Below are 72,089 nucleotides of genomic sequence, written 5' to 3' on the forward strand. Positions count from 1 at the left end.
AAAATGTGCAAAGTATGAAGCAAAAATTGGAAGCTAAATTAATAAAAGGGCCGCTCAAAAGGCGGTAAAATATCTTACATAAAAACCGCTCGAAAAGGCGGTTGAAAAAGTCAAGAAAAATATACATAAATAGAGCATAAAAGCAGAGAAAGCTGAAAGTCAGGGGGCGGCCGGGGTTGAAGCTGAATCATGGACTGGGATGGGATCCTGAGAAGCTGCAGGAGAGACGTCCTCAGCTGGCACCTCTTTGCTCTCCGCTTCACCATCATGGCCGGCCGCCACTTGATTTTCCTCATCCTCTGAGGTTGTTGGTGTGGCGTCCAGCTCAGGAGAAGGCTGTCCAGCCTTCTTAGCTTCTTCCCTGAGGTAGACGAAGTTGAGGCGCTTAGTGAAGCGCTCTTGAAAATAGGCGGCCTCCCCATCGTCCACCATGAGCTCGAACGCTTCGAAGAAGAAACTCTTCAGCTTATCCTTAGCGTGTTGCTCAATGCGGAAGACCTCGTCTGCGCTAGGGGCCCGAGGCGTCTTTAGCTGGAGAGTCAAGTCCTCAACAGACTTCTTCAAGGTCTCCACCTCGGCCCTAAGTGCGTCCGCCTCGTCTAGGGATTCTTTCAAATGCTTTTGGGCCAAGGACACATCACTTTTGAGCTTCTCTGAAGCCTCAAATCCCTCCTTCCAGCGTTGGCCGTCCAGGAGGGCCTGATCCCTCTCCTGCCTCATAGCGTCCCTGGCAAAGGTCTCCTGTTCGAGGGCCTTACCCAGTTTCACCAGATCCTCCGCCTGCCGCGTTGCCTTGTCGGACAATGCATTGATCTGGGTATCAAAATATCGGCGCTGGACGGCCACTTCCCCAGTAACAGCATCCTGGGCCTTCTGGACGTTTTCCCAGGCGCGCTTCAGCTTTTCATTCTTTTTCTCCTTCCATTCAAGGAAGGCGGTCAGCCGCAAGAAAAGCTGCGCACAAGAAAAAAACAAGGTAAATGCGTTAGCAAAGCGAGAGCGAAAAATTGATTAAGTGCATTTGAGGGTAAAATTTACCTCAGCGCTGCAATTGATCATGGGTTCGAGGAAGCCCTCATGTATCCTCCGCAGCTTGTCTCGCAGCTCAGCAGGGACGGCCCGGGCCATGGCTTCCCGCATAGCCTTCCTGTCCGCCCCAATAAGGGACTGGCCGGGCAACTTCATTTGTAGCTCCTCTACAATGTCTGTAGGCGGACGCAAAGAGTTTAATGTAAGCTAAAATAAAAAGTGAATCAGATTCAAAGTTACTTTGACTGACCGTCAGAGAAGCTTGGAGGGGTAGGAAGGTTGAAAGTGAATGGCGGGGGCGGCACAGGCTCGTTATCCCCTTCCCCCGTCCGGCCAGGCTGATCACCGGCCGACTGACTGGCATCAAGCCAATCAGATTCATTGACTCTTTGGACGGGCGGAGTCACTTCTGGCCCGGTCGGTTTTGTCGGGGTCGACTTACCCCTACTGTCCGATTTCTCGGACCCAACATGACCCGGCATGGCGGTCGGATCTATGGACTTGGAGGCTCCGCTATCGCTCAGCCGAGGTTGTTCTCCTTTGGACTGCCTAGAGACAGTCCGCGACGTCGTCTTCGCCGCAGAAGTGGAAGTGGTCTTGGATGCGACCGTCTTCCTTTGTTTGGACGCCTTACCGTCCTGATCCGTCTTGGACGCAGGGGACGACTGCTTCCATTTGGACCGAGGGGTTGGAGTGGCCAGCTGTAGAGACAAAAGTTAGTAGAAGAAAACAAGATAATATAATAGGCCGAGCCAAGTTAGGAAGAAGATCTCTTCCGTAATACATACACGGGCGAGGGGAATAAAGCTAGATGGGTTTACTTACTCCTTTAGTTTGCTCGTACAGCCTCTGGCGAGCCTTGTACCGAGCCAAGTCAATCTCGGACATGTTGACCTCCCCTTTCTGCTCTTGGTCCAGCATCTTGTACGCCTCAGCTGAAAGAGAAGAGGAAAAAGAGTTAGAAAATTCTTCAATATCAAATAACCTGTGTAAGTGTAAGAATGTGTGTCCGTGCGTCCACCTTGGGGCAGGTTCTTGTACAGGCCATAGGCGGACATAAAGGTGGGATCCCGCAGCCAGCTGGATAAAGGGACCCAGTTACTTGGAACGCGCTCAGTTTTCCCGTTCCTTTTCACCCGCTTGACTTTGAAATATTCAAGCTGGTACTCCTGGCTGGGGTGGACGGGTGGCTTATCGGGCTTGAGGTCCCCACGTCCAAGTTGAATTGGCTCAGCATTGAACCGATTCATCCGCAAGTTAAATTCAACGTCCTTGGTTTTGATGCGGTAGAATCGGTGCTTCCAGTCGCGCTACTTAGAGACGCGGTCCACCACCATCATATAATCTCTAGTGGTGCTCAAGATGAGCCAGCCGTCCTTGTCCGCGTCCAGCTTAGTCAATGAGTGCATCTCATAGAAAACTGCAAAGTCCGGCTTGAAGCCTTTGCAGATGCACGTCACTAAGTACCCAAAAATATTCAACCAGCTGTTTGGCATCAGCTGGAAGAGGGCAATGTCATACTCGTCCAAGACGGTGCGGACGAAAGGATGGAGGGGGAAGCGCAGTCCAACGTCCAAGGCCGCCCTGTAGACGCTGAAGGATCTTTGACGCGGCCTCTCTTCTTCCCAAGCGGCCAAAGCGCGGGACTTCCTTGGAGGCTGGATCTCAAATCCCTCCCCAAGGTGGAGGAATGCCTTGTATTCCTCAAATTTGTAGTTCAGGTAGCCCAAGGCTATGCTACCCACTGTGTAGGCGTACGGATCCTTGAAGTTGTCAATATTGGCAACATCCTCCTCGGTCGCCTCTTCTCCCTCTGCGGCCGCCGCTCCACCCTCGGCCGCATTCTCAGCTTCATCCTTTTCTCGCTGAGGAGCGCTCCCAAACTCGGAAGACAGCACTCTATCCAGGTCGGCTGCAGGTCGGCTGCCTCCGCTGAGCTGCGGCTCCTAGAGCTATGGCCGCCTCGGGGAGAGATAATGTCTTCAAGTGGCCGTTTGCCCTTATCTTTGGCACCGGTCTCCTGACTCCCAGTAGGAGGAGCTCTGCGAGGGGCTAGGTCAGACGGTTCATTAATTGAAACCCCCGTTCTTGGTCTGTCCGACCTGCCATATCGGAGATAGAGTTCTGAGGGAGTGGGGACGGACGCATCAGCGTCCGCTCGAGAAGAAGAAGGAGGCCCCTCACAGAGTAGCAACTCGGCCCCATCCATGACCGAGCTGGCATATTGGGGGAACCTCAACCCCGGAGTTTGCCCGGACGTTCCCCCCATTGTAGATGCGCCTTGAGTTCTTTGACGCTCCTCGAATGAGGAAGTTACTTCCACGGCCGAGCAGTGAGTGCCCGTGGAAGCGGTCGTAGGAGTGGTGGAAGGGGTCTCAACGTTAACATTGTTTGGGTCATAAGGAGGCCTAGGGTTTACCAGACTTCCGTCTGGATTTCTGGCCGCATGACGATCGTGCGTTTGCATCGTCCGTGCCATGTTCGACTGTAGGGACATAGAAGAATGGGTGGATGTGAGTTGGTACGCACTAGAAATGGACCCACTCCATGAAGGAGACAACTCGTCTCCGTCAACTCTAGACTCCTCAGTCCCAGGCGAACGACCGGCCTCATGAGGAGAAACGGACGAAGCCGAGTGTTGAGCCAGCTTTTAAATAAACAAAGAAAATAAAAAGACAAGGAAAAGAAAAACAGGCGGCCTACCTTTGTACGTGTTGAAAACTTGGAAGCCTTGAAGATTGATCGGAAAATTCAACGAATGTCACTGGAAAACTCAAATGCACGGCGGAGCTCTTGAAGATTCAAAAGAAAATGCACTTTCTCTCTCTAGAAGCTCTGACTTCTCTCTAGAAAATGTAAAGTTCCAAAGTACCAAAATGAAGTCAAAATCCTTGTATATATAGGGAAAAGTTATGAGGGTAAGAGAGTAAATTCATCTTTCCCGCCTAACACAACTGAACGGTTACAATTTGAAAAATGTGACCTAGAATTTGGAGAGACAAGGAGCAACTCCGTTAAATTAGGCGGAAAAGAGGATGACCTAGTAAACGGCGCGTCCAAAAGGAAGTTGGCAGAGCTAAAGCTCTCTCCGCAGTGGCAAGACGGCCACATCTCCCAAAAGTAAGACGGCCCATCTTCATCCAGGGAGGTTAACAGAGCTAAAGCTCTCTCCGCAGTGGCAAGACGGCCGCATCTCCCAAAAGAAAGAGGGTCAATATCCGTCCGCGCCATTTGTATAGATAGGCGTTCGTTCTAAAATTGTCAGGCGGACGGAAAACTGACAAAACCATAATACCCCTGTACGCACCAAGGCTACTTGAGGTCAGAGGAGTCGGCCTGTAAGCGTACGAGCCACCCCCTCTGAGGGGCAAATGTTGTGGGTAAAAATACCCCGTATACGTGGACCAATCCCATAGTGACACGTGGCTCAGTTATAGGGTGACACGTGTCACCACGGGAAGATGCCACCTAATTCAGAGCCCTTAAGGCCGTGGACCAATCCCATAGTGACACGTGGCCTAGTTATAGGGAGACACGTGTCACCACGGGAAGATGCCATGTGTTAAGGGCATATGTTCCCTTAATAATCAACATGCCAGGAAACCCTAATAACGTCAGGGCCCAAATCCCGAGAGATATCAATGAAAGCCGCAAAACGGCGCCCCCAGAGTAGCACGTGGCACTCACTGATTGCACAGCCAATCACGTCACGCAAATCTAGGGTATAAACCCTAGAAAGGGGCACGAGTCCCACCCCTATAAATACCCCAATCATTTATGATGAGGGGGGATTCAGAGAATTGAAAACAACAGAGCATTAAATAGCTCCAACTTCTCTCTACTTTCTCTCTCTAGACTTTTCCGTTCTGATCACTGACTTGATCGTCGGAGGCGAATATTCCGTTGATCGGAATATTCGTTGTTTTGCAGGTGGGACCGACTCATTGCCAGCAGAGCGTGACCAGTATCCCAGGAAATCCAAAAAACACCCGAAACACAACCTACTAGTAGCTTGGATACCGATAAGAATTCGGTCTACACCATAGCAGGTGGATTCGCAAGTGGTGGCTCGACCATTCGGGGCACCAAGGATCATCTGAAAAGGATGATCCACTCGGTTGATGATGGACAGGCGTCCTCCAGTGGAACACTCCCAGACTTCCTCATCACTGAAAAGGATCGGGGCAAAGTTCGCCGACCGCATGATGATCCAGTCGTCATCGAATGTAAGGTTGCCAACCAGTTGGTTGGCCGGATCCTCATTGAATTGGTAGATCCTTTGATCTTATAAGCTACAAGTGTCTATCCCGGCTTAATTACAAGCGGGATGGTTTGCGCGACGTCTCCCATCCATTAATTGGCTTTGGAGGGGGATTCGTGCACCCAGTCGGACAGATTGATATACCCATCCAGCTGGGAGAAAAGGGGCAAGGGCGACATATGGTCGTCCGTTTTTTGGTGGTTAAAGAGTTAACCGCCTACAACATCATTCTTGGCCGACCCACTCTCAATGAGTGCAAGGCCGTCATCATCCCAACCCTCATGCTTCTCAAGTACGAAAGGGATGATGGCATTGTTGGCTCCCTTAATGGGGACCAAAAGACAATCACGGAGTGCTATCTCTCGGACGTCAAGCCGACTGCCTCTGCAGCCGGTCTGCTGAAGGAGTAAATAGACCTTGATGATGTCAAGGACCCTGATTCACCCCCTCTAGTAGCTGCAAAGAAAAGAAAAACAGAAAAGCTGGTGGAGGTGAAGAAGGAGAAGAAATAGCAATCACTGACCGGGGAATGGTCAGATGATCTACATCCAAAGCCAGCTAGAGAGCACGTTGATATTCCTCTAGATGACAGTCGTCCAGAGCGAATTGTTAAGGTGGGTACGGCTGCTCTTGAAAGGTTAGGTGCAAGCTTGCACCACCTATTGAAAGAATTCAAAGACATTTTTACCTTTGAAGTAGAACAGATGCCAGGCATCAGCCCGGATCTTGCTGTCCACAAGCTCGCCATGGATCCAAAAAAGAAGCTGGTTCGGCAAAAGAAAAGAAATCACGGCGAGGAAAGAAGTCAGGCGGCAGCTGCCGAAGTTAAAAAACTGCTGGACGTTAGGTTCATTCGGTCATGTAACTTCCCTGAGTGGATGGCGAATGTTGTGCTTGTAAAGAAGCCGAATGGAACCTGGCGTATGTGTGTTAACTACACAGATCTCAACAAGGCATGTCCGAAGGACAGTTATCCGCTTACGAAGATCGACAGTCTTGTCGACTCTACAGCTGGTCATGCCCTGATGAGCTTTATGGATGCCTACTCTGGTTTCCATCAAATACCCCTGTGGAAAAAAGATCAAGAGAAGAGGGCCTTTGTCACTGATCATGGGTTATTCTGCTATACTTTGATGCCGTTTGGGTTGAAAAATGCGTCTGCTACTTTCCAGCGAATGATCAATACAGTTTTTATTAATCAGATTGGAAGGAACGTAGAGGCGTACTTTGATGATATGATAGTCAAATCTAAACTCCAAGCGGATCATCTTGCTGATCTCCGAGAAACATTCACCACACTCAGGCGGCACAAAGTGATGTAAAATCCCAAAAAATGTGTTTTTGGTGTTGAGTCTAGGAAGTTTCTCGGATTCCTGATTGATCAAAGGGGGATATAGGCTAACCCCGAAAAGATACAGGCGGTCATTGACATGAAGTCACCCCACACTGTCAAGGAAGTTCAGAAGCTCACTGGTTGTCTAGCGGCATTGGGAAGATTTCTCAGTCGGTCAGGTGATAAATGCTTATACTTCTTCCAAGCAATCAGGAAGAAGACTCGGTTTGAATGGGGGGTGATGCTGAGGCGGCCTTTCAGTAATTGAAAGATCATCTGCACTCCTTTCCAAGGTTTGTTAGTCCTTTTCCCAAGGAGATGCTCTTTATGTATTTAGCCATCTCAGATCATGTCCTCAGTGTCGTCCTCCTTGCTGAAAGGGATAGCATCCAGCTCCCGGTCTATTTCATAAGCCATGTTCTACGAAATGCTGAACTTCGGTACCCCATGGTTAAATTTGGCCTTGCCCTTTACATGGCTGTCAAGAAGTTCAAACCATACTTCTTGGCTCATCCGGTGGTGGTCTATACAGACCAACCCCTCAAGCGGCCAATGACAACTCTGGACTCATCCGGTAGAATGCTTAATTGGGCTATTGAAATACAAAGTCTTGAAATCTCCTACGAACCGAGAAAGGCAGTGAAGGGTTAGGCGTTCGCCAACTTCATTGTCGAAATGACAAGGTCGGCTGCTCCGGATAACCTTGATCAGGTTTGGAGGCTGCATGTAGACGGGAGCTCTACTATGAACGACTGTGGTGTAGGCATAATCTGTGAACCCCCGAAAGGGGACAAATATGAGTATGCACTACGGTTCAAGTTCTAGGCCTCAAACAATGAGGCGGAATACGAAGCCCTGCTCGCCCGTATCCGCATGTGTTAGGCGGCAGGGGCAACAAAAATTGAAGCCTGCACAGACTCTCAGTTGGTCGTTTGCCAATACCATGGTGAGTTTGAAGCCACACATCCGGCTATAATTAAGTATCTAGAGGCTGTCAAGGCTGAAGCGGGGACACTTGAGGAATTCCATCTAACTCAAGTGCCCAGGTCCAAAAATAACCAGGCGGATGCTCTGTCAAAGTTGGCATCTTCCGCCTCCTATGATGCGCCTCAGTCCATTTTCTGGGAAATTATAAAAAAACGAAGCATAACTGATGACGAGCCCATTGGAATTCTGGACCAAAGCTCTACTTGGATGGATCCCATCCGGGCTTATCTAACAGACGATTCACTCCCTGATTCACCTCAGGAGGCGGCCGTGCTGAAAAAGCGTGTAGCAAACTTCGAGATCAGAGAAGGAGAACTCTTCAAGGCGGGATTTTTGAAGCCCTTATTGAAGTGTATTACCCCGGAAAAAGGGAAGGAGGTTCTCGAAGATCTGCATGCGGGATACTGCGCCTCCCACTCAGGAGGCAGATCTCTAGATGTCAGAGCCAGGCAGCATTAATTCTGGCCTACCTTGGAGTTGGACGCAATGGAAATTGTCAAAAAATGTGACAAGTGTCAAAAATTCGGCAAGCTAATCCATCGTCCGGCCACTGACCTGACGTCAATCCACAGCCCAGTACCATTTGCTACGTGGGGCATGGACATTCTAGGTCTGTATACGTCTGCACTAGGAGAAAAACGTCATATCTTGGTGGCTGTGGATTATTTCACCAAGAAGGTGGAATCAGAGGCGATCAAAGGCATCAAAACAAAAGATGTCATCTCCTTCATATGGAAGAACATTATCACCCGGTTTGGGGTACCTATGTTTATGGTATTTGATAATGGACCTCAATTTGAGACGCCTCAACTCAAGACTTAGTTGGGAGATCAAGGGATCTCAAATTATTTTGCATCTATCAGCCGACCCCAAGCAAACGGCCAGGTTGAAGTCTTCAACAAACTCATCTCAGACAACATTAAAAAGAAAAATGAAAGAGCCGAAGGTTTATGGGCTGAAGAATTGATTCATGTCCTATGGGCCATCCGGACCACTGCCATGGGGGCAACAGGCGAAACCCCATTTCTCATGTTATACGGTGCTAAAGTCGTCTTGCCCATCGAGCATTATGAGCTGACTCTTCGAGTCATGCTTTATGATGAAGAGGCAAAATGGGAGGCCATGCGCCTAGCATTGGACTCACTCCCAGAACGCAGGGGCAATGTCGCCATGCGTTATGAGATTTACCATCTGAGAATGACTCGTGCCTACAACAAGAAAGTGCACAAGCGCCCTTTGAAAATTGGGGACTTTGTGTTACGCAAAATGGAGGCAATTGGTAGGGCGAATGTAATACTCCTAATTTTTGAAAATATTTTCTTAATTAGTAATTTCTTTAATTAATTGAAATAATTAAATATTTCTAAATTATGATCTTGGTCGGTCCGTACTTTTATTAATTAACGTTGTACGCCGTTTTTAATTTTATTTTCCGGATTTTATCTTAATAATACTTAACAACTTTAGCTTAATTATTATCTCATGAATTACAACTAATATTAGTTTTGATATTATCTATATATTTTAACTTGATTTAATTATCAAATCTAATTATTTTATTTATTTAAGAATGATTTTCGTTTTATATATATATATGTAAAAAAAAAATAAATAAATAAAAAAGGGCCGTGAGTTATGAAGAAGCTAAGCCATACTTATCATTATTATTTTCTTAAAATCTCTTAATTCATCATTTTTTTAAATCTCTTAATTTATCTTTCTTAACCACATTAGCATTTATCTTACTTTCATCCCTAATCCTTTCCATTGTATTTTCCCACATGAATTAACCTAGACTAAATTTCACTCATATTCATTTAACAAACTTACATTTATCATGTTCCCATGTTAATCTCAATCCTCCTTTAACTCTATCTTACTACCCCTTAAACACTATAAATAGACCCTCAACACTTCACAATTCCTCACACCAAAAATCAGAAATCCTCTTCTCTACTCTCTATCCCATCACCCCTTCTTCTTACTCTATCTAGCTTAAATAAACTCTACAACCCATAACCAAGTTGTTGCCACCGAACAACCACCTCGTCCGCCACCAACGACCACCCAACTATACTAATAGCACTATTTTGATAAAGGTTAATATTTAGGTAGTTCATGCACAATAGAATGGTGTTTTTGGTTTTGTGTTATTTTGTTAACCTTATATTAATTAAGGTTATTTTATTTGTGTAGGAGGAGTCTCCCGATCGTGGTCAAGTTTAGTAGTCGTACCTTTTTGTTCTCGTGATCAAGGTACGTATAGGTGGCAAGGTCCTTGATACAATTTTTGAATGCGTGTTTTAATGATTTTTTTTTTAATAAATGTTGCATATGAATATTTAAGTTAACAATTTTCATGACAAGTTAAAGTATATAATTTTGATTTGAAGGTTTGATCTCTAAATGTTGATCGATTTAAAAAAAGTTATTTTATTTATAAATCACTTGGTTTAATTAATTTGTAGCTCGTTGTGAGCTTGAGTATTTGATATTTTAATTGTCCCTCTACCAGGGACTGGTTAAGTAAGACCATGAGCTTTGTATGATCTGGTCTTTCCTCGAGTATAGTATAACTTGCTTGGGGGGTGTGCACACTTAGGTGAGGAAAATTGGTTTAGAAATATATCAAAAATTGAGAAGTTTATAAATTGAAAATCTATTGGTTTGGAAAGCTTTTATTGATGGATATTACTACCCTTGGAAGGTTTAATTATTTTTGGAAAGTTTTATTTTGGAAAGTGACTCGTGACAGGTTTAAATTTATTTTCGAAAACAAAATGAATTGAAACTATTTGATTTTGTAAACACCTAATGTGCATTAGTCTAAGTATAATTAGGGTCGTCTAGTTATTTGTGTGGTTATGGAATTTTGGTTCCATTGGTAATCATTTTGGATTTATCCTTGAGGAAATTTGAATTGCTTACTTAAATAGTTTGTGTTATCACAGATGATGGAAACTATTAGAAGACATTTCTTTTATCAAAGGCTAGTAAAATCGGATGCTATATCTGTGCGTGACTTTATAACAGACATTGTTTGGCATGCTACTGATATAAAAAGACACAGGAATATGAAATTTATGATCGAGGAACCATGGATCATCCTACTGGCCTTAGTTCACTTACCCAACACACCTAAATATAATACACTAATCCGAAAGTATAGAAATTTAATTAAACCAAATGGGTTGTGGAATATTGAAGCCTATATGCATGAAGGAAAATGGCTAGGAACCTTAACCAATTTTAAAGCAGACCTACATTTCGTCGAAGTTGACTGGAGCCGAATCCCAAGACCAATAGTTGCTGAAATTCCTCTTCGGCTTACACCTCAAGAAGTCCAAAAGTTAAATAATCTAAACTATGATATGCCACCCTTACCACCTCCACGTTTGCATCTTGACTATATATCATCCGATGACTTAGAAATCCCTCACCCAAATGACTTCGAATCCCCACCTCATACTACTGAACCCCTTGTCCCAAGAGGTCGAGTATCTAGTCCAAAACACAGTACAAACCGTAACCCTGGCCCCTATGTTAGCCCAAACTGCAACTCTAGCTATGGCTCGTGCCGTAGCCCAACTTATAGTGAATTTTATCCTACCTTCTTGCTTGAATGTAACCAAATTCCAACCCACATGGCTAAACCTTTAGAACCTGATTCCCCTCAACTTTCCACAGGAAACACAGGTGACGTGGCCAGAAAGATGATCCAGCAAGCTAAGACCAAGAGTAGAACTTCAGAATAATAATTGATTGATTTCTTCCATTAATAGCAAATTGTTTTGTTTTGTAAGCCAACTAGTGGCCCTTATGAATTTGTAGTGACAAAATGAATTAATTATTTTAATAAGCCTATGTGGCTAAATATGGAGTTCAATCTTTAATAAGAGTTTTATGAAATTTTCTCATATAATAAATGTGTATTATTTGTTATTTTAAGTTATTCAGGATGTCTCTAAGAGCCGGAAATAGTAGACGCACTGGTTCCAAAATGAGCTCTACTCTTAGGAAGCTAACTACCATTGCTCAAAGCATGAGCCAACTGGTGATTCAGGGGAATCGTAGCAACGACTTAGATCAATTTGGGGAAGTTTTTAAGAGGGTAGCAGCTGCAAAACCACCCACTTACCTTGGAAAGGAGGATCCTGCTAGTTTGGAGAATTGGATAAGGGAATTTGACAAGTTGTTTGATGCCATTAACTGTCCTGAAGAATTGAAGGTTAATAATGTTGTTTATTACTTGAGGGAAGAAGCTGACCTATGGTGGAGTCAAAACCGGACTAGGCTTTTAGAAACCCCTAACTTTGGGTGGAAAGAATTGAAGAAGGCTATAAGAGACAAGTTTTATCCCGCCTACCTGAAGAAGCAGAAATGCATGGAGTTTACCAATTTGAGGATGGGAAATATGACCATTAATGAATATTATAATAAATTTATTAAGTTGATGAGGTTTGCACCTGAGGTAGTACCCACGGAGGAGTTGAAAGCCCAAAGGTTCGAGCAAGGTTTAACCCTAAGTCTTCAGGGGAAGTTGGGAGGGGTAACCTTTGAAACACTAGATGAAGTCTATGGAAGAGCTGCCCACCTATATGGGATCCGAGGGAGAGAGTTAGAGAACTCAGCTGGAGGGAAAAGGAAGAGTGATGGGGGTTCACATGGAGTTGATAAGAGGCCTAGGATTGGGGAGAGTTCTGGGGGAAATGGGCAATTCAACAGGAGGGACAATAGGGGAAACCTTGGGAAGGGAGCTAATGGACAAGGAAATAACAATCATGGGAATGGAAATAACACCAGGCCTAAGAGAAGTTATTTTTGTAAGAGATGTGAGAAAAATCACCCAGGGAAGGATTGTGAGGGAAACCCTGTGACTTGTCGTTACTGTCAGAAACTGGGGCATCGGGAGTATGAGTGCTACACTAAGGAGAAGGATGTTAAGATGGGGAAAGTCCAGGAGACCAATAACCCACCTAAACCACCCCAGACCAATGGATCAGCTCAGAGGAATGGAACCAGTAGCGGTGCAGGAGGGGCCCCTAAGGGTCGTGTGTTCGTGATGAATCGTCGTGAGGCTGAGGCTTCTAATGATGTGGTAATTGGCACTTTCCTTGTTTGTTCTTTGAATGCTAGAGTCATGTTTGATTCGGGTGCGTCTCATTCTTTTGTTTCAAAATCTCTAGTCCAAAGATTAAAGTTAGAGAGTCCATTATTAGTGTCTCTAGATGTTTCTATTCCAACTAGGGAGGTGAGAAATTGTTCTAAGTTACATAAAGGGGTACCTATCACCATAGCTGGAGTAGAATTTCTTTCAGATTTGATTGAGTTTGAGTTGCAAGACCTAGATGTGATTTTAGGGATGGACTAGCTAGGAAAGTATAAGGCTCACATAGATTATGCTGCTCAGAAAGTGAAATTGTTGGGTCCGGGTAATGTGACAGTGACTTATAGGAAGGAAGGGAAGAATTCAGGGATCAAAATCATTTCTGCCTTGCAGTTTCGGAATTGTGTCAGGAAGGGTTATCCTATATACATGTGTAGTGTTCAGGAAGTGGGAAGGGAGGATGAGAAGAAAAAGAGTATTCCAATAGTTGAGGAATTTCCAGATGTGTTTCCTGATGAGATACCAGGTATGCCGCCAGTAAGGGATGTTGAGTTCACCATAGAATTGCTACCAGGGACTGGACCTATCTCGAAGGCCCCATATAGGATGGCTCCAGCTGAGATGAAGGAATTGAAAACTCAGTTAGATGACTTGTTGGATAAGGGATATATTCGACCTAGTTCTTCTCCATGGGGTGCTCCAGTGTTGTTTGTGAAAAAGAAGGATGGAAGTTTGAGGTTGTGCATAGACTATCGGGAGTTGAATAATGTGACAGTCAAGAATAAGTATCCTTTGCCTAGAATTGATGATTTGTTTGATTAGTTGAAAGGGGCTGGAATATTTTCCAAGATAGATTTGAGGTCAGGGTACCATCAGTTGAGAATTGCAGAGCAGGACATTCCCAAGAGTGCTTTCAGGACACGTTATGGCCATTATGAGTTCACAGTTATGCCATTTGGGTTAACTACTGCACCTGCAGTTTTCATGGATTTGATGAACCGAATCTTTAGGCCATATTTGGATAAGTTTGTGGTGGTTTTCATTGATGATATTTTGATCTACTCCAAGAATAAGGAGGAGCATGAAGATCATTTGAGGAAAGTATTGTCGATCCTGAGGGAGCACCAATTATATGCTAAGTTGTCAAAGTGTGAGTTTTGGTTAGAAAAGGTAGCCTTTTTGGGGCATGTGATTTCTAGGGAAGGAATTTCAGTAGATCCCTCGAAGATCAATGCAGTGAGTGAATGGCCAACACCTAAGAATGTGTCAGATGTTCGAAGTTTCTTGGGATTGGCAGGCTATTATCGAAGATTTGTGAAGGATTTTTCGAGGATTGCGAGGCCCATGACGAATTTAATGAAGAAGGAATGTAAGTTTGTTTGGACCTAGGAGTGTGAGCAAGCGTTCCAGACCTTGAAAGACAAGTTAACCTCAGCACCAGTATTGGCTTTACCAGATGAAAGTGGGCAATATGAGGTGTATAGTGATGCATCGAAGTTTGGATTGGGTTGTGTTTTAATGCAGAATCGGAGGGTCATTGCATATGCTTCGAGACAATTGAAACTACATGAGGTGAACTATCCAACCCATGACCTGGAGTTAGCTGCGATTGTGTTTGCTTTGAAAATTTGGAGACATTATCTATATGGTGCAACTTGTAAAATGTTCACAGATCATCAGAGTCTAAAGTACATTTACACTCAGCAGTATTTGAACTCGAGACAGAGACGATGGTTGGAATTTATGAAAGATTATAGTGTGAATATCCAATATCATGAGGGGAAAGCTAATGTGGTAGCTGATGCTTTAAGTAGGAAAACCAGTCATTTGATGAATTTGATGATTTTACCAGACCAGTTGTGTGTAGAATTTCAGAAGATGAATTTGGAAGTGGTGGAGCATGGAGAGGTCAGTAAGATGTTAAATGCCTTGGCGGTGAAACCTTCTATTTATGATGAGATTAGAGAAAGTCAGTTGGGGGACTCGAAGTTGAAGGCAATAAAAGAGAAGATTGAGGGAGGACAGGTTTTGGACTTTACTATTACTGATGATAGAAGTATTCGATTTAAAGAGAGATGGTGTATTCCACAACATCGTGGGGACATCAAGCAAAGACTGATGGAGGAGGCCCATAGCTCTCCTTATTCGATGCATCCTGGAGGGGATAAGTTGTATAAGGATATGAAGAAGGTCTTTTGGTGGCCAAACATGAAGAAAGAAGTAGCAGAGTTTGTGGCAAAATGCTTAACATGCCAGAAAGTGAAGATAGAGCATCGAAGGCCACAAGGAATGGTTCAATCCTTGGAAGTACCAAAGTGGAAGTGGGATTCGATCGCCATGGATTTTGTGGGGGCATTACCAAGGACCAGGGCAGGGAATGACACTATTTGGGTCATTGTGGATAGATTGACTAAGTCCGCAACCTTTATACCTATGAAAAACACTTGGTCTATGGATCAGTTGGGAAGGGCATATGTGAAGTTTGTGGTGAAGTATCATGGAGTGCCTACAGATATCATTTCAGATCGTGATTCGAGATTCTTGTCTAACTTTTGGAAAAGTTTGCAAAAGGCCATGGGAACAAAGCTATTGATGAGTACAGCTTTTCACCCTGCAACTGATGGTCAGACTGAAAGGACCATACAGACCTTGGAAGACATGTTGAGAGCATGTGTATTGGAGTATCAAGGTTCATGGGAAGACCACTTAGACTTGATTGAGTTTTCATATAATAATAGCCATCATGCAAGCATTGGAATGGCCCCATTTGAGGCCTTGTATGGAAGGAAATGTAGGAGCCCAGTTTGTTGGAGTGACATAAGTGAAACGGTTGTGCTTGGGCCTGAAATGATTGAGGAAACTGTTAAGCAAGTGAAGTTAATCCAGGAGAAAATCAAAGCAGCCTAAGATAGACAGAAAAGTTATGCTGATGAGAAGCGTAGAGATGTAGAATTCCAAGTAGGAGAGAAGGTGTTGCTAAAGATATCTCCTATGAAGGGGGTAATGAGATTTGGGAAGAGGGGGAAGTTGAGCCCAAAGTACATTGGGCCATACGAGATTCTCCAGAAAGTTGGAAAAGTAGCATATAAGTTGGACTTACCCAACGAGTTGAAAAGGGTGCACAATGTCTTTCATGTGAGTCAGATCCGCAAGTATGTTCCTGATGTTGCACATGTGCTAGAACCAGAGACAATTGAGCTAGATGAGAGCTTGACCTACGAAGAAAGACCGGTGAGAATTCTAGATAGTAAAGTTAGAAGCACCAGAAACAAGGATGTGAAGATTGTCAAGGTTCTATGGTCGAACCATAAGGTTGAGGAAGCTACTTGGGAAGCTGAGGCAGAAATGCGTAAAAAGTACCCAAACCTATTCATGGTGAGTGGTTAAGTTACGGGGACGTAACTTCCTTTTAAGGGGGGTAGAATGCAATAGAGTTTCGCGCTTTCCTTTTATGTCTTTATTAAGTGAATCTTTTGAGTCAAGTCCTTAGGTTGTGCATGAACTTACTAAATTTTAACTAATTTGGAGTATTAATTTGAGTTATTAAATAATTTTAAGTTTCGGGACGAAACTTCTTTTAAGGGGGGTAGACTGTAATACTCCTAATTTTTGAAAATATTTTCTTAATTAGTAATTTCTTTAATTAATTGAAATAATTAAATATTTCTAAATTATGATCTTGGTCGGTCCGTACTTTTATTAATTAACGTTGTACGCCGTTTTTAATTTTATTTTCCGGATTTTATCTTAATAATACTTAACAACTTTAGCTTAATTATTATCTCATGAATTACAACAAATATTAGTTTTGATATTATCTATATATTTTAATTTGATTTAATTATCAAATCTAATTATTTTATTTATTTAAGAATGATTTTCGTTTTATATATATATATGTAAAAAAAAATAAATAAATAAAAAAGGGCCGTGAGTTATGAAGAAGCTAAGCCATACTTATCATTATTATTTTATTAAAATCTCTTAATTCATCATTTTTTTAAATCTCTTAATTTATCTTTCTTAACCATATTAGCATTTATCTTACTTCCATCCCTAATCCTTTCCATTGTATTTTCCCACATGAATTAACCTAGACTAAATTTCACTCATATTCATTTAACAAACTTACATTTATCATGTTCCCATGTTAATCTCAATCCTCCTTTAACTCTATCTTACTACCCCTTAAACACTATAAATAGACCCTCAACACTTCACAATTCCTAACACCAAAAATCAGAAATCCTCTTCTCTACTCTCTATCCCATCACCCCTTCTTCTTACTCTATCTAGCTTAAATAAACTCTACAACCCATAACCAAGTTGTTGCCACCGAACAACCACCTTGTCCGCCACCAACGACCACCCAACTATACTAATAGCACTATTTTGATAAAGGTTAATATTTAGGTAGTTCATGCACAATAGAATGGTGTTTTTGGTTTTGTGTTATTTTGTTAACCTTATATTAATTAAGGTTATTTTATTTGTGTAGGAGGAGTCTCCCGATCGTGGTCAAGTTTAGTAGTCGTACCTTTTTGTTCTCGTGATCAAGGTACGTATAGGTGGCTAGGTCCTTGATACAATTTTTGAATGCGTGTTTTAATGATTTTTTTTTTTGAATAAATGTTGCATATGAATATTTAAGTTAACAATTTTCATGACAAGTTAAAGTATATAATTTTGATTTGAAGGTTTGATCTCTAAATGTTGATCGATTTAAAAAAAGTTATTTGATTTATAAATCACTTGGTTTAATTAATTTGTAGCTCGTTGTGAGCTTGAGTATTTGATATTTTAATTGTCCCTCTACCCGGGACTGGTTAAGTAAGACCATGAGTTTTGTATGATCTGGTCTTTTCTCGAGTATAGTATAACTTGCTTGGGGGGTGTGCACACTTAGGTGAGGAAAATTGGTTTAGAAATATATCAAAAATTGAGAAGTTTATAAATTGGAAATCTATTGGTTTGGAAAGCTTTTATTGATGGATATTACTACCCTTGGAAGGTTTAATTATTTTTGGAAAGTTTTATTTTGGAAAGTGACTCGTGACAGGTTTAAATTTAGATGGTTATTTCGAAAGCATGTTTGCCTAATAAAAATATTTACATGCCTTGCAATTATACGTACTTAGCGTTTTTGCTAATCTGTTTTCCTTTTTGTTTTGGTTCGCCCTGTTTACCATTTTGGTAAGCAGTCTTGATTTCAGGTGTGAAGTTGTTCGTACGCATACTAGAGTCGGGATTCGGATCACATAGATAGGAATTAATTTTATTTATGTTTGGACAAGTTTTTTTTTTAGCTTATTTTGAAGCAGTTATTATAATTATTCATACTATTAATAAAAGTTAGTTATTTTTCCGCTGCAGTTTGAGTAATTTAATAAGCCTTACGTTTTCACATGGCGGTAATACGCCCAAGTCTATCTCTACGGCATTTGTATACGTATAAATATAGTATTTACGTAGACGGAGATTTGGGGGTGTTACAGCGAATGAGTTGGGAAAGCTGACTCCTAACTGGGAAGGCCCCTACCGGATCTATGAAGAAGTAAGAAATGGCACCTACCACCTGGAGACCCCATACGGTAGGCGGCTGCCCAAAACTTGGAATGTAGACAATCTTAAAAAGTACTACTTCTAAGTGTTGTAAATATTTGTAAATGGAAAGCCTATCAATGAAAAGCTGCTTTTTGTTTCCAAATTATTTTATTTATTCCTATGCACACATACGACTTATTGTATGTGCCGCCTGTTTTTATTACAAACGGACCCCTTTCTTTAATTAACAAATTTTTTTTTTTATTTGGAGTTATCAAATGTGAGGCCAATGGTCGGATAATGAGCTAAACATTAAAAGGTTTAGTGGCTATACAATTGTCTTCCAAACAATTAGACACGAGGCCAATGGCCGGATGGTTACCCATTTTATAAATTCGCCTGCTCCAATGTGAAATATGGCGTCCGGCGACGCCCTTTCGGTTGTTATCGCTGCAGAGGGCATTCTATCGTTTGCTCTACAGCATACAGGCAACGACAATTGAACGGCCTACTTGGTCAACTCATAGCTACCTGACCATGGCAATCTAAAGAATGAACAAGTATGCGGTGGCCGGATGTTAGATACATCAATCGGTTGCCGACTGAAATTCTAGCTTAGATTACCTCGCGAAATTATACAAGTCCTCCAAGCAGGGATATGCGGACATCGAGTATAATTAGATTATGGCCACCTACATAGTCGGCTAGTTTGAAAATTAGCCTAAGTAGGGTGAAACTCTCTCGAGATGGGGTGAGCGCATAAGGCTTATAGAACCGCCTGCTTATGTGATAGAAAATTAGCAGGCGGGCAATCGCAAACTTACTACCTCATGCAAATTACAATATTGGGAGCATGATCATCCATCCGGATCTGTTGAAAATGGGTAAGAAGAAAGGGCCGCCTGGAAAATACGAGACACTTGTAAAGGAAGACTCCCAGGCGGACCGCTGCTAACTCAACATTTAAGTTCACTCAACTTGTAATACTTGTTGTATGAACAACCATTCGACCATGGAAGAAAGGTCTAGTGACCGCCTGTAATGAAATCCGAATGCTCGAGTGCCGACTGCACGCTTGGCTTGGGGCAATCACCTTAGAGATTGATTGACTTGAAAATCAGTCATACCCCAATCCGGCATCACACATTTTCAAGCCAATCAACCAACTTATAAACCCAAGCGCACAGCCGGCCAGGGGCAAAACCATTCGGTATACCATTCGAATTCAATTCAAATTCAAACTTTAAAAACTAAAACACAAGTGTTAGAAACCAAACACAAACGTTAAAAACCGACCTATTAGCCGGATGATTCATCATAAAAAGCTGGCCCCTTAGCTAGCAAAATTAAAATTTTTTAATTGTTAACCGGCTATACAGCCGGTGAAAAGAAAGAGAAATTGTTGGTTAACCCGACTCCTCAGTCGGTAAAGAAACAATAGATACTTGGCACGCAGGCCGAAAATGTATTTAAAATGGTCAACCGACCGCGGAAACAACACTTAAATTAAACAGCTTTAGGAGAGGACTCGGCTTCATTTTCATCCGCTACTTCTTAATTGGTCGAATGATCTCCATCGACCTCCTTAACCTCGTCCTCATGCTAGTCCCCCTCGCCGCCATCAGCTCCCTGATCCGCCTCAGCATCTAGCTCCTCTGTGGCTTGCTCATAACGATACTCCCAGATGGAGTAGTCGTCTTTGGGAAACAGAGCCTTCCACGCCATCTTCTTTCGAGTGACGCAGTCGGCCTCATTCTCCTCAATGAGCTGCCTTTTCTCTTCTTCCACCCTGGCGGACCATTTGGAGGCGAGCTGCTTTTCTTGGTTGGCAAGCTTGCTTCGAAGTTTTTCATTCTGGCGTTTGAGACTATCCGTCTCTTTGCCAGCATCTTGAAGCTCTTCAACTTTCTCTTTAGCCTCTTTCAGCTCGGCCTTAAGCTCAGTCACCTTCTTCTGGGCCGCCTCCAAATCTTTCTTCACTTGCAAATTGGCAGTTGCATGTGAGTATAAGATATCTTGAGTCAACAACTCAGTCTTATTTACATCAAACATGGCTTTGTCTAGATTGGAAGCAGCCCTTAAGTTGGCGGCTCTTACCTCTTTCTGCTTGTCGGCAAATGGTTTTTTAAGACCATTGACTCGCAGCATGGCCTGCATCCGGCAGAAAGAAAAATGGTTAGCATACAGTCGGTAAAGGCAAGAGTTAGAAATTATTTAAAAACTACCTCCGCCAAATTTGCAAGGATAGCATCAAAGTTAAGGGAGCCGACTCCTTTAATAGAGTCGTGTTGTTCAGCAGAGACGGCGACGAGCATGTCCTTGGCAATCCGCTTAGCATCCGGCGCCTGGGAAGCATCTGCACAATCAATACTTGGTGAGAGGCTGGCATAGATCCGACCGAAAGACCGATTGGTTTCAGACTGGGTTGGCGAATGATTGTAAGTCTTAACCCTATAAGGGTAGGGTAAGGGATCAAAGGCGGAGGTACCTGGGATGATGACCAAATCCTGAGCATTCTTGTCCCTCCGCCTACTTGAATGGCCGCCTGGAGAGTCGGTGGCCCCAGTTGGAGTTTCGGCCTTTGCCTTGGACTCCTCCGCCTGTTTTAATGCAGCCATTACAACCGGCGATCGACTTGCCGCCTGTAGAGGGGTGGGACTCAGATTGGCTGGCCGACGGCTTGTGAGCAACCGTCTTTCTCCTTTTAGTAGGAGTCGGGCCCTCATCCGGAGTCTGCTTTGGGGGCTTAGTCCCAAGTGTTGGAAGCACATGTGGCTTCACCGATCCTTCCTGAAAGAATTGACTTTGAAATAAGAAAGTTTGAATAAAAGACCAACGACAAGAGGACGGATGTAGGAAAGCTTACATGCTCAATCTGTTCTCTCTTGAAAACTTGGTTTTTGTGTTTCATTATTTAGCAGTAAGCAGAGGTGCCGCCTCCTGGTTTCGTGCTTGGATCAAGCTAAGACATGGCTTCTTCTGCAAAAGGCCGAATGAAATATTAAAAAACAAAAGAAAAAACAAAAAAAAATAAACGATGAATGATGAAACGTTTGCCATGAAAAGACTCAGGCGGCTGCCCACCTCTTCCTTTCTCAGTGCTAAGGCCACAGGCGGCTAAAAAGAAAGGATCAACTAGCCAACTGAATTATGGAATATAGCTTTTAGGGGTAATCTCTTTCTCGGTTCCCCCCTTAATCGTTTTCACATCAACTTTAAAAAGACCAGGCATCAAAATCTGGTCCCAGCCTTCATCAGACACAGGCGGGAGAATAGCTTTTTGACCAAGGAGATAGGGATTTTGGTTCTAGGATTTATACTTCCGGTTCCGGATGGTATCAGGGGAGGAGATAATGTAAAACTTGTTTCTCCAATCCTTCCACTTGTTTTCTTTCCCCAAAGTCATCATGTAACCCTTGTTACATGACAAGGTAAACCATCCGGGGCCGGCTGATGCAGGAGCTTTGCTAAGGTAATGCATATGGGCGAAGGCCTTAAAGCTAGGCTCAACATTTTGCATCCTGCAGGCGGCTACGAATCCTAGAATGTTAACCTAAGAATTGGGTGCTAACTGCCATATCCCCAGGCGGTACACATCAAGGATCCGTTCAATTGCCGGATCCAGCGGAAACCTAAGGCCCGCCTGTATGGTGGTCGCATAGCACCCTAAGCACCTATCCCCATAGCTCTGGACAAGCGGCCAGACGGCTGAATCGTCAAGAGCCGGAACGTTAATCCTATAGCCGGCACCCATGACATAGGTGTCGCGAAAGTCATCCAAGTTTTTCCGCATGAGTCTCTGGGTAGACGCGGATATATAGGTGAAGTAAGGAGTAAATTTTTCTTAAAGAGAGGAAGAGGTTTCTTCCTAGCCTTGCTCAATAGAGGTGGCCTCTTTCTCAGAGCCTTCTTCAGCATTCATAGGCGGCTCTCCCTCACTCCTGAGGCCGCCTGAGTTAGCATCCGACTGGGACGAATCCTCTATAGAGCCGGATGCCTCTTCGCTGGAAGCATTTCCTGAATCACTTAGAATCGAGTCAGTCGGCGTCATGGGGACGCCAGATGGGTAATAGGAAACCTCGCTTCTAGGCACCCTGATAGGGCCCTCGTCCTTTTCATCACTAGGCGGTCGAGCTGTCTTTTTTGTTCTAGCCATAGTATCCTGCATAGACACAGACGGATTCGTTGGCGAGAGCAGTTCAGGACAGGCGGCACCCCTAGTTCTAGATTCAGCCGTCCTAGGTGACCGGCTGACAGCTACCCTAGGTCGTGCCGTATGTGTTTGTGATACCATTTTCAAAAAAGAAAAACAAACACAGGCGAACTGAAAAGAAATTGAAAAAAGAGCAGGCGGTTACCTGAAAGAGGTAGCGTTGAAGTTGAAAAAGCCGACTGGGTTAGGCGGTAAACAGCAAGCGGCAGACTGAAAGGTTTTTCTCAAACAAAAGTTAAAGATTCTCTCAGATCCTCTCAAGACCTTTTTCGTAAATGAGCAAAAATGAGAGGGGCAAAGTTTCAATTTATAGAGGGGTAACTTCAGGGGCATCCTAGTAAATTCCCTAAAAGGTAACAGTTTTTCTTGTTCTACCGCTGCATGAGTGACACGTGTCACAGATGCCACTTGGCTTGCCACGTCACATCTGTGAGGGGCAAATGTTTTGGGTAAAATTACCCCGCCACGTGGCCCAATGGGAATGGGACACATGTACATCCTATATTGGCCTAAATCGGGCCACTTACGAAGTGACACGTGGAATCCACTATCATCAAGAGGAATAACGGCTTTTAAAGGCCCAATTCCCAAAAAGCCGTCAAAAGGACGGACAGCCCACCAAATCTAGGTCAAATGACCTAGACAAGGGCACCTTTATCCAGAATGACCCTATAAATAGGGAGATTTCCCCCATTTGTGGGACAGATTGAATTTATTACATAATTTCTGACATTCTCTTACATCGGAGAAATCTCCTTTCTCGGAATCCGAGAAAGATCTCACCTTTATTTCCGCACTTTTTACTCACTCCTACACGTTCTAACTTGATCGTCGGAGGCGAAGCTCCAACCACCCGGAGTCTCCGTTATTTTGCAGGTACAGGCGCTCACCAACCAGTCTTTGAATCGTAGCTCTCCCGAGGGACAAAACACCCAAAACAGAAAGTATTTCTCCAAATTTTGGGGTATTACAAGTCTGCGATGCAAAGTAGAGTTTAGAAACTGCGGTACATGCCCTAAGTAATAATAGCTCTCATTGAGGATCATCCAGCATAGCAACCTTATCCATAAGGGCAATAGTCTTGGTCACCAGCTGCATCACAAGCTCACTACTAAAACCAGAATCGAAACTAGCGGGACCACCAAGCAACTTAACACCACACAAAGGTCGAGCAATAGTAGGTGGAAAGACACCCAAAACAAGGCCCTTTATCCATAATCAATTGTAGAACCTTCCCCACCACCAACGTGTCACCAACAATAGTGTCGTCATCTAAATACCAAGCCTGAAGACATACATCAGAAGTCTCTCTGATTTTATACACCAGGGGTTGTAAAACCAAAGCAAAAAGCAAAAGACCAAGGGGATCACCCTGTTGCACCCCTTGACACGACCATAAGGTTTGGTCCCCATAATATAATTAGGCTGTATTAGAATAGCAGAATTCGACCCATCGCAAAATGCCCGGACAACGGCGACGTACTTCACGTAACATGACCGAACAATCAACTAGATTGAAGGCGTTTTGAAAATCCACCAACAACATAGAAAGGCCAACATCAGAACCACGGTCCTCAATCAGCCGATTCACTGTATGAAGAATTGCCTCACCACCCGAAGAAACCCCAACACCAAATTGAAGGCAATTAAAGTAACTCCCTAAAAACCGACCTACCATAACAGCACCCACCTTCGAAACTAGACGTCGCCAAACCGTACCCACAACAATAGGACGAATGCCACCACCGGGCTTGACAAGTTGTGTAAGAGGAGCACTAGCAATATACTCTCCTAAATCCATAGGACATCTTCTAGCTAGAAAGAGATTAACCACCCCGGTAATAGAGTAAACCAACTCATCCAAGACTGCCACAACAGCACTACTCAAGAAATCCATAAGATGTTGAGCACGCAAACCATCTCTACCACATGATGTGCCACGAGGAAAACTCTTAATCTGATCCAAAACAACAGGCAGAAGTCGTAACGAGATGAAGGTGATCAACAGGTATATCTGGCAAGGATGGAGCTGGAAAAGAAGGGTGCTTTGACTGTAAATCCGCAAGAGTGGCGTCATTATGAGGAGCAACGCCTGAAGAAGAAAGAACTCGAACTGCAGCGGTACTACTACTACTACTACTATAATTATCATTAATAATAATAATAATAATAATAATAATAATAATAATAATAATAATAATAATAATAATAATAATAATAATAATAATAAAAAAATATTAAATATTATTATTATTATAATTATTATATATTAATTATTATTCTCAATATTATAATTATTAATTATTTATTATTATTATTAAATATTATTTAATAATTTATTATTATTATTATCAAATATTAATTTTTAATAATAATAATAATAATATTATTATTATTATTAAATATTAATTATTTATTGTTGTTATTATTAAATACTAATTTTTAATATTATTATTATTAAATATTAATTATTTATTTTTGTTATTATTAAACTTTAATTTTAATAATAATAATATTATTATTATTAATAAGTATTATTTAATTATTATTATTATTAAATATTAATTATTATTATTATTAAATATTAATTATATATTATTATTATTAAATATTAATTATTATTATTATTATAATAATTCAATATTAATTATTATTTTTAAGCAGAGTAGGGCAGAACAGAACAAATTAAAACAGATTTCATCAGAGAAGACAGCTTTAGAAAACGGGCCTTACACAACTGTTTGCCAGTCGCCCAGACTCTCAAGTTCTATCCATAGTCCAACATACATAAAAATCCAAAACACATAGTCAGCATATACTAAAAATAATTATATAATTAGTCATAGAAAATCACACTATTAATTAATCAAATCAAAGATTACCATAATAAACAAGTATTAGTTGCGTTGGGGTTTGGGCCACTTCAATTATTCTCCAAACCCAATGTATTTGCTTTCCTTTAACTATTCAACCAAATGAAATAAATCCCATCACATCGTATTTCATACTTTTATATTATAAAAATAAAAAATTTATACGAATACTCCTTCTCTTATTAAAGTCAAAACTCCAAATATTATTTATTTATAAATATTATTATTATTATTATTATTATTAACCTTCTCTCTCTTTCTCTATCTCCCTTTCATGGCCGCCAAACTCCATCCCCTCTTTCTCTCTCTAAAAACCCTTCAATCTCTTTTCATGGCGTCTCTCTCTTTCCCCTGATCTGCATTTTTTCTCTCTCCTCTTCTCGTCGTTTTTCTGGGTTTTTTCCGTCGCTATTAGAAAATGGTGGGAAGCAAATGGCGGAAGGCTAAATTAGCGTTGGGTTGCGTCCAACTCCCTCGTACCCTTGATGACGAGAATAACAGCAATTCATCTTCTTCCGCCGCCGTACTCGCCTCCGTTAACGGCGGTCATCGCCGGCAATTCTCCGACGCCGTTGTTTCTCTCTCCTCTTCCACCGCCTCCGTTGCTGCCGATTGCCGCCCTTCTTCTCCTATCACTCCTACTCCTTCCTCTTCCGGGCTCCGCTTCTCTCGCAGCTCCTCCAAATCTTCGAAATCTTCTAAGGTTCGATTTCTGTTCGTAATAATTGTTATCGTAATTCTTATTTTGATTGATTTTTGAATTGGATTGAGTTTTTTTGTTGGTGTTTGTTTATTTTATTTTATTTTATGTGAAATTGTTCATCTGGGTTTCTGCTATAATGGTTAAATTTAATATTTTTTTTGTTAATTTTATGGGTTGTTTTTTTAATTGTTATTTTAATGTAATTTGTAAAATGCAATTGAATTTAATAAAAAAAGGGTAATAATGGGATATACTGTGAAGGAATCTGAATAGTGGGGGAAAGATGGGGCTTTATTGTCGTTGCTGTTGTTGTTGTTGTTATCAAGTGGTAAGTGGATTGTGGGGAAAATAAAGGAGAGTGGGTGAGATTGTACAACTTTAGGGACCATCACTACTACCCCTTTGGTTCATTTGTAGTAAAAGGAAAACCAATACTAGCTCCGTCGTGGTGCTCCATTTGCCTTTTCACGGTGTCATGTAACATGTAATGCGATGGGCTTACCTGACCATACCATTACTCCCTCCATTTTTTTATACTAGTAAATGCTCTCACTTGTATTTGCGCGTAGTTTAGTTTGACGACATTTTGTGGGTGTGGGCTAGTAGTGGGGTGGGATAAATAGTATTATACGGGTTAATATAAAAGTGGGCAAGTGGACTATGAAAAGTAGTACTCGTATTATAACGTAGATAAACTTGTATTTTCTCTATAATGTAAATTTGGGGCAAGAGTAGTATTATATCGACGACTAAATAAAGCGAGTGATGCATTTATTTAGACATTCATGGATTAATTTCTTTCTTGTGTGCATTTAACAAAAAATTATGTAGTATATATTTCTTGAAACACATCTAACAAGATCGAAAATACATCTAAGAAGTGGAACAGCTAATAAAAGAATGAAGGGAGTAAATTATTCAACTTTTATTTCCCTCAAGGGAAAGTGCTTTGCATGGTCAGCAGCTGTGGCCATTTTCACCCCATTTCTTCACCCTTTTTTTTTCTCCCTCCTTTTGATGAATTGCTTATTTAGATAAAAAGCCTGTTGACCGTTGATTGTGAGGTTTCTTTCAATTGGTATGAGCCTAAAACTCCTCAAAGTTGTCAAATGGGGTACTTAAGGTTATTTTTGATAAAAAAAAAAAATAAAAAATTAATGGAGGTAAAGAAGAAAACAGTAGTTTTCTCTTTCTTCATGATTTTCCACTTCTTTTGATGGGTGGGGCTCATCATCTCCCTAATGTTTGCCTTGAAAGCTTCATAATTATGACTGGTGAGAGAGTTGCTTGATCACTTTTGCTTTTGCAAAAAAATAAAAATAAAAGTCTTCCCCACTTGGCATTGCTCTTTAGTTTTAATTATATCCTTCATCCTTTTGGCAGCCTAACATTGACTTTTTATTATATGTTTTTCTTTTTTCTTGGTTAGATAATTAGATTCAATATGAAGGTATTTATTTGATTCTTCCTTGTAGAGTTATACTTTGACATTTTTATCTGACTGGTTGTTGGTTCTTGACCAATCTTTTTTGTTGTTTATTCTCCCCTTTTCTTGATTTGAAGAGATAATTATTATTAGGGGAAGCAGATAGCAGATGTGGCTCGTATTTTCATAAAAGATATTTTGCAATATATTTATTGATGGGCTGTTTTGTTTATGACCTAAGTTTTACATTAAAATCAATTTATTAACTTGAAGTTATCTGGCTCTGCCCTTAATTTTTTTTTTTTTTTTTTTTTTTTTTTTCTCTTTTGATTTGATTGAGAATGGAAATTCTGTAAATTTATTACCTGGTATTTTATTAAGATAATGAAAGAAAAAGAAAAAAAAAAAAGGAAAGACAACAAAAGACTTGAATCTATCTGTTTATCCCCTTTTGAAATCTACGCGGTCAGATTTCAAATGTATTTTGGTTCAGTTGTTAAAAGTTGATTATTATCTTTATTTAATGTATTGATCATTAGGATATAAAAGTCTTAAGTCATATTTCAGATTATTTGAAGCAGCTTTTTTCAAAAATTATTTTTTGCATTATTTTCATGTTCTAATTTATTTGGAGGTCCTTTTCTGTATATGTCTCATTATGACTTGTAACCAATGGCATATTTTGTTGGGCAATGTTGAAAATTCAATTCTTTCTTGATGATTAGTTAGCTTGTCTCCTTTTCAAAGGTAACGGGCTCGAATAGGTTTCCCAGATTTGGAATTTTGCTAGTTGTTTGCATTAATTGATTTTTAGGTCATTTTCCAACACCTACAAATATAGTACGAAGTTGTGTACCCCATTAAATGTTTTGCCCTTTAGGATAAGGCGGTGGGATTGATTATTTTTGTAGTCATGTTAATTCGTATCTCACTTACATTGCAAATTGTAAGGAAATATCTTCAAATTACAATCCATATATTTGGGTATTAATATGCATATTGGTTTGGGCCACTAAGCTACAAGTGATATTTGTGAGATCTTTATACCCACTGCATTGCTACATAGTAGAAAGGATACACCCATCCTTTTCATATTAGTTGACTTCATATGACTTTTGTTTTCAAACTAAAATTATGGGTCTCTCTTCTATGTTATTGTAAAATTCTGTATAATATTTTAACGATTAACCTAACAAGATTGTTTTTTATTTTATTAATTCATAAAGTTATCGCTTAAATAATAATACTATTAATTATATACTTAAGAAATCCATTGTACCCTATTATCAATATTTTTGTCAGAGTTAATTAGTAGTAAGTGATGTAAGTATCTTGTCTAATTTTGCGTGCCTGTTTACTTTTAGACAGAATGATATTGTTTTCATGGTCGGTAAGTTCTAATTTTTGTGGGATATACTGACCCCAAATGTCACCTGGCTGTCATATATATTAATCAAGCGCAATTTGTATTTTCCATTCCAGGATTCTATGCATTTATGTCTTTTATTTTTCTGCTTCCGAGTTAGTCTAAGTGGAATAGATTATTTTTCATTGTATAGCTAGAACCTAGAAATAAGTGACTAAATGATGCTGAGGCCAAACTGAGAAGAAGCTGAAGAACCGATGTTCAATCTCAAATGAATGTTCATGGCTCCAATTATTATAGTCATCTGTCTTTGGGAAATCTTGACATTAAGTTTTGAAACTGGGAGTCCTAGATGACTGGAACATGCTAAGAAGTAATCAGTGGCCTTCATGCTTGTAGATTTTGATACTTGGGTGTCAAAATTATTTAAAGCTTGCAGGAATTAATTAGGTGCATGTATCTTGCTCTTAGGCCTCTGTATTGAACTTGTTTTGTATAATTGACAATTTTGCTAATGCTTTTGCTATGACGAGAATTTGAAAAGGTGAAACAATGATGTCTGGCCTCAGCTGTGTAAGTAAGACTGCAAGAGTTTTTTATATTCTGGTTAAAATCTGTGGGGTGGGAAGTGATGACACAGGTTTTCTAGATTACATTTAGATTGCATAGATACTCCACTGGGAATTCTTGAGTATATTGAATGAGGATGTTAGTAAACACAATTTTGGGAGGACCTAGACGAGGTGGTGCAGGGTGTCCACCACTCAGAGAAGTTATATATTGGAGGGGATCTAAATGGGCACGTTGGGGCGAGCCGAGATGGCTATGAGAGTGTCCATGGAGGCTTTGGGTATGGGCAGAGGGACGCCGGTGGTGAAGCTATTATGGATTTTGCCCAATCATATGATTTAATTTTGGCTAATACTTGGTTTAAGAAGAGGGATTCACACTTGATAACTTTTCGGAATGGAGCAAATGCAACTCAAATAGACTTCCTGCTCACAAGGAGCATAGATAGACAAAGTTGCATAAACTGTAAGGTTATCCCAGGGGAGAGTGTGGTCACCCAACACCGGCTATTGGTAATGACTATTCGTCTGAAAGAGAAGGCGAAGAAAAAAGTTAGACAAGAAGAACCAAGGATAAGATGGTGGACCCTAAGGGATGCAAAAGCTAAGGTTTTTACAGAAAAGGTAATTGAAGAAGCGGATTGGGATGGAGAGGTGGATCCGGACATGACTTGGTTACGAATGAAGAACTGTTTCCTAAGAGTGGCCAAAGAGGTCTTAGGGGAAGTAAGGGGAAGAACTTCGGTACAGAGAGATACTTCGTGGTGGAATGAAGAGGTGAAAGCAGTAATTAAGCAAAAAAGGGAATGCTATCAAGCCTTAGGAAAATGTAGGAGTGATGAAACCTTTGCAGCGTATAAGGAGGCTAAGAGTAAGGCAAAGGCAGCTGTTCGCCAAGCAAAAGAAAAGGCATATCAGGAGGTTTATGAAAAGCTTGATTCCAAGGAGGGAGAAAGGATCATTTATAAGATGGCAAAGAGAAGACAAGAGGCAAGGAAGGATATTGGCATGGTGAAGTGTGTCAAAGATAAGAACCAAATGGTCCTAGTGCAAGAGGAGGGCATCAAGGACAGGTGGAAGGGGTACTTCGATGAATTATTTAATGGAAGTAATGGAGTTGTGATAGGAGATACCTCTATGAGTGATGAAGAAATCAACATGGAGTATGTGCGAAGGATTAGGAGAGTAGAGGTGGAGATTGCACTGAGGAAGATGAAACCTAAGAAGGCGGTTGGCCCTGATGGGGTACCGATAGAGGTGTGGAGGTGTTTGGGTAAGATTGGTATTGATTGGTTAACAAACCTTTTCAACAAGATATGGACGGCTACAAGGATCCCACAAGATTGGAGGAAGAGCACCTTGGTCCCGGTTTATAAAAACAAAGGAGACGCTCAAGATTGTTCTAACTATCGAGGAATTAAGCTTATGAGCCATACTATGAAGTTGTGGGAAAGGGTGATTGAACAAAGGTTGAGGGCATGCACAAGCATTTCAGATAACCAATTTGGTTTTATGCCTGGGAGATCTACTATGGAGGCAATCCATTTGATAAGACAAATGATGGAGTTTTATAGGGTAAAGAAGAAAGATCTTCATATGGTCTTTATTGATTTTGAGAAGGCATATGACAAGGTGCCAAGAGAGATACTTTGGTGGGCAATGTTGAAGAAAGGTATCCCACGAAGGTATGTAGACCTAGTTAAGGATATGTATCGGGATGTGTCAACAAATGTGAGGACATGCGGAGGGTTGACAAAAGATTTCCCTATTACAATCGGATTGCATCAAGGGTCTGCATTAAGCCCTTTTCTTTTTGCAACGGTTCTAGATGAATTAACTAGACCAATTCAAGATGAGGTTCCATGGTGTATGCTGTTCGCAGATGATATCGTTTTGGTGGATGAGACTAAGGATGGGGTTAATGTCAAGTTGGAGCAATGGAGGCAAAGGTTGGAATCTAGAGGGTTTAAGCTAAGTCGGAGTAAGACTGAATATTTGGTATGTCGTTTTGGCACTCAGAGGGGGACAAGCAATGAAGTGGTGAGTTTGGATGGAAAGGATTTGACCATGAGTGAATGTTTTAAGTACCTAGGGTCGATCATCCAGAAGAATGGTGACATTGATCAAGACGTGACCCACAGGATTAAGTCAGGGTGGCTTAAATGGAGAGCGGCCACGGGAGTGTTATGCGACCGCAGCATTCCCTTAAAGTTGAAGGGAAAATTCTACAGGACTGCCATAAGACCAGTGTTGCTCTATGGTACAGAATGTTGGGCTTCTAAGAAAGAGCATATTAAAAAGATGGAGGTTACGGAAATGCGCATGTTAAGGTGGATGTGTGGAAACACTTTAAGAGATAGAATCAGAAATGAGGTTATTCGCAAGAAAGTAGGTGTGGCGGGCATTGTAGATAAATTAAGGGAAAATCGTCTGCGTTGGTTTGGACATGTAAGACGGAGACTCGAGGGTGCACCGGTGCGAAGAGTGGAAGAGTGGGACCATGGAGGGATTAAACGAGGAAGAGGGAGACCAAAGATGACTTGGTTGGAAGGAGTGAGGAAGGATATGAAGTGCATGGATTTACGTGAGGATGAAGTTTTGGATCGTAAGGGATGGAGGAGAAAGATTTATGTTGATGACTACACGGAATAATCAAATTTGGTTCATGTTAGCCGACCCCACTTTTGGGATTAAGGCTTTGATTGATTGATTTGATTGATTGATGTTAGTAAACACCGTATTTGTTTGTTTGTTTTTTAAATTTTAATTTTAAATTTTTACTTGTCTTCCCATATCTTGCAACCAAAATGATTGAATTCAATTAATCATACTGAAAAGGCATAAGCTGGGTGAAAATATAGTACTCACAATGTTTATTGGTTTTATCCTTTTTATAGGTTTCTCTCCTCTCTTTACTGTTTTTCTTTTCTTTTCTTTTCTTTTTTTTTTTTTTAAATATTTGCCCAAGATTATTAAAGCTTCTATGTAGAACTTTTCTTCTTAACTTTTATTGTTTCATTACTGCAGAAGACCTGTGCAATATGCTTGAGCACTGTGATCCCAGGCCAGGGCCATGCTATTTTTACCGCTGAGTGCTCACACTCATTTCACTTTAACTGCATCACATCTAATGTGAAGCATGGCAATCACATTTGCCCAATCTGCAGAGCAAAGTGGACAGAAATTCCTTCCCAAGGTCAGACTTCGGAAGCTCTCCATGGAAAGCTGAGAGCTAACTCAATCAATGGGAACAGAGACTATCCAATGGTAGCTGATCTGCAGCAGCTTCCCCTTCCTCAACCAGATTTTAATCAGAACATCTCCCCCTCGTACCGGGTTGCTGAACCTGCTATGTTTGATGACGATGACCTCATAGATGAACAACATACATTTAGGGAACAATTTGCTCATAATGCTTCTGATGACAGCTCTATGAGAAGGGTAGCGATAAAGACATGTCCTGAAGTTTCTTCCGTTGCTAAGTTAGCATCTTATGATAATTTCTCAGTTCTGATACACCTGAAGGCTCCTGTTGCCGAAATAAGCTATTATGGTGCCAGCTCGCCATCTCATAATTCTCGTGCTCCAGTTGATCTGGTTACTGTACTGGATGTGAGCGGCAGCATGGCAGGTACCAAGCTTGCATTACTTAAACGTGCTATGGGATTTGTGATACATCACCTTGGTCCTCATGATAGGCTCTCAGTTATAGTATTTTCCTCTTCAGCCCGCCGTCTTTTTCCCCTTAAAAGGATGGCTGACAATGGAAGAAATCAGGCTCTCCAAGCAGTTAATTCCCTTTCTTCTAATGGTGGAACTAATATTGCTGAAGGTCTCAAGAAGGGTGCTAAGGTTATGTTAGAGCGGAAGTGTAAAAACCCGGTTAGCAGTATGATCCTTTTATCTGATGGGCAGGATACATATACAGTCAATGCTCCTGCTGGTGCACAATCTAGGACAGACTACAAGTCGCTCCTTCCAAATTTTATCCAACAGAATTCAGGAACTAGCTTTCAGATACCAGTGCATACGTTTGGGTTTGGTTCAGATCATGATTCTGTTTCAATGCATTCCATCTCCGAGGGTTCTGGAGGCACATTCTCCTTTATAGAGACTGAGTGTGTGATTCAAGATGCTTTTGCCCAGTGCATGGGAGGTTTGCTGAGTGTGGTTGTACAAGAGCTAGAATTGAAACTTAACTGTGTATACCCTAATTTGAAGCTTGGGTCAATCAAAGCTGGAAGCTACCACACTCGACTGTTGGATGGTGCAAGAACAGGTTACATAAATGTTGGAGATTTGTATGCTGAAGAAGAAAGGGATTTTCTTGTGACTATGAATATTCCTCAGGCATCTGTAAGTGAGATGCCACTGCTGAAAGTTAGTTGCACTTATAAAGACCCAATCACAAAAGAGGTGACACATTTAGATGAAGTTGAAGGTGTCAAGATCAATAGGCCAGAGAGAGCAGAGCATGTAGAGGTTTCCATGGAGGTGGATAAGCAGCGTAACAGGCTTAAAGCAGCAGATGCTATGTCAGAGGCTAGATCTGCTGCTGAAAATAGTGATTTGGCGGGTGCAGTGTCTATCCTTGAGAGCTGTCGGCAAACATTGTCAGACAGTGTATCAGCAAAAGACCCCTTGTGTGTGGGACTTCTAAATGAACTAAAGGAGATGAAGGAGAGGATGTCTACCCGCCAGGTGTACGAGGCATCTGGAAGGGCATATGTTTTGTCTGGACTGAGTTCACATTCGTGGCAAAGGGCTACTGTAAGAGTCGATTCCACAAGCAGCACCAATCTTTCTCAAGCTTACCAAACCTCATTCATGGCTGATATGATCTCTCGCTCCCAGACAATGGTGATTCCTAACATGCCGCCTTCTCCTCCTGTGAGGCCTCCTCGATCACTCTCTGGCCGTCCAAGTCCTAGGTAATTTGCAATCTTAGTAAAATTTTGAGATTGCTCGTTCCAAAATATAATCTACATATTCTACCTTATTTTTTTAAAAAATTAATCCTCTAGATTTTAGCTTTGTTAGAAAACCGGGGCGAGGATAGGGAGAGGAAGGTAATTTTGTAAATGACTAATAATAATGGGAGAGAGAGATAGTTTTGAAGAAAATTTTGGGTGGGAAGGGTATAGGTGGTAATTGGACTTTTTTTTTTTTTTTTTTTTTTTTTGGTTTTTTTGGTTCTTTAATCGGGTAAATTTTTGTTGGGTGTTTTTTGTACATAAGTGATAAAAGAGAGAAAGCAATGTGTTTCTCCATGGGAAGAAGGGGTATAGCCTTGCAAGTGTAATTTGCTGTTTTTTTTAATATTGGAGACTTTAAATTCTTGGCAAAGTGAATTAAATTATTCACTCTTGATTCTTTCCGTATTTTCCTTATTGCCCATATTTGCTCGATGCCTTGACTTGTCTATTATGTTTCTCTTACGAATAACACAACTTCGATCAATATTTATTGGCACACTGAGGTGTGTACAAAAATTTGCACAAATTAGTAGAAATTGTGTATTGGTCTAGGTAACTCGTTTAAAAATATCACTGTCATGATCATTGCAAAATCATGTACGATACTTGTACATTGCTGTATATGGCTATTATGGCCATGACCTAAAATCTCCAACATTTACCCTGTAATTTTCCCGTCATGACTGCAGCCCGAGTGGCTATCGGCCAAAAATCATCATGAGAGCGCCACTATTAGATAGTGGCGTTGATATGATGTTGCTGGAAGACAATTTCACAATTGTCCCATTTCAGGTATAAAATGTCTGGCCTACATGGGTACATCTTCCATGTTTTTTTAATTGTTGACGCTATACCTTGCCACCAACATCGAAGCTCTACGCACACTACAATCGCCCCCCGGTTCTTGGGCTGAACTAATTTTATTAGAACAAAGAGTGACCTTGTTCAAAGATGAGGGATATAATGACCTACCTTCACTTTTAAGCCTAATCCTACCTCAAGTGATTTTATGGAGTAATAAAAATAGTGGTGCACTTATGAGATTCTATTAGGATTCCCTCAGGAAAACAGCACCACAATATTCGTCTTGCCTCGCACTAGCACATACGCATTTTAGGTGAAAAATTATCATGTCTCCCCTTAATCAAGAATCCTTTGCGGCCAGCCTGATAAAAGCCACCATCATAAAAAGACGTCTATTCTAAAAAAGTACTCCATAATTCTTTTGTTTCTATTTACTTAAAATTACACCTTTTTAAGCAAGTTATTTAAGGAGATTATGGAGAAGGTAAACAGACAATTTTTTTAAAAAATAACCTAACCAGTAAGCACCAATGAGATGAAAGGGTTAATTTGTTAAAGTTTTAATTATTTTTAACACTTTGATCATTTACCATTGTTCCTCAATTGGCATGCCGGAAAGATGTGTTGTAACTATTAAAATCACAGGAAGTATAATTTAGTGAGTTGCCCTAGTTGTCATTTCGTTTAAGCCGCTAATGTCGTCAACAATCTAATTAGATATTCGTTAACAATATCTAAAAACAGATATTTTGCAAATCATTATTCCGTGTACAAATCATTATTTGATGCTCTTCAATCAGTTAATATTATAGGAGCAAGGTATGAGACATAAATCTCACATTGGTCATATTGGGGGATAATGTGGGGTTAATATAGGACAATGAGCTCTCCTCCCATTGAGCTAGCTTGGGAATGACTTTCTTATTGTCCTGTATCAATGGTATCTGAGCCGACCTCGAAGCTGTGGCAACGGAGTTAGTGGCCCGGAGGAAGTTAGCCATGACAAACGAGGACTTTACCAATGAGGACATTTCATGCTCACAATCGTCAATTGCAAGCCTAACATAGTAACACCTAATGACAATATACCCTTTACCAAATTCAACCTAAGCTATTTATGATTAGCAAAAATTAGGTTATAATTGGACTTTTCATGCTCACAATCGTCAATTACAAGCCTAACATAGTAACATCTAATGACAACTCATGGCAAACTTATAAAAAAAATTGGGACTTAGCTAGGTATCGTTTTTGACATGGATATGTGTCTAAATACAATAAACAATTACTTCGTATTATCCTCTGTACTCGAAATAAAACGACAAGTATATACTCTGTATTGATCAAATAATTATGACGAATGGAAGCATACGTGCGAGTAACGTAGCATTTGCGAGTTGTCAAATGACTAATGGACATAGGAGAATATAAAAACATGTGTATTAAGGCACTTTTCAAATTGTTGGTAAAAAGTGGCTTTGTGGAGCATAATGCAAAAAGATGAGTATTATCTTCAATTTACTGTTTTAGAATATAATTGAAATGAACCTTAAAGAATATTGGTATAATACCAATCCCTTACAAAAATCCTCCCCACCCCCTTTAAAAAAATAAAAAATAACGGTAAAATTCAAAAAAAAACAAAGGTTATTAAAAAAAAAAAAAAAGTTGATGATTAGACAAGAGAATCCTTGGCTGCTTTGACCTTTTCATGGCCTTCATTATCTTGTACGCCCACATTCTTCACTGTTGATAATGGCAAGTTTTCTTTATCTTTTATCTGCAACATCAACATGCCATTCACAATGCCGTTAGTATTCCTTCCTCTCATTATGTCTTAGACTTGAAATGTATTTACCATTTCTCCATTTTTTTTTTTAAAAAGAAAATTTGTCAATTACTATTGCATTTTAATGCCTCTTTGGCAATTACTACAATTAAATAATTTGCTTAACCATGGGTCAGTGATTTTTTTTTTTTTTTTTTTTTTTTTTTTTTTTTTTTGGGGGTCTTTAAATGCTTAACTAAGGGTTAAACATAGGTTAGGGAAAAAAGTGATTTCATACATGGCAAATAGTGGAGCTGGTAATAAAAGAAAATTTTTCAAAATAACCTTAATACGCGGTAGTATTTGTCAAATTTTTTAAAAAAATAAAAAATAAAAAAATATCTGAATAAAGGAAATATAGAAAATAATTTTCAACTCTTGCATTTAATTTACAACAAATGTTTTTACTACGTGGAATTTTCTATGTCCATGAAAAATCTTTGATTTTCCGTTAGGTTTTAACACGCATCAACACATATTTAGAAACTTAGTAGTGGCACGAGAATGTTTAAAAAGAGATTACGAGAACTACAATAAGGGTATACTGATAGAGTATAAAATATATTCTTAGGTCTCAACCAATTAAAAGCGTCTAATATGTTTTATATTCTATCACGCCCCATATGAAACATTAGTTCTATTCTCTACTTCATATGATTTGAGTAAGATAATTTTTTATTTCACAGTAACAATAATGTTTTTTTTGGATATCCTAAAAAATAAAAAATACATGAAGTCATCATATGCTGATAGAGAGAGTATTATTTTTTTAAGTGAAAAAAATGCAACCTTATTAATTAATAGAAAATTCTATTCAAATAAGTTGTATTTTTGCATTTACAAACAGACTATGTTATATTGTAATTAGAAGGAAAAGAGGAAAATGGAAGAACTAAAAATGCTGCCCAATTCAAAGGGAATAAGTTGTTTGGTTTAGGAAAGGGAATAAGTTGTTTGGTTTAGGAAAGGGAATAATTATATAACACTTGAAAAAAGTAGAGAAAAAAAGGTGAAAAGTAGTACAGTACTAATCACAATTAAAAGGGAGAATCAAATTTTCAAAAAATTCAAATACAAAAGTTATATCTTTTACAATTGTGAAAGTAGTATGAATTGAAAGAGGAATTACTTTAATTTGTTAGTAAAGTAGAAATAAAGCAAGAACATAAATAAAGATAAAAAAAGGTTGATAAATTTACCTGTGAAGCTGTAGATAAATCTCCAACAGGAACTTTCTTTTTACTCTCATTGGTACAAAAATATGAGTAGAGTCCCATCCCAAATACAGCTATTGTTATTCCAATTATATTTCTCTCTGTAAATGGATCATGTAATAATGTATAACCAAATCCAAGTACTAAGCATGTCTTCAGATGTCCTAATACTTGGTATGTTACTGGTGATGTCTTTCCTATCACCAAGAATGTGCTGAAGTTCACTGACACCGCGATTAGGCATGATAACACGATGAATCCCTGCTCATTTAAGTACATTTCATAGGGTCATATATATATATAAGATAAGATCATAGGAAGAATGGGATAAAATGCTATGTGCTAAAGTTTGCTGTTAGATTAATTGGTGGTCGTGATTTTCTGTGTTCAGATTATTTTGCACATACTGCTAATACTTCAATTAATGGATACAACTCCGTGTTGTATTTTACACTTATAGCCATATTTAAGTAATGCATACAACTCTGTATTAGCAGTATGTGCTAAAGGTTGTACTGTTAGATTAATTGCTAGTTGCGATTTTCTGTGTTCAGATTATATGGGTACAACTCTGTGTTGTATTATACACTTATAGCCATATTTAAGTAATGCATACAACTCTGTATTAGCAGTATGTGCTAAAGTTTGTACTGTTAGATTAATTGCTAGTTGCGATTTTCTGTGTTCTGATTATTTGTACAATTGTACAGACTGCATTACTTCAGTCTGTAAAAATACAGCTGTATGAAAGTAATGCATACACGATGAGAGGAGCGGATGAAACTCTATCAAGTGAAAAGTTGTAATTATAATTTTAACTTACCACGACAAGAGGAGAGTACTTGAAGGCAAAGACACTTTGCTTGGTGAGGAACTTATCAACCATAGGACCAAAGACGAATAGGACAGCTGCTTGGAATGGTGCTGATTGATATAGCAGTTGTGTCGACGAAACATTAAGTCTTTTCTGTATGGTGTTAGTCAGCTAAATAATAATTTGGTTAAGGAATTCATGAATTATGTCATCAAACTATATAAGTATAGTTTCTGGTTGCTGATTTCTTGGACAAACATAATATTATAAGTAGTAATGAAAGGAACCGAGGCTAAATAGAGAATAATCAAGGATACAATCTGACCAACACACGTTGTGATTATGGCTAGAGCAGAAAGAACTGTGCCAACAAAATTGAGCTGCAGGTCGGTTATAGAAGCAATCCCGACTCCCACCAGCAAGACGAACAGAGAAAACTTGATCTTTCGACTGTAAAATTTGAAGACAACGCGTGTTTCATCAATAAAACCAGCAGTATAAACAGATTTTCTAGCATGTTTAGGCCTTGTCCTGAATTTTTTATTCAACTGAACGTTTTTTTGACAGATATTAAAATTTATTTTGTCGATCTAGTGGCAATATTGTAAATAAGTTAGTTTCGAAGATGCAAGTGAATGGTAGTGTAGTAGTAGTAGTAGAGTATGAAAGTAAAACCTGAAATGTTTGTTAAGGAAAATGGTTTCCAAGAGGACAGTAAAAGGTATGATGGCAAGCTTCGTCATTTGGTAGAATCCAATGGAGTTGAATCCAAGGCTCAAGTTAAGAAGTCCAATGGAAACTCCATTCAGGATGCCAAACATGACTACAGTCTTCATGTCTACTGATTTCGTCTCGAAAAAATTGAGGCGTTGTGCCAAATGAAGGGTACAATATGTTACCATCAAGTGCCAACTTGTGAGTGTTGTCGCTGCAAATACGAACATAGGTTTACATACACATGTTATTAAATCATCTAACTCGAGTAAAATTCAATTAATTTCTAATTGTTGAATACTGATCCGTCACATTATAAAAACTATTAATTTATCATTTTCGTTCCTAAATAATAGACCACATTTTAAATGCTATTTCCTAATATTGTATTTCTTAAATTGAAAGTTAGAGATGTTTTTCTATTGTTGGCTAATCATTGTTGTTGTTGGTTGAACTGTTGCCATGCTCAACCACCATATATAGCTGGTGAAGCCTATTATTCAAAGGTCAGCCATGCTTATAAATTTTTTTTATGTGCAAACCAAACAATGATTTGTTTCAAAGCAAAGATTCATTGCTATAGAAGTAGGGACAATTATGTTTCCTATAGAAAGGTCAATTTATTAGTATTATAATTATTATTGGGTCAATCCAATGAATTAAGACTTGTTCTCATTGACTGAACTAAGTTGAACTGAACTGAACTGAACTTATTAGAGCTGAACTGAACTGAACATTTTATAAGAGAAGAAAATTAGGAGCTGAACTGAACTTAAATTATTAGAGCTGAACTGAACTTAAATTATTAGAGCTGAACTGAACTGAAAATAATCATATGAGAACAGACCCTTAATATTAATATTATAGATATGAGAACAGACCCTTAATATTAATATTATAGGTATAAAAATTCAATTTTTATTTAACACTTAACATTTAAAAATTCAATAACATACATTACTGTCTTTATGGCAATATGGCTCCATCGATTATTTATTTATTTTTTTTTTTACAAGATTTTTAGTCCGGATTTGACTTACTTTCACAATTTAACTTTAACTATGAATCTATGATAGTATCAATAAAACAAAGAGAGGGTAATTATATTTATAAAAGTACAGTAATAAAAAGCAAAAGAAATAAAAATATAAGTCAACGGATAAAGCATAATAATCTTCTTTTTAAAAAAAGAGAAAAAGCTTAAGGTTAAAAAAAGAAGAGAAAAAAGACGTACCAAAGTGGAAGCCAAGATTACTCATCAAGGCTTTGTTGCAAATAACAATTGAAACTGATGATGCCACTGATAGAAACAATGCTCCTACCACTCCTACTTGGAACTCCCATTTCTCTCCCATTTTCCCACTCTTTCTTTACTCCTTAATTACCTGTTAATTAAATCACTGTTAATTAAATCACCAAATTCAATTTAATAAAGTAATATACATACAATCACATCGAGCATATGCACGGCTTAATTAAATAATCAAAAAGTTAATTAATTTTTATAAAGGGTAATATAAAGAATCTTTACAAAAAAACCTTCTCCACAAAAGAAATTCCTAATGTATCAGATAAAAGAAATCAAAATTATTAGCGTAAAATTTTGTTTAATGGAGATGAGTCCAGATGACATACGTAGTACTCTATACATCTTAGGAAATAAAGAAAATCCGAAAATGGCTTTTTTTTTTTTTGGTTCCCCTTCCATTTACCATATACTCTACGAATGCAAGGTATAAAAACATGGCTAAAATGATGCCAAAATATGTACCATGTTCTGTGTACACCTAGCTACTTGATGAGCATTGTCAGTGAATACATTGTATTCATAATCGTGCAGCGCATGTTGTTTGTAATGTACATGCACCTACGTGTGTCACATATCATCATCATGTAAAGTAATACTTCGTAAGACTTTGCATATTTCTTTGATTAAGGAAGACTTTTAAATAGCTACAAAAAATGATAAAATCATGGTAGTTATAATTATAAATCAAATGTTTGAATTTTGTGAAAAATTCTCTTTAAACTTTAACTAGTTATGAAATTCTTATATCTGAAGAATTGACCATCTATTTGATTTTTTTTTTTTGTTAGGATAGTATTTGAGCTAATGTTGAAATTAGTTGTTTAGAGGTAAAATCATAGTTCAGAAAGAATCATAGCAAAATCGCATAGAATCGTACCAAGATCATGTAGGATCACACATAATTGTTATATGATTGTATGAAATCATATAGAATCAGAAGATGATCAATAAGGATTGTACAACCTTCTATTTTCTAATTAAATGAACCCAATAGCAATTAATCTTATTTTAAAGAACAAAAAATAACTATTCAACTCAAACGATGAAATTTTATGACTATTTTGTGCACTACTTGATCCATGGGGATGTAAAATATAATAATGACTTAAAAATTATTGTAACTATATTGTAAAATTATCCCTAGTGTAAATATGTGGGTAAGGAACAATTAAAAAAACATGTAGTAAAGTAAACATAAAGTATAAACATTTATACTTCTTTTTCATACAGAGAAAATGATTGGAGAACGAAATAAGAGACGAATTTATACTTACTTGTTAAAGGGCGTGCAGGTGTAACAAAGAGTCAAAAACACTTTAATTTAAGAAGATTTGTTTACAATTGTCTTTTTTTCGGTGTAGTCATCCAATTTACCTCCACCAATGATATCTTGAACGTGACCAGTAAGCTAAAATTGGAATGTAGATCAAATCAAATGAAGAGATTTTCTTATTTAAACTCTCTCTGGCTTAATGTTTGTATGTGTGTGATAATGCTTTGAAATGAGAGAGAAAGAGAAGAATGAATAATAATGAGAAAGAAGTGTTAGGAAGATCATATACATGATTTATCTTGGGGTTGAAGGAAAGGTGGGTTGTTAGTCCTTCTAAACACATCTTTTTCAAGTGTATTTCTCTTGTTGTTATGTGGTATATATAACTAATTTACTAGTATAACACATTATTAATATTATAGTTCTTGTTAATTAACATCTAGAAATAGAATGTGAGCGACACCAAATTGATTAAAATACATGAACAAGTTAAATTGTGCGGCCGTTGAATTACAGAAATATTGACTTTGAAACCAAGCAAGTACTCGTACGTCACTACGTCCATGTTTTATTATGGTGCATCAGTGCATGGAATGTGTTTTAAATGCCATAATAATTTTTTATTTTTATTAATATCTGTAGATGACTTGGCATGGTATATTCTACATTGCTACCCAATTATCTAGCTAAAATACCTTCAAAATCATTTAATTAAAATTACTAATATAGTAATATAACTAATGAAATATCTAAGCAAACATACATAATTCTCAATGTTATAATGGTTGGAGTTATTCTTAAAAAAAAATTATATTGGCATAAGAAGACAACACGTTTTGTGTGCGGCTGACCACACCATATAGCTAGCTGCTTGTAAAAAAACAAACTAACCCTATAACAATGATCTAGTAACCTCTATATACAACACTGATAAAGTAACTCTTGTAACACTCACTAAATAAACCCGTATCTGCACCAAAAAAAAAAAAAAACTAAATAAACCCGTATAACACTACAGTAACAAATTAACTCCCATGATGGTTGGCCACACATACGGAGTATGAAAGTTTCTACAAGGCTATTAAATAGATAGGAAAGCACACCAATATTTCCTAATAAAAGTAAAATAAATGACATCTATCATAATATACTATGAATTAACTAAGGACATGTTCTCATTTGGGTCCTTAGTTAATACATGATTTCCTACTCGAAGATATCTGCACCAAACTATTTAAAGAATACGAGTAGGAAAGCATGTATTAACTAAGGACATGATTTCATTGACTGAACTCAGCTGAACTGAACTGAACTGAACTGAAATGAATATTTTATATGAGAAGGAATTAGGAGCTGAACTGAACTGAACTTATTAGAGCTGAATTGAAATGATTTGAAAATAAACATATGAGAACAGGCCCTAAGGTAGACATGTACACAATTTATATATATTATTTTTAGTGACGAGTGAAACCCTAATAATTAACTAAACCTTAAGGTTCACAATTTTTTAGACTAATATATACAGGTCAGGCACCTGAAAAAGGTGCATACACGATTAAATGTTGAGGTGTATATAACATACTTTGTATGAAATTACTCCGTAATTAATTAATCTTTATCAGCCTAATAAAAATAATTGGGTGAAAGTGTGAGAATGGAAGTCAATTTTTAGTTGAGATGTTAATTAATTTAAGGGCATTATAGTAAGAAAGATTAAACATGTAGTCCTCCTAATTCCTATAAAGATGCTTGGAACACAAGCTCGAGAAGGTAAGATGACCATTTCTAATGCCATCCAATATTGTTGTTGTATATATCTGCTAAAATAAGCAACCAACATAAATAGTAGGCAACAAACTAATTTTAATTAATTGTTTACTTTTGGTGGAATGTTCACCTTCAGTTTCACTCCAAACTATTAATTAGTCACCATGTGTTTTTTACTTGTTCATTTTGCTCCACACACACTTTTAATTATGATTAATGGTCATTTACTTTATTTATTCTTCTCAATAATACTTATCAAATATCTTAGGTGGTTATAAGAGTTATGAAATCCATAAATTTATAAAATTTCATCAATTTATTACATATCTTGCTTAAATTATCTACAGAAGAAATAAACATGTTTGTATTTATGTGGGATCGAAGATATAGCCATATAGGTAAGCTTAATCATTCAAAAAATTTTAAACAAATGCTTAAACAGAGTTTAATACTCTGTACAAATTAGAAAGGAAAAAAAAAATATATACTACTTCCGTTAAATGTTATGTACAACTTTGGAATATTTTATATCTCACAAATAATACCCTAAAGTTGCACATAACATTTAACAGAGGTAGTACAAGAACGAAGCAGTTAGGGAATCAATTTATTATCTTTGTGTCCCCAGAAAAAAAAATGAGCCATTAGGGAATCAATTTTTGAAGCTATTGAATGAGGGATTTCCAAACATACATTTGAAAATTTGGGAAGCCATTTGCTATTAGTCAAATAACAACCATTTAATTTTGCAACTAGTTTTTGGGCCCGGGCGATGCCCCGCGTTATTACATGGAATTGAACATTAATATACATTGTAATGTATGATTTAATTTTCTTGTAAATTATATTTGTTGTTCATATTGTCATTTGCTATATATTAATATTTTGTATTCGAAAAATTGCATAAATTACATAGCTTGGTGGTAAGATACTTAGTCCTAGAATTAGAGGTTGTGGGTTGTGGAGAATTTTTTTTGTTTTAATTATGATGAGTCCATGACATGGATTGAAAAACAAATGAAAGGAGAGCCGGGCCACGTGGCGTAATAAATAGTTGAGTAGGTGACGTGGCGTAGTGAGAAGGTCTTACGTGACACGTGGATGTTCTTAAGAACGCCTTTTAATATATTAGTGTAGATATTAGCTATGGAATTAAAAGCAATGACTTATTTTTCAATATTACTCGGTTACTCCGTACTACTTGAAGAAGGTTCTGAAACTCGTATAACAATAAATAGAAGGGTATGAAGAATGTTTGATATACAACGATTGTTTCTTAGCTGAAAGGAGATTTCTATTTGATACAATATTTTTTTTTATATTACATGTAAATCTCTTTGTAAACGTCATTTAACTTTTTATCAATAAACTGATTTTAAGGAAATCATCTTATATATATAGTGGCGATTGGCGAATATATCCCTGCAATAAATCTAGTGAATGTTAGGTTAGTAAGCCATATTGGTTCAAATGCACTTCGGAGTATATTCGCATCAGTATCATGTAGAGCTGGCAAACGTGTCGTGTTGTGTTTTGCTCGTTTTCAAAGCTAAATGGGTTGGAAAACTTCAACACTAACCTGCCCAATTGATAAATGTATCATGTTATATTGACATGTTTAATCAAACAGCTCGAAAACCTTTGATACTAACAACTATTTCATGCCATGTTGTATTATACTTCCTCCGTTCTTTTTTACTTGACCCGCTTTGACTTTTACACTATTCACCACTCCTCCTTTGACCGGGTTTTGTGAATAATATTTAAAGAAAAACATATTTATGTAAGATATTTTTAAATTCGTCTCAACAAGTACTATCATAATATATTACTTTTATAATTTTTACTTATCGAGAATTAAAGTTATTGATCGTTAAAGTTTTACATCGGCCAGCGTGATAAAAGAAACAGGTCAAGTAAAAAAGAACAGAGGAAGTATAAAATAATTAATGTTAACCTCATACAACAAATATTTCATTAATTCCAGGAAAATTAGTCAATTACTACATACCTCATAAAAGGGTCCTTTGTGAATTATTACCTACCCCTAAAATAGATTAATTCTAGTAACTACTACCTTTTTTCTTAATCAGTCTACTTAAACATTTAATAACATCATTATTTGTCTAAATTGTAATTAATAGCTTTAAACTTTCATTAATCTTATAAACCCATACACCACCTACCCTCCACCTCCGAAAACTCTCCTTTACCACCTCCGGCTAGGACTGTACACAGTTTGGTCTGGACCGTAACCAAACCAGACCAAACCGTATTTTAGCGGTTTGGTTTGGTTTACGGTTTATAAAATTATGGTTTGGTCTCTATTTTTTTGTAAATATGGTTTATGGTTTGGTTTGGTTTTGCAAAAATTATAAACCAAACCAAACCGTAAACCAATAAACCGTATTATAAAATTTATATAATTTTTAAATAAAAAATTACTTATTATATATTAAAAAAATTAAAGAATAAATAAAAATACCATGAAAAATAAATAAAAACTATATGGTCAATACTATATAATTAATAACTATAATGTAGTACTCCGTATGAATATTTTTCATTGTTATGTATTATTTTTATTATGTATTAGCACTTGATTAGTTTATTGTTATTTTTACTGTAACTTTATAGTAATCCATATGAATATTTTTTATTGTTATGTATTATTTTATTATGTATTAGCACTTGATTAGTGGATTGTTATTTTTATTGTAACTTTGTAGTACAATTTAATCCGTTTGGGTTACTTATTTAAACTTTATTATAAATTAATAAAATATTATTTGACAATATTTGAGGAAAAAATATCATCACATCATAAACCGCAAACCAAACCGCACCAAACCGTATTATTATGGTTTGGTTTGGTTTCAATACTAATATGGTTTGGTTTGGTTTGAAAAATTTACCAAACCGCATTTTGCGGTTTGGTTTGGTTTGGACTCAAACCGCACCAAACCAAACCATGTTCACCCCTACCTCCGGCAGCTCCCCCACCACGAAATCTACCATCTCTTGGTCATCCACCACGAAACTCACCCCCACCGTGAAACCCACCACAATTACCACCCCCCCTACTCTAACCCTTAAAACGAACTCATCCCCTCCCCATTCCTCAACTCCGATTACTGCCCCTTCCCTTCTTCTAGCCCCTGAAAACAGCCCAGCCACGCTAGGGCTTTGTTTCGTTGCGGGGAATGGGAGGAGGATGGGTTTTGAGGTGATGGAAGGTGAGGGGGTGGGAATTGTGTGTCGAGGAAGCATAATAGAGGTGGAAATCGTGGTGGGGGAACATGAAGGGGTGGATCTTATGGTGGGGGAACGGGATGGTGGGTTTTGTGGTGGGGGATTAAGCGTGGGGAGTGGGTTTCATGGTGGAGGGGCTGTCGTCGGAGGTGGTAAGGGGACAAAGGGGGCTGCCGGAGGTGGTGCAATGGTGGTGGGAAGGTGGTGCTAGGGTTTATTTAATTAATTAAGGTTTAAGTGCTACTAATTAGAATTTAGCTGAATAATAATATCATTAAGAGTTTAAGTAGCTAGGTTGATTAGAAAAAAGTTAGTAGTTGCTAATCAGTTGCTAAAAGTTAGCAACTACTAACTTTTAGGGGTAGTAATAAACAACTTTTTTTAAGGATAGTAATTCACAAAGTCTCCTTTTTGAGGTAGTAATTAACAAATTTTCCTTAATTGCATAAATATTGGTTTCACGTTGGTTAAGCCATGTTAGTTTCGTGTTGGGATCTGAACACTAACTCCACCTGTACAAATAAATGTGTTATGTCAAATTGACTCGTTTAATTAATCATGTCGTAACTGGTAAGCCACTAAGCCCTTAGCTTGATACTAACCAAAAATTTTATGCTCGGTTCATGTTATACGAAGTATATGGTATCAGCTATTGCTAGCTCAACTACCATAATTATGCAATACTTGTTAAATAAATGATAGAAATATTTGCCATTAACTGCCTTTTAATAAATTTAGTCAACTAATGTTATTCATTAAATTATTATCCAATAACTACCAAAATTAAATTTTTTGCTTGTTCTCCCACATATATGACCAACTCCATCATTATAAGGCCCTGTTCTCTTCACCTTAAAAAAATAATATTAAGTTAAAATAATTTCAGTTCAGTAAAAATAAGTTCAGTTCAGTAAAATTAATTTCAGTTCAGTAAAAATAATTTCAGTTCAGTAAAATTCAGTTTTCTTAAAGAAGAATTATAATAGAAAATCAGTAAAAATAATTTAAGTTCAGTAAAAATAATTTAAGTTCAGTAAAATTAAGTTCAGTATAGTAAAAATAAGTTCAGTTCAGTAAAAATAATTTCAGTTCAGCAAAATTAAGGTGAATCAAACAGGGCCTAATTCACAAATTAAACACTAAATATTCTTAACAAAACAACAAGCCATTAGGATTTGTTTTCAATTTACAACAAATTAAACAAAAAAAAAGTTAATATGTAATTACACAAGATACTCATTTTGAGACTTGGTAGGAATTAGTATCATCATCAGGATTAACATCACAAGTAGGTGTGGTATAAAAAAAAGGACCAACAACATATTTGGTCATACCCCTAAACATAACCGAAGGCTGCCTTAGTTTAACTCCTGTATTTCCTTGTCCAAAATCTGTTGGTATATTGCATGATTTATCTGGGCATGATACTAATCTCACTATACAATCTTTTGGGTTCAAATTCTTGCGATGTTTCACCTTGTCTACCACCATGTTGAACTCACCATCATCATCTGTCGCGTCGCTGTCGTAGAATGCTAGTCCCTTGCCCTCATCTAAACATGTTATTGATACTCTAGCACCTGTTAATTGGAAGATTGAACTTCATGTTAATTTAATCATACAGCCGATTGATTTTTTATTGATTTATTTTTATATTTATTTATTGATTAAATGTCATCACCAATTAATTTATTTTGAGAAGATAGCAAGAACATATACATATATGAGAATGTCACGGGGGTCTCATAGTGAGAAACAAAATCATATGACATTTTCGTAAATAAACCAACAATTTTATTCAATTGTGGAGCACACAATAATGAAAAAGTTGTTGATTTTTTCACGATAATACCCTTATGTCTCAATATGAGAAAGAGAGAATTTCCCTATATATTGAGTTTAAACATGCATGTAATAATACTTAGCTTACACTATGAATTCAACATGTACGTTGACTTTGAAATCAACTATCCATATCATCATATATTCATATATAATCAAAATCACGTTTTTCTTTGATATTCAAAATATACTCATATGCTTTTAATCTATCACTAATTAGTAGGGAGTAATTACTTATATTGGTAAAATTAAGTTCCATACATCTAAAAATAATCTTTCTTATATTGAATTGCTATGTACTAAAGGGCATAATTAGGATAACATAAATATGTCGTACAATAATTATTGTATACTTTGTATATTATACTCCATAAAATATCTCTTTATCCTCAATTTTATTTTAATTTAGAGAAAGATCGAGTAAACATACATGTCTTGGCATTTATGATGTATGAAATAATAAAATTTAAGTACGAGTAAAAGTTAAAACAAACATAAAAATGTATAAGACGTACCTTTAATAGGTTTTCCACCTTCAACCCATGCATTCCAATCTCCGGAACAATCTTGGCATTTAACTAAGCCACTCACATGAAATTTCTCTGTTTCATCATTTGTTGCTTCTATTGCTTTGAGGCTGCATCCCAACATTATCACCACCATCATCCACCCTACTAAGCTCATCATCGCCACCCTCGCCGCCATCTTTCTATCTCTCCCTTGACTTTTTTCAATATGTTGACTAAATAAAGATGGTTAATGAAGTGTCATACGAGCCTAATTGCATGACAAGTTTTATAGAATGTTAGTGGAAGGGTAGACGTGCTTCCCATAACTCCATTACTATCCTCAAAACATTATTGTCAACCATTGCATGCACGTCTATTATTATTCCATTTGATGATTTATTTGGCTCATTTATTCTTCTATATATTATTGGCTAGAAACATTTGTTGATGCCTTTGACTTTATTACATTTTTTATATTGATGTGAAATTAATTTTGTATCATTTGTTGGTTTACCTTTGATACTAGAAGCTCCTACAACCGTCAATCATGTATAGAGACAATAGAGTTGTGAGATAGCCTACACTAAGGCAATTTTTACAAGAATTAGGGCCTATTCTAATTTATTGAACTAATTGGAGCTGAACTTAATTAAAGTGAATATTTTATAAGAAAAAAAAATTAGATACTGAACTAAACTGAAATTAAGCTGAAGAGAACAGGCTCTTACTAAGGTGTTTGTGTTGGAGTTCTTGAAGTAAAAACGAAGAAATTTACAATATTTATTCTTTTTTTTTTTTACTGTTGAGATTTAATGGCTATTGGGATCCTATGATCTATTTGAAGCAAATTCATGTTGTGTATTCCCTCCGTGTTTTAATAAGTGTTACACTTTAACCAGCACATAATTTTAGGCAATTTAATTGACTTAAATAAAATAGGAAAAATGTAAACTAATAATCTCACCTTTAGTCGGTCTTCCAGAAACAATCCCACCTTTAACATGGATATTCCACTAACGATCCCTTTAACCTACAACCTGTTAAACAGGTTAATTTTTTTTTTTTTTACCTGAATCTCTTCTAGGGCCACCAGTCCACCACCATGGTCACCCCAACCCTAACCGCCACCACCAAACACTCCAACCATGTTGTAACTACCCCCGCCCCAAAAACTCCACCCACAGTCTCGAAAAACCCCCACCCAGCCTGAAGACTTAACCCTAAAAACTAAACCAGACAGCCCCAATCACCTCTAAATTCGATTTTTAGCTTGAAATTAAACCCAGAAGCTTCTCTTTAACCAAGGCTCAATACTCTTACACTGATTATAGAAATTGGTCATATCAACCACCATCCTTAATCACAAACATATGCGGCAACGGCGTAGTCATCGAAGCAGTCGAAGCCGACAAATCGATCTTCGTAAGACAAGCGAGGACATTACAACCATCGATGTTCATAGCGCAAAAACCACAAATTTCTTCGCGACAAGATCGGCAGAAGGTGACTAGGTGAGAGAGAATGATCGATTTTGTTCTTGAACTTGATGAAAGCGTCGAGAACCATGAGACCGCACTCCTTGAGGTTGATCTCATAGTTTTTGAGCTCGGGTTTTGAAGGATTGTCGGGGTTCTAGCGGTAGATTTGGAAGGTTTTCATTGATTTTGGTGGCGGCGATGGTGAGTTGAGGGCTAGGTTGGGTTGCCCGGTAAAGTAAGGGCGGCGATGGGGAAGGGAATGAAGTGGCGGGGGTGGGGCAAGTGGCGGGGTTATGCTGGGGCTGGAGATGGGGGTTTGGTTTTTTTTTTTTTTTTTTTTTAATTAGTTTTTTTTTATTATTATTAAAAGTTTGAATGAACCTATTAAAATTCGACTCGTGTCTTATAACCTAGGAAAACCGGTTAACAAAACTATCCAACCGGTCAGAGATAGTTAATGAAAGATCCATGTCAAAGATGAGATTGTTTTTGGAATTTCAAAAGGTGGGATTGTTTATGGAAGACCGACTAAAGGTGAGATTATTAGTTTCTATTTTTCAAATAAAATAAACCAGCAGACTTATCTAGGCCTAGCATAGACATTTACGACACCAAAGTACTTGAAAAGTTCATTCCATCGGTCTTCCTTGAGCATTATTCCCCATTCTAAGATTACTTAGTATCTTCTAGAATCTTGCTACTTCAAAACCAAGCATACTTGACAGTGGACTATTTCAAAACAGACATTTAATTACTACCAACTTCACCCCACTTTACGTCAATATTAACAGAATTATCATCTCCCTCCATTGTCATAGACTCACTCAATGCCCCAATCCGGAATTCAGTAGAGGACGATAAGACTTCATCAAATTTTCCATTCCATAGATATGCTTCAATAATAAGAGAGGACTTTAGTGGCACAACAACCACCAATCTAGATAGTGCTATCACCCCACTCTTCCTTAGTTGTGCTGGATCTTCTCGATTCTTCAGAAAAAGTACTATTTGATATGATAGTAAGCTCTGTTATATCGGGATGTATAGTCATAGTTGTTATATTGAGCAATTCAATAAGACTCCCATAAACCTTGGGATGAACATCAATATGTCCATTCTTCAGTATATATGAAAATTCTATATTTGCTTGTACGACTTCTGAAAACACGGTGTAATGGATAGCTGCAAAACACTATTCACCTAGAACGACTGAACATAGTTGGTTGTCAAGGCATAAAGAGCCATAATCACGAGATCTCCAATCCCATTTCACACAACCTTTAATGCACAAACGATTTTCAACATCGTTAATGTCGATTTTTATTTCCAAGGAATCACAATTGTCATAAACTCGAGAGTCATCTAGCATAGATAAAGTTTTGTTATGTTCTGATAATACAAAAGCATCATTTGCTTCTCTTTTGAAGAGATCAAATGTATAAGAACAAAAGTATAAGAAGAAAATGATACTTCAGTATAACTATAAACTTGCATAGCTTTAAACTCTTCTCTACGTATGAAAACAGAAAATATCTCTATTGAAGGAGATGCAAATGGTCTATTTTGATGTGCACGCAAAAACCTGAAGAAACAAGCAAACACACGTACACTATGAGGACAAATCACAAAAAATACATAAAACCATCAAATTGCACAAAAGCTCATTTACGTGATGCTATTATTTAAAACCGTATTTGTGTGTGTGTTTTTTTTCTTGTTTTTTTGAAGAACCAATAATCAAACAATCACTTCGTATGATCTCGAACCTATTGTTCCGTGTATGCAGCCTTACTCGAGGCTAGAAGGGATGTCATATCTGTCAAAATACCATTAGTATTCTTAATAAATCCTTTGACACCCCTCTTTTTTTGTTAAATTTAAGAAGGGTTTTTCTAAGCTATGCCCCTCAAATTATTGAATTTCTAAGTTGTACCTGTCCTTTTTCAAATTTATAAGTTGTACCCTCCACCTCATGTTATTTTGTCAACAATATCCTTTGACAGTCATAATCGTTAACAAACATCAGGGGGCGTTATTAATTTGACACGTTTCCTGTTCTAATTGCTCTAACACTTAAAGAAAAATTAAAAAAAAATCAGAAAATAAAATAATTAAAACTTAATAAAGAATTTATTAGAAAAAAACCAACCACCCCTCCCACCACCACAATCCAGTCCATCAGCCCACGTCGTCGCATCCGGCGACCAGCCGCCCACCCTCGCCCAGACAATTGACAAGCCCCCACCCTTTCCCCCTTGCCCTCCTTCCTTCCTTAACCCACCACGAACCCAACCACGTGACGTAACCCAGCCCAAAATAACAACCACCCGTCATTCCTCCATTAAACCACCACAAAACAGCCAACAGTCCATTTCCCCCACCTGGAAACGACCTTCCCTCGCCATTTCAAGGTATGGGAAAGGGAGTTGGGGGTTGTTTCAGGTGGAGGAATCGGGGAAGGAAGCAGGAGCGCTGTCGGGTAGTCGGGATTTCGATAAAGAAGGTGGATGCAGCGGGGGTTAGGGGAAAGGGATGGGGTCGAGGTGGGTCAGATGGGGAGGTAGAGTACCGGCTTGCCAGTTTAGGTGGTTAAGGTGGAGTATCAGCAGGATTTCCGGTGAGTTTAGGGGAAGGGTTAGGGTTTGACGGTGGGGGGAAGGCGGCTAGGGAATTTTGGTTTTTTTTTTTCTAATTTTTTTAAATATTTTTATTTTTTAAGTTTTTTTTTTTAGTTAAACGATTTTATTAGTAATGCCACTTAACACTCTCTAACGTCCGTTAACTATTATGGTTGTCAAAGGTTATTGTTAATAAAATAACGTGAGGTGGAGGGCACAACTTATAACTTTGAAAAAGTATAAGTACAACTTAGAAATTCAATAACTTGAGGGGCATAGCTTAGAAAAACCCATTTAAGAAAATGCTTGATTCCTAAAATTCTGAGTGTCATTTAGTAAACAAAAAAAGCAAAACCACACTCTCAAGTCTCAAGGGCGCCTACATAACAAGGGTCCAACTTAGAAGAGAGCCAAACACATCCAACAAATTTCAATAACTAAAAACAGGGAAGAACTGCATACCAAGGGAGCCTAAGATTTGATGACGCTTCAAGAACACAAGCCTAAATACAGAAGGGCAGTTTAGGGAAATCAATATCAGAGCCATGCATAAATGTAAATAAGAAACAATAAATGACGAGCACTAAATTAGTGTGGTAGAGACAATATACCTCAATCATTTGCTCATCACTCTCTTCTTTGGTAGTTTCTTGTGGAGATACTTCATCACTAGAGGACTACAAAAGGGAGGATTCATATTAAACTCCAGTAAGATGAGAAAGTAGACAAATGATGAAATGAAAAAAAAAAATTCATAACAAAAATGCGAAAAAAGGGATAAAATTACCTTGTCCTCAAGCTTGATACTACTCGCTTCTTCAATGCATATTCCTCGTGGCCTAGGTGATTGCCAACCCACGCAAACACGGATAAGGATGTCATCTACAGTGAACTCATCCCCAACTCATCCCCAGACACCAGTCCATTTTTGACTCGCAATCTTACCATTTCTTTAAGAATCTTACGTTCTATTCCAAACTCGAATTAGTCCAGATCAAAGAATAAGGGATGAATACGCTGGCACACACCCACCCAACCTCTAGAAAGCCTCATGCCTCTCAATGTTTTTCTCGGACCAATATCCACTCGTTCAAATTCATTAGATTGCTTCTCAAAAAGAGTATACTCTTCTAAAGCATGGCTCCCATAGATATTGCCAAACCGAGCGACAATTTTACCTTTAACATTTAGAGAAGGATGATTTTCTTCATCCAATTTTTTACTTTCTCTAGGAGAAAATAGAAGTCTCACATGATCATAAACAGCAAACGACATATAAATATAGCGCATTGCAAGGGCACCAAGCTCACCATGAACATATTCTAGTGTCAATTTGTTAGGAACTAGATGAAGCCCGTGCGATGCAAGGTTTGTTTGAATTTTTAAAAATAATTTTTTTATACATATATTTATGTGCTAAAATTTGTTATATATTTAGATAAAATTCCTAATATCAAAAGATAATATTTTATATTTAATTAATTTAAATTGAAAAATCTCATTCGCCAATTTTGCTTACGTGACATTTGAATTATTTAATTATAAAAGATTTTAATAATCTCCTATTTAATTGGTTACTACTAAAATTTATAATCCTATATGGCACACTAAGAAAATTAGATCCTATGTGGCTCTCTAAAAACTCCCCTTATATATATATATATATATATATATATATATATATATATATATATATATATATATATATATATATATATATATATATATATATATATATAATTAGATTGATTTTCCCTTGCTTTGTGTTTCTGTATGACAAGGTTTATATACAACCTAAAACACATTAGGGCTTAAACATAAGCCCAAAAACTAAAGCTATATACAATATTAAGGCTTAACACCCCACCCCCTCAAGTTGGAGCATGCAAATCACAAATGCCCAACTTGTTAAGTAAATACAAAAATTGATGTTTGCTTAATGCCTTAGTGAATATTGTTGGAAATAAAGAAAGGAAATTCAAAGGGTCAGATATGGGCGCCTGATCATGCGCCCGATCGGGCGCCTGACCGAGCGAGACCCGCCCGATCGGGCGCGAGAAGAGTCGTAAAATTCTGGAGTTCCGCTGCCCGATCGGGCAAGCTCCGCCCGATCGAGCGCCCGACCTGGCGCCCGATCGAGCGCCCGACCTGGCGCCCGATCGAGCGCCCGACCTGGCGCCCGATCGGGCGAGCCCCGCTCGACCGGGCGCGAGAAGACGTCTGGAAAAAGGGAGTGTCCGCCCGATCGGGCGTGTGTTTGTCCGTTGGACTCCAACGGTTCCCTTAGATTCCTCTTCTTGTTTGATTTTTTGTAACCCCCCATTTAAGAGGTTGATTATGGTGTTTTTAATCACCATAATATTTCTGATTTCTCTTTTTGGTTCATAAAAGATTCCTCCATGATCTTTCATCTTTTTTATTCATCTCTATAAATTAGAGGATGTTTTCAGATTTATATACACAAGAAATACATATCGAACACAAGCTTGCTTAAACACATACTCTATATTGGGCATAAGTTACTTGGCTCCAACCTTCCACCCAAAAGTGCCTTTGTGTGGAAGTGGTGTGTTAACCTTAGGAAACGTGCCGGCGAATACAATAGTGCACCCCGGTTGCGCCAGAATTTCGTTTTCAAGTCAGTGATTTGCATCACGACACACCGTACTCTTTCATTGTCACGAGATCATCTTTTCGATCTTCTTATTTTAGAATATAGCCTTGAAAATACTTCTTATATTACAACAAATATATCAGCTAGTTGATCAGTAGTCTTCACATATGACGGACTAATAATGGCGTCCTAAATCGTATCCCTGACATAATGACAATCAACCTCAATATGCTTAGTACGTTCGTGGAACACCGGATTCTGCGCAATGTATTACGCCGATTGACTATCACAAAACAGACTCATCGCACGTGGATACGAAACACCCAAAGTGAGAAGTAATGCCTTTAACCATTTTAACTCATCAATGATTTTAGACATCAAACGATACTCTGCCTGTGCAGAAGATTTAGCCACATTGTCTTGCTTCTTAGTCTTCCAAGAAATAGGAGAACCACCAAGAAACACCAACAATCTTGAAATCGATCGTCTCGTCAAAGGGCAACTAGCCCAATCCGAGTCACACCAACCTGTAACATGTAAATCACAATATGATCTAAATAGGATTCCCTGATCCGGACATTCTTTCAAGTAACACATCGTACGAAGGGCGACCTCCCAATGATCCTAATAAAGGAGTTATGTCTTCGATAAGTGCAATTACTAGATATATCAAGGATCACTATTATGGAGATAATAAGTTCGTTCTTTTGGGTCGTAATTATATGTTGCTAGACTATGATCGTTGATCTTTGGGCTATTCAAATAGTCCAAAGCCCACTAGAATGGATCCTATGAGGTCACACAACAAAGGTATTGCGTTAAGTAAGTTAGAGGCCCATTTATGGGCCTCATGAACAAGTGACTAATCATGAATTGGATTGGGCTAGCATAGTTAGATTAGAGTTAGGATTTGGGCTTTGTCATGGACTCTTATTTAGATATGAGATCTATAAATAAGGTCCATGCCTAGGGTTGTATGATACAACACAATTAACAGTTAATTGTGCATCAAGCAACCAGTAATCCCAAAACCTCTCTCTCTCTCTCTCTCTCTCTCTCTCTCTCTCTCTCTCTCACTCTCTCTGTCACACGCCTATCTCCCCCCCCCCTTGATCGTGTTGGTTCGTGATTTGTTCTTTGCTCATTCTTCTCCATAGAAGGTCAATTGAAGTGTTCGATTGCGACTAACTAGCATTAGTGGAGGTCTTAATCTGTGCATGTGGACCAAGTAGAGGAATCACGCTTGAGGTTCTTCATCTCCCTTGTTCTTGTTCGATCGCACGTGGAATCACGCTTCAAAGGTATTAATTCTAATTCTTTATGTTTTATGCATGATCTTGGGATTAGGTGCTATATGAATATGATTCATGTTTTCCGCATTTGTACCTATAAACTCCTACAGTGGTATCAGTTAGCCTATGCATGTACATATATTGAATATTAATTCTTTGATAGTCCACAATTTTAATTCAATTAGGAGGGAGAATAATTTAATTATGGGTCAATTATTATTTTAAATGTGATTTAACTCTTAGAATTGATTAAATGTGATTTAATAATGCTCAAAATAGCCATGAAGAGATCCGAATTTTGCCCTAGATTACTCAAAAATTTTGAACCCCCCCCCCCTCAAACCCTAATTTCGAAATTTTCGAAACTCTAAACCCTAATTTGTGAAATTTGTGTTTTGGTTTTGATTTAATTCGTTTACTATGTAATTAATGATTTTAATCTATTTGATTTCATGTTAAATTATGAATTTTTCATGATCAAATTATTTAATTTAAGAGTTAAATTAAACTAGAGATTTATTTTATGAAGAACCCTAATTTCAAGATTGAATATGATTTAATTTTGAAATTAATTGGACCACATTAAGTTTAATTTATTTAAATTAAAAACAAAACAAACAAACAAACAAAGGGGTTTTAGCAACGACAAACGCGACTGGGTGGCGCAGCCATGGCGGCTGCCACTGCAGGTGGTCTGGAGGGAGGGTGGGGTGGGGCAGGAGGTCGGGTCAGCCAAGGGGCAGCAACAACAGCACCATGCAAGGGTTGCGCGTCACTGCTGCTGCTGCTGCTGCGCACCGTTGCAGAGCAGCGTACACCTCACGGTGTACGCCCACCGTGGCCGGCTTTGGCTGGCCACACCACGGTGGCTGGTGCACAGTTTAAAAAAAAAAATCTGTTTTTGAAAGATTTCAAGATAATTACAAATTTATTTTGGGATAAAATCAGTTTTATTTTGAATAAATATTGTTTATTATGGGATAAAATCAAATCTTTCAAAAGTAGTTAAGTTTGATATTATCCATATTTAAAATGTTAATTTTGATAATTATCCATAATTAAAGTGGTTAATTTTGGATAAGATTTGTTAGGATATTCTGAGCATATTCCAAAAGGATAATAATTGATTTAAATAATGTGATTATCCCATAATTATTTTGGATAATAATTGATTTTAAAATATGTGATTGACTAGGCAATTAGGATAAAATCTCCTAAATTAGTTAGGATAAACATGGAAAATAAATATGATTTATCTTCCATAATCAAAATATGATTTGATTCTATCTCTTACCTAAAATAAAATATATGATATTTTATGGTTGGTTAGAAATAATATATGATATTATCTAATTGCAGTAATTAAAATATGAGATATTTTGTGCCATGTTTCCTTAATTATGATCATTCGATGTTGTAGTTTAGGAAAGCATGATGAGTGATTTATTATGTGGCACTTTATAATATATGATATGCTTTATTGCTATATATAGACTAGTATGGCCCATAGATTCTAAATACGATCTGCGCATCGTTTCATATTTTTGTAATCTAAATACGGTCTGCGTACCGTTAAGTATTTTTGTAATTTATTTTATTTTATTTAAGTAGTAGATAGAATAGAATAGTATTGCAGGTTGCAGTTGATCCAAGAAGCCAATGAAGTGAAGGCCCAAAGGAGCCAAATGGATGAGATCTATGAAGATTCAAGTGAGAGCCTTTATTGCTTTATTAGTTTTCTTAGAATTAAGGGGCCATACTATGTCATGTTTTATTTATGAATTAGTAGATTGTGCATGTTAGATTTTATTTTATGTTAATTGATGATGCGCTAGAGTTCACTAAATAATCACAACATAAATAAATCTAGGTCCCAGTAATATTGAGGTTGCTTTTCCAATTAGATACCCAACAATCCTATAATCATGAGTGATGGGTCGGCCTCAGCAGAGCGTCACTTGTTATTTTAGGTATTGTGGGGTAGATCACGTTCTACACATTTAATTGGTTATACTCAACAAGGTTACCTAAAGGGTTTAGAACCTTGAAGCTAAGAGTAATAATTAGACATGTAATGGTTAATTATACAACCAAGAATTACAAAGAGTTTTAATCAATAAAGAGTTTACACACCTTGAAAATGTAATGAATGATGGTAGGGCCTTAGTCCGGTCAACTATTACACAAATAAAGGGTCTTGGAATCATTTAATTCAATAGGGATCAATTAATATTGAATAAATGTTTTAAAGTTGCCAATTTAATTCGCTTATGGCACTTTAAATTTATATTAAACATAATTGAATTTTGCGTTTACTTATAAGTAATATGTCGTTCTAATTTTAACATGTCGTTCTAATTTTATTTCAAATTAAATGGACCAATTCCAATTGATTAGAAACTACCACATATGGTGGGAAGGTAAAAGAATGGAAATGTTCCAATTTAAGAAGTATATTATAGAAATTGATTTAGCATATTGCTACTAATTGGACATAATATGTCTTGTTTAGATCACTCATTTCACAATGTGGTTTAACTAAAAGAAGAAGTATGGCTAAAGGAGAAATAAATCTACAAGTTTAGAAGCAAATATTGCTACTTCACAAGTAGAATATACAAGTTTGGAAGCAAAAGTTGCAACTTTACAAGTAGAACCTACATTTCACCTCACCTTGTTATTGGCTAGAATTAAATAAATGTTATTCATTCTTGCCATTATCAAAACACCATTCAATGTTAGTAATAACTAAGCATTGAAGATTCAAAAACGTAGAATAAATGTTATTCCATGCTTCATTGAGTCATAATGTGTTTTGAATTGCTAAATAGGTTTAAAGTTCTATATGATAGAAATAATTAAACCATTTCTATATATATAAATTGTCTCTAATATGTAAATCAATAGATCAATTCGAATGAAAATGAACATTGCATGCGGAAGATCCAAAGGGATAGACTTTCAATATTTTTAGATTATGAATCTATCGATATATGTAAACATCATTCTAATTTGAAAATTTTGACAAAGTTACCATTTAGAGAAATGATGATGTGAACTCAAGGTCGAATACATATCGATGTAAGAAAACCAAAGGTTCAAAAGGCTAGAGACGAACAATGAAACTTCATTTGTGACACGGTCACTACTTGTGCTTTATTGAAGCATAAGTATGAAAATTTTGAAAAGTTCAAAAGGTTTAGTTGGAGTTCAGAATAATCAACTTGACAAGATAATGATTACATTACAGTATGATTGTAATTGTGAAAATTTAAGTCAAGACATATACTTGGAAACACATTCAAAATATTGCGATATGATCGTAATAATGAGAATTTAAGCCAAGACCTTGAAAAACATCCAAGAGTTGTGAAATCGTTTTACAACAAACTCCAAAAGAAAACCTTATGAAATGTTCATGAAAAGGAGCTATCAATCTACATGAGATGTATTTTGATAATGGATGTAAATTATCTATCTTCCAACCATTATTCAGGGATATACTTTTAAGAAAATCTACAAAACTAAACAAAGATACATACGTCAAATCAAAATGCAGAAAAGGTTTCATACGTGATATGGATAAGAAATGTTCTCATAAAGTCTTTCTACAAAGCAAGGAATAAAAGTTGTATTAAATCGTTTAATGCACGATAAATTCCTATACAGAGCACAGGGTACTACTACACAAACCATACTTAGCACAAAATTTTTGTTGATCAAGAAGGTGCCCTTATAGAAATTGTTCCAAAAGGTCAAGTGGGAGTAGTATAAATCTCGAAAGAGTTCGGGAAAAGCAACAAACAAACGTGGTTCAAACCATGATTGGTTCACCCTATGCTAAAAGTTCCTCCTCAAAAAGGCAAGTGGGAGTATAAGAATCTTGAAAAGTTCGAGAGCCTTGAAAGAGTTCAAGAAAAGCTAATTCGAAAATCTTGAAGAAATTCGAGAAGTATTTGAATAAAAGCAACAATATGAGCATGATTCACCTCATGTTACAAATGACAACGCGTGGTCTCATCAAGTGTAATGGGAATAATAAACATGTGTCGAAGGTAGTACATTTCAAGTGCACATCCTCAATTGTCGTTTCTCATTGAAATCTAAACAAAGTTGTTGTATGAGTTTCAATTGTTGCATAAAAACCCACAATGATGACTAGCATATGTAAAACTTAGTCAAAGAAACATGATTTCATATTAATTAAGAGTTCTAAAACATTCATTTTGGAACATGATGATTATGCAAGTAACAAAGATGATTTGACAAGTTATAACACCAAGTGGTTTAAAAAAAAAAAAACAGGAAATCTGAAATAGATTCTAAGTCTGTATGCAAGTGTATGACACTTGAATAATTTTCCTAATTGGGTGAGACCCAATATAAGAAAAACAGACAAGATAGGAAAATATTTTCTAACTAAAGCAAAGACTTGTTAAAGTATTTAACTAATTCATAGTATGACTATGATTACGATGAAACCTTTACATTAGTCACGTTGCAAAGATCTATTAAAGATATTTTAGTGATTTCTACCTTATAAGATTTGGTAGATGGATTTCAAAATACTTTCTTAAAATTGCTCATGAAAGAAGATTTGTATATGATACAATCAAAATTTTAAATATCCAATAATCCTAGGGATGCATAGCATCATGGAGTTAGTGTTCTTAATTTTGTGAGTTAATCAAATCATTTGATGTTCTCATAAAATGAAGAAAAGGTCTTGTGTATACAAGATGTTTAGTGGGAGCTTTACAGTCTTCTTGGTCTAGTATAAAGAGCCAATATTCATTGCATGCTTGAAGATTCAAGTGGTGGGTAATGCATTTTGTATGAAAACCTTGAAGAAGAAAATGAGTACATTTGGGATTCAAGATCTATAGAGATAGGTCTCGAAAGATGTTTTAGCTTAGTCAATAAGCTTATATTGATAAGATTCTTATGAGGTTCAACATAAAATTGAAAGGAGTTTCAACCCCATGTAACATGACACATTGCTTAATGATTCAATACTTTGAGAAAGGTTGATGAAATTAAGGTTTTGAGTGATGATCCTAATGCAATATGCAAAGGATGCATCATGCATGTCATGGACTATACTCGTCTATTTGATTCACATGTTTTAAAGAAACAATGATGATTGATTTAATTCAATCGTAATCCAATGTAACGTTGGAATACAAATTAGAAATTACTAAGTTCCTTGCGAAAGGGGCGAAGGAAAATTCTTAGTGTATGGCGATGAAGATTATTATAAAATTTAGAAATTGCAAAATTCATGTTTATGAGAATGTCTCATGAACACTACTTACTAAACCCCTTCCATGATCAAGGTATGAGAGTCATACTAAGATTCTTGGATTGAAGCAAATTATGAAATTTAAGTTGTGCATGTTTTGAGAAGACATGTCACATAAGTAATACATTAACTTGCAGAATTATGTTTATCAATTGAAACAAAGTTTCAATATTATTTAATTATGGGTTTTCAATATTAAATAAAATGTTCAAAATAATTATGGATTGATGGTCTCATCAGGTTAATTTTTAAATGACCTGGTGAATGAAACCCCACAGGTGAACTAAATTCATGTATTATTTAAGTTCCTAGTTCGAAATCATTAAACTGGACATAAATGATTTCAATTAATTGATTAGCATGTAAGATTGATTGGATAGCGCAGTTTCATGGGCTATAGGAGTGTAGTGAAGCTCGCTCAATCACATGGGTATGCATGAATGATGCATGATCGAACTATAAAGCTTCCGGATATATTAGTGGATTCCTTTGACATGAGTGGAACATCGATTTCATTCAATGATTGATGTAACTGTGTACATTCAAACGTCTTTTCGTAACTGGAGATTATAAAGGGTGTTCCCTGGTTACCTCATGATTTGAGTGGGAGCCTTGGTTGCCACAAGATTGGATTGAGTCAACCTATTTAATTAGAAATGTGTCTTGGCCTCTTGAGGAGGGAGAATTCAGAAAATGTATGGCCATACTCAAATGGATTACAAAGTAATCATTTGTTTTGTAATTTTAACTCAGTTTCTCAAGAAAAGATTTGTAGATTAATATGATCACGACATGAGATGCAATCATATTATCAAATCAACACACATTGACTTAAGGAATTTGAATATTGTGCACTTGTCTCAAACAAGTGGGAGATTGAAGGAGTTATGTCTTCGATAAGTGCAATTACTAGATATATCAATTATCGATATTATGGAGATAATAAGTTTGTTCTTTTGGGTCGTCATTATCTGTTGCTAGACTATGATCATTGATATTTGGGCTAGTCAAATAGTCCAAAGCCCATTAGAATGGATCCTATGATATCACACAACAAAGGTATTGGGTTAAGCAAGTTAGAGGCCCATTTATGGGCCTCATGAGCAAGTAACTAATCATGAATTGGATTGGGCTAGCATAGTTAGATTAGAGTTAGGATTTGGGCTTTGTCATGGACTCTTATTTAGAGATGAGATCTATAAATAAGGTCCATGCCTAGGGTTGTATGATACAACACAATTAACAGTTAATTGTGCATCAAGCAACCAGTAATCCCAAAACCTCTCTCTCTCTCTCTCTCTGTCACTCGCCTATCTCCTCCCCCCTTGATTGTGGTGGTTCGTGATTTGTTCGTTGTTCGTTCTTCTCCATAGAAGGTCAATTGAAGTGTTCGATTGCGACTAGCTAGCATTAGTGGAAGTCTTAATCTGTGCCTGTGGACCAAGTAGAGGAATCACACTTGAGGTTCTTTATATCCCTTGTTCTTGTTCGATCGCACGTGGAATCATGCTTTAAAGGTATTAATTCTAATTCTTTATGTGTTATGCATGATCTTGGGATTAGGTGCTATATGAATATGATTCATGTTTTCCGCATTCGTACCTATAAATTCCTACACTTAACGCAATTGTTGCATTAATTGGGATAATATATGAATCGTGTAAGCCAAATCAGGTCTCGTGAAAGATAAGTAGATCAAACAACCCACAAGACGGCGATACATTTCAAAATCAGAAATAAGAGGTGACTCTGATTTAGCCAAAGTATAATTTTGCTCAATAGGAGTACCTGTCGGACGGTGCCCCTAGCAAACCATACCAGACTCTGCAATAATATCAAGTGTATATTTCCGTTGACATAAAAATATGCCTTCCGGACTCCGTGCCACCTCAATTCCAAGAAAGTATTTCAACACACCCAAATCTTTCATATGAAAACAGTCACCTAAATAAGATTTGAATGTTGAAATTGCAGAAGAGTCGTTACCAGATATTATCAAATCAACAACATACACCAGAACACTAAGATGGATAGCCCCATTATTTAGAGTAAATAGAGAGTAAGTAGTCAGAGTACAATCGCAAAAAAAAAAAAAAAAAAAAAAAAAAAAAAAAAAAAGTACATTTTCAGAGATGTGGCCAACTTAGAGAACCAACAACGAGGTGCTTTTCGAAGACCATACAACGACTTCCGAAGACGGTACACCATACCAGGTTGAGTGCCATGAAACCCAGGGGGAGGTTTCATATAAACCTCCTCATCAAGATCACCATGAAAGAATGCATTGTGGACATCCATTTTATGCAATTCCCAGATCTTTGCATCAGCAACAACTAAGAAAGCACGAATAGTGACCATTTTAGCAACAAGAGCAAATGTTTCATTATAGTCAATACCCTCAACTTGATGATTGCCAAATATAACAAGGCACACCTTTAATCGTTCAACGGTGCCATCAGAATTATGTTTCACCTTGTAAACCCATCTGCACCCAAGAGCTTTCTTACCTTGAGGTAATTCTTCCATTACCCAAGTCTCATTATCTTCCAATGCAGATATTTATTTTTGCATAGCCTCCTTCCAACCCTCATGTTGCATAACCTCTTTGAAATTACGAGGCTCAACCGTCGTATCTATAGCTGCAATAAATACACGGCGTCGCATAGAAAATTTATCACAATTCACAAAGTGTGCTAAAGGATAGGGAATACATGAGAAGCTTGGAGGAGACGGTGAGTATGGAGGGATAAATGGACTCATAACAGATATATTATGTGCAACATAGTCACGATGCCAGCCCGGAGGATGACGATCACACTTACCACGCTCCAAATCAACAGAGGAAGAAAAAGAGAGCCTCGGATCAGCCACGGGGCTATTGTTCGGAGGTGCACCAGTAGCACCTGTGCTGGCATAAGAAATAGCAGCAGCTGCTGCTGCACTGCCAGTAGTAGCAGGATTGCTGACAGCAGTAGTAGAGGCAGACATAGGAGTGGCAGGGCCAACAAAGGTAGCAGAAGTACGTAGCAACAGTAGATGCAGTGGTAGCGAAAGCACTATCAGAATTTGGGTGAGCAACATCATGGGCTGCAGAAGCATCAGCATGACCCGGGGCTGCTTGGGAATCATTGGGAGCAATTGAGGTCTCACCAAGCTCTAAAACATGCTTCAAATCGTCTATAAAATCATAATCGACCCCAATATTGTCATTAGGTACATCTTCCATGCCCACATGAGGATTAACCATTCCACCATTATCCGCAAACGGAAATTTATGCTAAAAAAACTTAACATCACGAGAAACAAAGATTTCACCTATTTCTAAATCATACAATTTCCAACCCTTTTTACTGTGAGGATAATCCACAAACACACACTTCCTACTCCTAGGAGCAAACTTATCGCCTTTACTCTTTTGATTATGAGAAAAACAAAGACAACCAAAGACTCGCATTTCATCGAAAAAAAGTTCTTTGCCGAATAAGACTTCATATGGTGTCACACGAGAGGGAGTACGATTAATCAAATATACCGCACCAAGAACACATCACCCCACAAAGCTATTGGCAAATTGCCTTCAAACATAAGTGCACGAGCCACATTTAGCATATGTTGGTGTTTACGCTCAACTCGGCCATTTTGTTGTGGAGTACTAACACACGAAGTTTGAAATAAAATGCCATGTTAATCAAAATAGTCAGAAAATAGTGAGCACCACAAGTAGACAGAGTTTTATATGACCCCCAAAGATCACAACAATTCAAAAATGCGACTAGCACGACTATCACTTATAGGAAAGCTATCACGGGTTTGTTTTGCTTGAGGACAAATTTAACATGCCTTATGTAAATGTTGAGTACTAGAACTACCTCTAATAGCAGGGAGTAACTTGACAATTCTTTCCGATGGATGCCCCAAACGTCGATGCCACAACTCAAATGTAGAGACCTTCGTACCTGTGACTGCACATACTTTTGGGAGACGCCGAAAATAGTAGAGTCCATATATTCGTTCACCTTCTCCAATCAGGCTCCCTGAAGTTTGATCCTGTATAGCACATAAAGAATTAGTGAATCTTACATAACAGTGAGAATCATCAATCAATTTAGACACAATATTAAATTGCAATTTAATTTAGGGACAGATAAGATGTGTTCAAGAATGATTCCATTCGCCAAGAAAAGATGACCTTCCTTTGTTGCAAAGGCTTGAGCTCTATCGGGAAGACCAACGGGGCATGGTAAAATTGATTGAATATCAAATAGAGAAAACTCGTCACCCATTACATGATGTGAGGCACCCGTGTCAATAATCAACGATAAAGAAAAATAAGCACCGGTAATACGATCGGTAGGAACATCAAATACCCCACCCAAAATAAGGGTAGTGGCAAGTAGAATGAATAGAAGGAGTAGCATTAGCACACTTAGGTGGAACAATAGCAGCAACAGAGCGAGGTAGAGTTAGTAGCCGGAGAAAAAGAACGGCCATATTTGTCAAGCCATCATTCAGGTAGCCCATGGACAAAAAAAAAAGGCGTCATAATCATGACCCTTACTATGACAATGAGTACAATATAGTGAAGACTTAGAACATTGTGCATAGTATCATTTTGATTGAATAAAGTTGAAGAAGAGACAATAGTGTCTTGCGCCATTGATAATCAAAAAGCAGTAGTGGCGGATCCAGGATTTTTCGGGTGCTAGGTCACCACCGACTACTAATCAATAATTAATGCAAGAATATTTTTAAAAAGCTAATAATTAAAAAAAATTACATTCCAAAAGTAATAAATATCCATATTACAACCAAATAAAGGAAATTACAATTGCTCTCTACGAGTTTTCATGTTTTGATATCGATCTATAATATCATTTATGTCAACATTCAAAAACATATCTCGCTCTATATAAGTAACCAAGCAATCATTCAACATTTGATCTCCCATACTACTACGCAATTTATCTTTCACTTGCGTCATTCCTGAAATACCCTTTCTACACTTGTCGTTGCAACGGGTAGAGTTAGAACCAAAGAAACTTGTGATATCACACATTTTTTTCCTTTTCATTCTGAAAATTAAGTTACATTAACAATTAGATTAAGAAAACCACAAATGCTTCAAACAACAGTCCACATATGCAATTATCCAAACTAATCAATTCCAAAAAAAAAAAAAAAAAAAAAAAAAAAAAAAAAAAAAATAAAACCTAGCTAAGTTCTAATATGAAATCATCAATTAATCAATTTTACTAGCCCATTGTCAATTTACAGGAAAAAAAAATCAACAATTCAAATTACAATAATATCATTTCCTAAAAAATCAGAAACCCTAACTCCCTAATTTGATAAATTTAAGAGCAAATCAACAATTGCAAAGAATAATTGAACATAATCAAATCAATTAAACACAAACTCAACCCAACAATTCAACAATTTGTGTATTATTTACGAATTTAAAAGCTTAAAATCTTACCTAGAACTCTAGAAAAGTCCAAGAGCTGAATACGAGTGGAGACGTGGAGCGGTGGAGGCGTCTCTGCGGATGTGCGGCGGTGCGCACACTAGTAGAAAAAACGTTATGGGAAGCGGTTCAAACTCCCTAATGGGAAGCGGTTTTGAACCGCATGGGTTTAGGGGGCTTGCCAATTTCCATGTAAATGGCAAGCGGTTCAGAACCGCTTCCCATTTGGGGGGAATGGCAAGCGGTTTGGCGCCAAAACCGCTTGCCATTTGTATATTTTTTTTTATTTATATATATATATATATATATATATATATATATATATATATATATATATATATATATATATTAATAATAATATTATTAGTGACCTGTTTTGATATGCAAATTAATATGTAATTTTAAAAATTATTATTATTATTAATATTATTATTAATTAATATTAATAATTAATAATAATTAATTAAAAATATTACAAATTTAAGAATAATAATTCAATAACAATAAAATGCATAATAATAATAATAACATATATAAAACTCATAAATACTATATAGTACTAATTACAAATAAGTAATATAATGTTCATATATATTTAAAAATAAATAAAAAAAGATAGTAACTAAATATTAATTGTTCATAATAAAAAAAAAAACTCAATCTCATTCATTATCTAACTAACAGATATATATTATACATTCTACCTAGATTCCATCAAATGCCACAAAAAAAGCCCACATGTCGTGAATTTCATCAACTTCTTCCCTTGTCAAAGGGCCTTCCCTTTGAATCTTACAAACCTTTGGAAAAAAAAAACACGAAACATTAAACATCATTCATATATTACATAAAATTCAAACTAATAATTAAAAAATCATAATGTATATGTCAAATATTTCAAACATCATTCTAACTTGCCCGATTTAGCATTCTACTAAGTTTTAGGACGACTTTAACAAAAATCGCCTATTTGACTTCTAACTTGCCCGATTTCTACATTTCTTATCTAATGAACCATTTCTTTATCATAACATGTCAATTATAACTAGTCTTAGGTGTCTAATGTTTGAAATCATAGCAAATTAGCATTCTACTAAGTTTTAGGACGGCTTTTACAAAAAATCGCCTATTTGACTTCTAACTTGCCCGATTTCTACATTTATTATCTAATGAACTATTTATTTATCATAACATGTCAATTATAACTAGTCTTAGGTGTCTAATGTTTGAAATCATAGAAAATTAGCATTCTACTAAGTTTAGGACGACTTTTACCAAAAATCGCCTATTTGACTTCTACCTTGCCCGATTTCTACATTTCTTATCTAATGAAATATTTCTTTATCATTACATGTCAATCATAACTAGTCTTAGGTGTCTAATGTTTGAAATCATAGCAAATTAGCATTCTACTAAGTATTAGGACGACTTTTACCAAAAATCGTCTATTTGACTTCTAACTTGCCCGATTTCTACATTTCTTATCTAATGAACTATTTCTTTATCATAAAATGTCAAGTATAACTAGTCTTAGGTGTCTAATGTTTGAAACCATATATAGAAAATTAGCATTCTACTAAGTTTTAGGACGACTTTTATCCAAAATCGCCTGTTTGACTTCTACTTTGCCCGATTTCTAAATTTCTTATCTAATGAACTATTTTTGTATCATAACATGTTAATTATAACTAGTCTTAGGTGTCTAATTTTTGAAACCATAGCAAATTAACATTCTTCTAAGTTTTAGGACGGCTTTTATCCAAACTCGCCTGTTTGACTTCTTCTTTGCCCGATTTCCACATTTCTTATCTAATGAAATATTTCTTTATCATAACATGTCAATATTAACTAGTCTTAGGTGTCTAATGTTTGAAACCATAGCAAATTACCATTCTACTTAGTGTTAGGACGACTTTTACCCTAAATTGCCTATTCCACTTCTATTTGCCCATTATTTACATTTCTTATCTAATGAACTATTTATTTATCATAACTTATCATTATTAAATAGTCTTAGGTGTCTATTGTTTTAAATCATAGCAAAAGATCATTTTACTTAGTTTTAGGACGCCTTTTTACCCAAAATCGCCCATTCCACTTATACTTGCCCATTTTTTAACATTTTATTTCGTTTGAACTTTTTTTTCTCAAACCATGCCCATAATACCTAGTCTTAGGCATTTAATTTATGATATCACATCAAATGAGCACCCAACTAAGTTTTAGTACGATTTTTAACAAAAATCAGCGTAAGTGACTTATTTAGCTTATTCACTAACAAGTATGCAAAAATTACACAAAATAGCATGAGGTGCCATGAATAGGCCAAAAAATTAATCCCCGGGCTGCTTCCCATGGCTGATGGAGCGGCTCGGTTGCTTGCACAGCTGCTGCAGCTGCCTTGGCTGCTGCCTGGGCTGCTGCAGCAGCTACCTTGGCAGCAGCCTGGTGGCTGGTGCAGCTGCATGTGCATCCGCCTGGTGACTGCTGCAGCTGCCTGTGCAGCTGCAGCGGCCTGGCTGCTGCTGCAGCTGCCAGGTGGCTGCTGCGGCTGCCAGGTGGCTGCTGCGGCTGCCAGGTGGCTGCTGCGGCTGCCTGGGCTGTTGCCTGGCAGCTTGGGCTGTTGCCTGGCAGCTGCTGCAGTTGCCTGGTGGCTGCTTGCAGCTGCCTGGCATAACCCGAGGCTGTTGCCTCGGGTGCTGTAGTTGCCTCGGGTGCTCACTTTCCCATTCTCTGCATTTTGTATCAAATGACCTAATTTGTCCTTAGAGCAGACCCATATTAACTAGTCTTGGGTGTCTAAGGTCTGTAATCGCATCAAAAGAAGGTTTTACTAAGTATTTGGACGGCTTTTACCCAAAATCGCCTAATTGACTTCTACTTTGCCCGATTTCTACATTTATTATCTAATGAGCTATTTCTTTATCATAACATGTCAATTACAACTAGTCTTAGGTGTCTAATGTTTGAAATCATAGCAAATTAGCATTCTACTAAGTTTTAGGACGGCTTTTACCCAAAATCGCCTATTTGACTTCTACTTTGCCCGATTTATACATTTCTTACCGAATGACCTATTTCTTTATCATAACATGTCAATTATAACTAGTCTTAGGTGTCTAATGTATGAAATCATAGCAAATTAGCAATTTACTAAGTTTTAGGACGACTTTTACCCAAAATCGCCTATTTCACTACTACTTTGCCCGATTTCTACATTTCTTACCTAATGAACTATTTCTTTATCATAACATGTCAATTATAACTAGTGTTAGGTGTCTAATGTTTGAAATCATAGCAAATTAGCATTCTACTAAGTTTTAGGACGACTTTTACCCAAAATCGCCTATTTCACTACTACTTTGCCCGATTTCTACATTTCTTATCTAATGAGCTATTTCTTTATCATAACATGTCAATTACAACTAGTCTTAGGTGTCTAATGTTTGAAATCATAGCAAATTAGTATTCTACTAAGTTTTAGGACGGCTTTTACCCAAAATCGCCTATTTGACTTCTACTTTGCCCGATTTCTACATTTCTTATCTAATGAGCTATTTCTTTATCATAACATGTCAATTACAACTAGTCTTAGGTGTCTAATG

General features: G+C 37.4%; 4 protein-coding genes across 4 annotated transcripts; 2 read left to right on the top strand and 2 right to left on the bottom strand.

Moving 5' to 3' along the window:
• Positions 1 to 15,720: 15,720 nt before the first annotated feature.
• LOC145557421 (uncharacterized) lies at positions 15,721 to 16,104 on the top strand. The gene has a single exon (XM_081618602.1). The coding sequence runs from the start codon at positions 15,721 to 15,723 to the stop codon at positions 16,102 to 16,104; it is 384 nt and encodes a 127-aa protein (XP_081474728.1).
• Positions 16,105 to 25,590: 9,486 nt separating this feature from the next.
• Positions 25,591 to 34,774, top strand: LOC145558369 (E3 ubiquitin-protein ligase WAV3-like). Its single transcript, XM_081619592.1, has 2 exons — positions 25,591 to 26,050; positions 32,439 to 34,774. The coding sequence occupies exons 1-2, from the start codon at positions 25,766 to 25,768 to the stop codon at positions 34,344 to 34,346; spliced, it is 2,193 nt and encodes a 730-aa protein (XP_081475718.1). The 5' UTR covers positions 25,591 to 25,765; the 3' UTR covers positions 34,347 to 34,774.
• Positions 34,775 to 36,679: 1,905 nt separating this feature from the next.
• LOC145559529 (UDP-xylose transporter 1-like) lies at positions 36,680 to 42,579 on the bottom strand. The gene is made up of 7 exons (XM_081620944.1): positions 42,345 to 42,579; positions 40,996 to 41,146; positions 39,723 to 39,975; positions 39,365 to 39,497; positions 39,057 to 39,218; positions 38,219 to 38,494; positions 36,680 to 36,971 (listed from the first exon to the last, which is right to left on the bottom strand). Exons 2-7 carry the CDS (start codon positions 41,114 to 41,116, stop codon positions 36,867 to 36,869), a joined length of 1,050 nt encoding a protein of 349 aa, XP_081477070.1. The 5' UTR covers positions 41,117 to 41,146; positions 42,345 to 42,579; the 3' UTR covers positions 36,680 to 36,866.
• A 5,915-nt stretch (positions 42,580 to 48,494) lies between these two features.
• Positions 48,495 to 49,970, bottom strand: LOC145559530 (proline-rich protein 1-like). Its single transcript, XM_081620945.1, has 2 exons — positions 49,723 to 49,970; positions 48,495 to 48,945 (listed from the first exon to the last, which is right to left on the bottom strand). Exons 1-2 carry the CDS (start codon positions 49,910 to 49,912, stop codon positions 48,602 to 48,604), a joined length of 534 nt encoding a protein of 177 aa, XP_081477071.1. The 5' UTR covers positions 49,913 to 49,970; the 3' UTR covers positions 48,495 to 48,601.
• Positions 49,971 to 72,089: the final 22,119 nt, after the last annotated feature.

Source organism: Chenopodium album, chromosome 9, assembly GCF_948465745.1.
Source record: "Chenopodium album chromosome 9, dcCheAlbu1.1, whole genome shotgun sequence".
NCBI classification, from domain to species: domain Eukaryota; kingdom Viridiplantae; phylum Streptophyta; class Magnoliopsida; order Caryophyllales; family Amaranthaceae; genus Chenopodium; species Chenopodium album.

What these genes read in the sequence shown, in the direction of transcription:
- LOC145559529 (XM_081620944.1), bottom strand. Translation starts at nt 41,116, where the DNA reads ATGGGAGAGAAATGGGAGTTCCAAGTAGGAGTGGTAGGAGCATTGTTT. An exon ending in TTCCTTAACAAACATTTCAG is followed by an intron (nt 39,498 to 39,722) that starts GTTTTACTTTCA and finishes CAAATTTTACAG; the next exon opens with TCGAAAGATCAAGTTTTCTC. An exon ending in AGTACTCTCCTCTTGTCGTG is followed by an intron (nt 38,495 to 39,056) that starts GTAAGTTAAAAT and finishes TTAAATGAGCAG; the next exon opens with GGATTCATCGTGTTATCATG.
- LOC145558369 (XM_081619592.1), top strand. Translation starts at nt 25,766, where the DNA reads ATGGTGGGAAGCAAATGGCGGAAGGCTAAATTAGCGTTGGGTTGCGTC. An exon ending in AATCTTCGAAATCTTCTAAG is followed by an intron (nt 26,051 to 32,438) that starts GTTCGATTTCTG and finishes TCATTACTGCAG; the next exon opens with AAGACCTGTGCAATATGCTT.
- LOC145557421 (XM_081618602.1), top strand. Translation starts at nt 15,721, where the DNA reads ATGAGATTTGGGAAGAGGGGGAAGTTGAGCCCAAAGTACATTGGGCCA.
- LOC145559530 (XM_081620945.1), bottom strand. Translation starts at nt 49,912, where the DNA reads ATGGCGGCGAGGGTGGCGATGATGAGCTTAGTAGGGTGGATGATGGTG. An exon ending in AGGTGGAAAACCTATTAAAG is followed by an intron (nt 48,946 to 49,722) that starts GTACGTCTTATA and finishes TCCAATTAACAG; the next exon opens with GTGCTAGAGTATCAATAACA.